Source organism: Elephas maximus, chromosome 4, assembly GCF_024166365.1.
Source record: "Elephas maximus indicus isolate mEleMax1 chromosome 4, mEleMax1 primary haplotype, whole genome shotgun sequence".
NCBI classification, from domain to species: Eukaryota; Metazoa; Chordata; class Mammalia; order Proboscidea; family Elephantidae; genus Elephas; species Elephas maximus.
The window spans coordinates 5,193,503-5,265,591 of record NC_064822.1 but is presented as its reverse complement, the minus strand read 5'-3'; the positions used below and the strand labels follow the sequence as shown (position 1 = coordinate 5,265,591).

The 72,089-nt window shown below is 39.6% G+C and overlaps 1 protein-coding gene across 1 annotated transcript; it reads right to left on the bottom strand.

Annotated features, from left to right (window-relative positions):
- Positions 1–23,850: 23,850 nt before the first annotated feature.
- LOC126074813 (proliferation marker protein Ki-67-like) lies at positions 23,851–66,796 on the bottom strand. The gene is made up of 9 exons (XM_049881614.1): positions 66,669–66,796; positions 58,801–58,879; positions 58,595–58,710; positions 56,113–56,200; positions 43,522–43,750; positions 40,502–40,683; positions 39,057–39,171; positions 25,755–25,822; positions 23,851–23,958 (listed from the first exon to the last, which is right to left on the bottom strand). Exons 1-9 carry the CDS (start codon positions 66,758–66,760, stop codon positions 23,851–23,853), a joined length of 1,077 nt encoding a protein of 358 aa, XP_049737571.1. The 5' UTR covers positions 66,761–66,796.
- Between the last annotated feature and the right edge of the window lie 5,293 nt (positions 66,797–72,089).

Below are 72,089 nucleotides of genomic sequence, written 5' to 3'. Positions count from 1 at the left end.
CAAACAGAACTTACCATTTGGAATCAAATTGTTAACAGCAACACAAAAGCTTTAATACGAACTGTAGGGGGAAAACAAGTGTGTATCATTAGAGGATGAATAAATCGGAAAAGGAAGGTGACAACTGCTGCACAAATTGAAGAATGTAGTCAGTTTCCTTGTATTGTACAGGTAAAAATTGTTGAATTGGTGCATATTTTTTTTTTTTTTTTTTTGCTTTATTTTTTATTTTATTTTTTTTTTTATAATAACTTTTATTAAGCTTCAAGTGAACGTTTACAAATCCAATCAGTCTGTCACATATAAGTTTACATACATCTCACTCCCTACTCCCACTTACTCTCCCCGTCTTGAGTCAGCCCTTTCAGTCTCTCCTTTCTTGACCATTTTGCCGGCTTCCCTCTCTCTCTATCCTCCCATCCCCCCTCCAGACAAGAGTTGCCAACACAATCTCAAGTGTACACCTGATATAATTAGCTCACTCTTCATCAGCGTCTCTCTCCCACCCGCTGACCAGTCCCTTTCATGTCTGATGAGTTGTCTTCGGGGATGGTTCCTGTCCCGTGTCAACAGAAGGTCTGGAGAGCATGACCGCCGGGATTCCTCCAGTCTCAGTCAGACCATTAAGTTTGGTCTTCATATGAGAATTTGGGGTCTGCATCCCACTGCTCTCCTGCTCCCTCAGGGGTCCTCTGCTGAGCTCCCTGTCAGGGCAGTCATCGATTGTGGCCGGGCACCAACTAGTTCTTCTGGTCTCAGGATGATGTAGGTCTCTGGTTCATGTGGCCCTTTCTGTCTCTTGGGCTCTTAGTTGTCATGTGGGCTTGGTGTTCTTCATTTTCCTTTGCTCCAGGTGGGTTGAGACCAATTGCTGCATCTTAGATGGCTGCTTGTTAGCATTTAAGACCCCAGACGCCACATTTCAAAGTGGGATGCAGAATGATTTCATAATAGAATTATTTTGCCAATTGACTTAGAAGTCCCCGCAAACCATGTTCCCCAGACCCCCGCGCTTGCTCCGCTGAGCTTTGAAGCATTCATTTTATCCCGGAAACTTCTTTGCTTTTGGTCCAGTCCAATTGAGCTGACCTTCCATGTATTGAGTGTTGTCTTTCCCTTCACCTAAAGCAGTTCTTATCTACTGATTAATCAATAAAAAAACCCTCTCCCACCCTCCCTCCCTCCCCCCCTCGTAACCACAAAAGTATGTGTTCTTCTCAGGTTTACTATTTCTCAAGATCTTATAATAGTGGTCTTATACAGTATTTGTCCTTTTGCCTCTGACTCATTTCGCTCAGCATAATGCCTTCCAGGTTCCTCCATGTTATGAAATGTTTCAGAGATTCGTCACTGTTCTTTATCGATGCGTAGTATTCCATTGTGTGAATATACCACAATTTATTTACCCATTCATCCGTTGATGGACACCTTGGTTGCTTCCAACTTTTTGCTATTGTAAACAGAGCTGCAATAAACATGGGTGTGCATATATCTGTTTGTATGAAGGCTCTTGTATCTCTAGGGTATATTCCGAGGAGTGGGATTTCTGGGTTGTATGGTAGTTCTATTTCTAACTGTTTAAGATAACGCCAGATAGATTTCCAAAGTGGTTGTACCATTTTACATTCCCACCAGCAGTGTATGAGAGTTCCAATCTCTCCGCAGCCTCTCCAACATTTATTATTTTGTGTTTTTTGGATTAATGCCAGCCTTGCTGGTGTGAGATGGAATCTCATCATAGTTTTAATTTGCATTTCTCTAATGGCTAATGATCGAGAGCATTTTCTCATGTATCTGTTGGCTGCCTGAATATCTTCTTTAGAGAAATGTGTGTTCATATCCTTTGCCCACTTCTTGATTGGGTTGTTTGTCTTTTTGTGGTTGAGTTTTGACAGAATCATGTAGATTTTAGAGATCAGGCGCTGGTCGGAGATGTCATAGCTGAAAATTCTTTCCCAATCTGTAGGTGGTCTTTTTACTCTTTTGGTGAAGTCTTTAGATGAGCATAGGTGTTTGATTTTTAGGAGCTCCCAGTTATCGGGTTTCTCTTCATCATTTTTGGTAATGTTTTGTATTCTGTTTATACCATGTATTAGGGCTCCTAGGGTTGTCCCAGTTTTTTCTTCCATGATCTTTATCGTTTTAGTCTTTATGTTTAGGTCTTTGATCCACTTGGAGTTAGTTTTTGTGCATGGTGTGAGGTATGGGTCCTGTTTCATTTTTTTGCAAATGGATATCCAGTTATGCCAGCACCATTTGTTAAAAAGGCTGTCTTTTCCCCAGTTAATTGACACTGGTCCTTTGTCAAATATCAGCTGCTCATACGTGGATGGATCTATGTCTGGGTTCTCAATTCTGTTCCATTGGTCTATGTGTCTGTTGTTGTACCAATACCAGGCTGTTTTGACTACTGTGGCTGTATAATAGGTTCTGAAGTCAGGTAAGGTGAGGCCTCCCACTTTCTTCTTCTTTTTCAGTAGTGCTTTGCTTATCCGGGGCTTCTTTCCCTTCCATATGAAATTGGTGATTTGTTTCTCTATCCCCTTAAAATATGACATTGGAATTTGGATCGGAAGTGCGTTAAATGTATAGATGGCTTTTGGTAGAATAGACATTTTTACTATGTTAAGTCTTCCTATCCATGAGCAAGGTATGTTTTTCCACTTAAGTATGTCCTTTTGAATTTCTTGTAGTAGAGCTTTGTAGTTTTCTTTGTATAGGTCTTTTACATCCTTGGTAAGATTTATTCCTAAGTATCTTATCTTCTTGGGGGCTACCGTGAATGGTATTGATTTGGTTATTTCCTCTTCGGTGTTCTTTTTGTTGATGTAGAGGAATCCAAGTGATTTTTGTATGTTTATTTTATAACCTGAGACTCTGCCAAACTCTTCTATTAGTTTCAGTAGTTTTCTGGAGGATTCCTTAGGGTTTTCTGTGTATATAATCATGTCATCTGCAAATAGTGATAACTTTACTTCTTCCTTGCCAATCCGGATACCTTTTATTTCTTTGTCTAGCCTGATTGCCCTGGCTAAGACTTCCAACACGATGTTGAATAAGAGCGGTGATAAAGGGCATCCTTGTCTGGTTCCCGTTCTCAAGGGAAATGCTTTCAGGTTCTCTCCATTTAGAGTGATATTGGCTGTTGGCTTTGCATAGATGCCCTTTATTATGTTGAGGAATTTTCCTTCAATTCCTATTTTGGTAAGAGTTTTTATCATAAATGGGTGTTGGACTTTGTCAAATGCCTTTTCTGCATCAATTGATAAGATCATGTGGTTTTTGTCTTTTGTTTTATTTATGTGATGGATTACATTAATGGTTTTTCTGATATTAAACCAGCCTTGCATACCTGGTATAAATCCCACTTGATCAGGGTGAATTATTTTTTTGATGTGTTGTTGGATTCTATTGGCTAGAATTTTGTTGAGGATTTTTGCATCAATGTTCATGAGGGATATAGGTCTATAATTTTCTTTTTTTGTAATGTCTTTACCTGGTTTTGGTATCAGGGAGATGGTGGCTTCATAGAATGAGTTGGGTAGTATTCCGTCATTTTCTATGCTTTGGAATACCTTTAGTAGTAGTGGTGTTAACTCTTCTCTGAAAATTTGGTAGAACTCTGCAGTGAAGCCGTCCGGGCCAGGACTTTTTTTTGTTGGGAGTTTTTTGATTACCGTTTCAATCTCTTTTTTTGTTATGGGTCTATTTAGTTGTTCTGCTTCTGAATGTGTTAGTTTAGGTAGGTAGTGTTTTTCAAGGAATTCATCCATTTCTTCTAGGTTTTCAAATTTGTTAGAGTACAATTTTTCATAATAATCTGAAATGATTCTTTTAATTTCATTTGGTTCTGTTGTGATGTGGTCCTTCTCATTTCTTATTCGGGTTATTTGTTTCCTTTCCTGTATTTCTTTAGTCAGTCTAGCCAATGGTTTATCAATTTTGTTAATTTTTTCAAAGAACCAGCTTTTGGCTTTGTTAATTCTTTCAATTGTTTTTCTGTTCTCTAATTCATTTAGTTCAGCTCTAATTTTTATTATTTGTTTTCTTCTGGTGCCTGATGGATTCTTTTGTTGCTCACTTTCTATTTGTTCAAGTTGTAGGGACAGTTCTCTGATTTTGGCTCTTTCTTCTTTTTGTATGTGTGCATTTATTGATATAAATTGACCTCTGAGCACTGCTTTTGCTGTGTCCCAGAGGTTTTGATAGGAAGTATTTTCATTCTCGTTGCTTTCTATGAATTTCCTTATTCCCTCCTTGATGTCTTCTATAACCCAGTCTTTTTTCAGGAGGGTATTGTTCATTTTCCAAGTATTTGATTTCTTTTCCCTCGTTCTTCTGTTATTGATCTCTAGTTTTATTGCCTTGTGGTCTGAGAAGATGCTTTGTAATATTTCGATGTTTTGGACTCTGCAAAGGTTTGTTTTATGACCTAATATGTGGTCTATTCTAGAGAATGTTCCATGTGCGCTAGAAAAAAAAGTATATTTTGCAGCAGTTGGGTGGAGAGTTCTGTATAAGTCAATGAGGTCAAGTTGGTTGATTGTTGTAATTAGATCTTCCGTGTCTCTGTTGAGCTTCTTACTGGATGTCCTGTCCTTCTCCGAAAGTGGTGTGTTGAAGTCTCCTACTATAATTGTGGAGGTATCTATCTCGCTTTTCAGTTCTGTTAAAATTTGATTTATATATCTTGCAGCCCTGTCATTGGGTGCGTAAATATTTAATATGGTTATGTCTTCCTGATCAATTGTCCCTTTTATCATTATATAGTGTCCTTCTTTATCCTTTGTGGTGGATTTAAGTCTAAAGTCTATTTTGTCAGAAATTAATATTGCTACTCCTCTTCTTTTTTGCTTATTGTTTGCTTGATATACTTTTTTCCATCCTTTGAGTTTTAGTTTGTTTGTGTCTCTAAGTCTAAGGTGTGTCTCTTGTAGGCAGCATATAGATGGATCGTGTTTCTTTATCCAGTCTGTGACTCTCTGTCTCTTTATTGGTGCATTTAGTCCATTTACATTCAGGGTAATTATAGATAAATAAGTTTTTAGTGCTGTCATTTTGATGCCTTTTTATGTGTGTTGTTGACAATTTCATTTTTCCACATACTTTTTTGTGCTGAGGCGTTTTTCTTAGTAAATTGTGAGATCCTCACTTTCATAGTGTTTGACTTTATGTTAGTTGAGTCGTTACGTTTTTCTTGGTTTTTGTCTTGAGTTATAGAATTGTTATACCTTTTTGTGGTTACCTCATTATATACCCCTATTTTTCTAAGTAAAAACCTAACTTGTATTGTTCTATATCGCCTTGTATCACTCTCCATATGGCAGTTCAATGCCTCCTGTATTTAGTCCCTCTTTTTGATTATTGTGATCTTTTACCTATTGACTTCCATGATTCCCTGTTATGTGTATTTTTTTTTTAATTAATCTTAATTTGTTTGTTTTTGTGATTTCCCTATTTGAGTTGATATCAGGACGTTCTGTTTTGTGACCTTGTGTTGTGCTGATATCTGATATTATTGGTTCTCTGACCAAACAATATCCTTTAGTATTTCTTGTAGCTTTGGTTTGGTTTTTGCAAATTCTCTAAACTTGTGTTTGTCTGTAAATATCTTAATTTCGCCTTCATATTTCAGAGAGAGTTTTGCTGGATATATGATCCTTGGTTGGCAGTTCTTCTCCTTCAGTGTTCTGTATATGTCGTCCCATTCCCTTCTTGCCTGCATGGTTTCTGCTGAGTAGTCAGAACATATTCTTATTGATTCTCCCTTGAAGGAAACCTTTCTTTTCTCCCTGGCTGCTTTTAAAATTTTCTGTTTATCTTTGGTTTTGGTGAGTTTGATGATAATATGTCTTGGTGTTTTTCTTTTTGGATCAATCTTAAATGGGGTTCGATGAGCATCTTGGATAGATATCCTTTCGTCTTTCATGATGTCAGGGAAGTTTTCTGTCAGAAGTTCTTCAACTATTTTCTCTGTGTTTTCTGTCCCCCCTCCCTGTTCTGGGACTCCAATCACCCGCAGGTTATCCTTCTTGATAGAGTCCCACATAATTCTTAGGGTTTCTTCATTTTTTTTAATTCTTTTATCTGATTTTTTTTCAGCTATGTTGGTGTTGATTCCCTGGTCCTCCAGATGTCCCAGTCTACATTCTAATTGCTCGAGTCTGCTCCTCTGACTTCCTAGTGTGTTGTCTAATTCTGTTATTTTATTGTTAATCTTTTGGATTTCTACATGTTGTCTCTCTATGGATTCTTGCAACTTATTAATTTTTCCAGTATGTTCTTGAATAATCTTTTTGAGTTCTTCAACAGTTTTATCAGTGTGTTCCTTGGCTTTTTCTGCAGATATCCTAATTTCATTTGTGATATCATTAAGCATTCTGTAAATTAGTTTTTTATATTCTGTATCTGATAATTCCAAAATTGTATCTTCATTTGGGAAAGATTTTGATTCTTTTGTTTGGGGAGTTGGAGAAGCTGTCACGGTCTGCTTCTTTAAGTGGTTTGATATGGATTGTTGTCTCCGAGCCATCACTGGGAAACTAGTTTTTCCAGAAAATCCGCTAAAAAAAAACTGCAGTCAGATCCCTATCAGAGTTCTCCCTCTGGCTCAGGCTATTCAGATGTTAATGAAGCCGCCTGGGGAGGGTGGGGGAGGGAACAGAGAGATAGGAGAGTAGCACCTCAGAATATAGCCAGAGTTGCTTGTCTTGCTTGGAATGACTATTATATCTGAGATTCCCGCGGGCGCGTCGCCTATGTGTGCTGTCTGTGTGGAGATTGCCCCCGGGGGGTCTGGCCCGCTGGAGTCACGGTCAGATCCTCCGCTTCCAGCCCCACGCCCAGCGTCAAGGCTCCCCTACTGGGACGGTGCACTCTCGACTCCAAAATCAGTCGCTGCCTCCCGGGGACTTCTCGTCCCTCCAGCCGCGTGGCCGTGCCGCCCCCGTGAACCAGGTGGGCCCCCTCCCGGGGTTAGTTCAGATGGGTGGAGTAGCTCCCCGTGCTTGTGCCGCGACCGAGTGTCCCGGCTGGAACGCTGTTCTCCCCGCTCCAATACCAGTCGCTGCCTCCCGGGGACTTCTCCTACCGGCTGCGTCTCACGCCGCCCGCGCGACCCGGATGGTCACCTTCCCGGGGTTAGTTCAGGGGGTGGAGCAACTCTCCGTGTTTATGGCGTACCTGCGTGCAGTCCAAATCCCTGCGGGACGGTTCCCCGGCTCGGATGCTGCTCTTTCTGCTCCAAGATCAGTCACTGCCTCCCGGGGACTTCTCCTACCAGCTGCGTCCCACGCCGCCCGTGGAACCGGCTAGTCCCCCTCCCGGGGTTAGTTCAGGGGGGTGGAGCAGGTCTCTGTGCTTGTGCCGTACCTGACTGGTATGCTGGCTCCAGGCTCTGGAAACAATCGCTGCTTCCCCGTATTAGTTCGTTGTCCGTCTCTAAATCTGTGTTTGTTGTTCAGGGTTCGTAGATTGTTATGTATGTGATCGATTCACTTGTTTTTCCGTGTCTTTGTTGTAAGAGGGATCCGAGGTAGCGTCTGCCTAGTCCGCCATCTTGGCTCCGCCTCCTCGAATTGGTGCATATTTTGATGGGTATATTTTCATAAACAATAAAAAAAATTTAAAAGATTACTTCTAATTTTTTAAATAATTTTTATTGAGCTTTAAGTGAACGTTTACAAATCAAGTCAGTCTGTCACATATAAGCTTATATACACCTTACTCCACACTCCCACTTCCTCTCCCCCTAATGAGTAAGCCCTTCCGGTCTCTCCTTTTGTAACAATTTTGCCAGTTTCTAATCCTCTTTACCCTCCCATCTCCCCTCCAGACAGGAGATGCCAACACAGTCTCAAGTGTCCACCTAATACAAGTAGCTCACTATTCATCAACATCTCTCTCCCACCCACTGTCCAGTCCCTTCCATGTCTGATGAGTCGTCTTCGGGAATGGTTCCTGTCCTGGGCCAACAGAAGGTCTGGGGACCATGACCGCCGGGATTCCTCTAGTCTCAGTCAGACCATTAAGTCTGGTCTTTTTATGAGAATTTGGGGTCTGCATCCCACTGATCTCCTGCTCCCTCAGGGGTTCTCTGTTGTACTCCCTGTCAGGGCAGTCATCGATTGTGGCTGGGCACCAACTAGTTCTTCTGGTCTCAGGATGATGTAAGTCTCTGGTTCATGTGGCCCTTTCTGTCTCTTGGGCTCATAGTTATCGTGTGACCTTGGTGTTCTTCATTCTCCTTTGATCCAGATGGGTTGAGACTAATTGATGCATCTTAGATGGCTGCTTGTTAGCATTTAAGACCCCAGATGCCTCATTTCAAAGCCGGATGCAGAATGTTTTCATAATAGATTTATTTTGCCAATTGACTTAGAGGTCCCCTTAAACCATGGTCCCCAAACCACCGCCCTTGCTCCGCTGACCTTGGAAGCCTTCAGTTTATCCCAGAAACTTCTTTGCTTTTGGTCCAGTCCAGTTGAGCTGACCTTCCATGTATTGAGTATTGTCCTTCCCTTCACCTAAAGTAGTTCTTATCTACTAACTAATCAGTAAAAAACCCTCTCCCACTCTCCCTCCCTCCCCCCCTCATAACCACAAAAGCATGTGTTCTTCTCAGTTTATACTATTTCTCAAGATCTTATACTAGTGGTCTTATACAATACTTGTCCTTTTGCCTCTGACCAATTTCGCTCAGCATAATGCCTTCCAGGTTCCTCCATGTTATGAAATGTTTCACAGATTTGTCACTGTTCTTTATCGATGCGTAGTATTCCATTGTGTGAATATACCACTATTTATTTAACCATTCATCCATTGATGGACACCTTGGTTGCTTCCAGCTTTTTGCTATTGTAAACAGAGCTGCAATAAACATGGGTGTGCATATATCTGTTTGTGTGAAGGCTCTTATTTCTCTAGGGTATATTCCGAGGAGTGGGATTTCTGGGTTGTATGGTAGTTCTATTTCTAACTGTTTAAGATAACGCCAGAAAGACTTCCATAGTGGCTGTACCATTTTACATTCCCACCAGCAGTGTGTAAGAGTTCCAATCTCTCCGCAGCCTCTCCAACATTTATTATTTTGTGTTTTTTGGATTAATGCCAGCCTTGTTGGAGTGAGATGGAATCTCATGGTAGTTTTAATTTGCATTTCTCTAATGGCTAATGATGGAGAGCATTTTCTCATGTATCTGTTAGCTGCCTGAATATCTTCTTTAGGGAACTGCATGTTCATATCCTTTGCCCACTTCTTGATTGGGTTGTTTGTCTTTTTGTGGTTGAGTTTTAACAGAATCATATAGATTTTAGAGATCGGGCACTGGTCAGAGATGTCACAGCTGAAAATTCCTTCCCAGTCTGTAGGTGGTCTTTTCCCTCTTTTGGTGAAGTCCTTAGATGAGCATAGGTGTTTGATTTTTAGGAGCTCCCAGTTATCTGGTTTCTCTTTGTCATTTTTGGTAATGTTTTGTATTCTGTTTCTGCCTTGTATTAGGGCTCCTAATGTTGTCCCTATTTTTTTTTCCATGATCTTTACCATTTTAGTCTTTATGTTTAGGACTTTGATCCACTTGGAGTTAGTTTTTGTGCATGGTGTGAGGTATGGGTCCTGTTTCATTTTTTTTGAAAATGGATATCCAGTTACGCCAGCACCATTTGTTAAAAAGACTGTCTTTTCCCCAATTAACTGATACTGGGCCTTTGTCAAATATCAGCGGCTTATGTGTGGATGGATTTATATCTGGGTTCTTAATTCTGTTCCATTGGTCTATGTGCCTATTGTTGAACCAGTACCAGGCTGTTCTGACTACTGTGGTTCTGAAATCAGGTACAGTGAGGCCTCCCACTTTCTTCTTCTTTTTCAGTAATGCTTTACTTCTCCAAGGCTTCTTTCCCTTCCATATGAAGTTGGTGATTTGTTTCTCCATCACATTAAAAAATGACATTGGAATTTGGATCGGAAGTGCATTGTATGTATAGATGGCTTTTGGTAGAATAGACATTTTTACTATGTTAAGTCTTCCTATCCATGAGCAAGGTATGTTTTTCCACTTAAGTAGGTCCTTTTTAGTTTCTTGTAGTAGTACTTTGTAGTTTTCTTTGTATAGGTCTTTTACATCTTTGGTAAGATTTATTCCTAAGTATTTTATCTTCTTGGGGGCTACTGTGAATGGTATTTATTTGGTGATTTCCTCTTCGATGTTCTTTTTGTTGATGTAGAGGAATCCAAGTGATTTTTGTATGTTTATCTTATAACCTGAGACTCTGCCAAACTGTTCTATTAGTTTCAGTAGTTTTCTGGAGGATTCCTTAGGGTTTTCCGTGTATAAGATCATGTCATCTGCAAATAGAGATAATTTTACTTCCTCCTTGCCAATCTGGAAGCCCTTTATTTCTTTGTCTAGCCTAATTGCTCTGGCTAGGACCTCTAGCACAATGTTGAATAAGAGCGGTGATAAAGGGCATTCCTGTCTGGTTCCCGTTCTCAAGGGAAATGCTTTCAGGCTCTCTCCATTTAGAATGATGTTGGCTGTTGGCTTTGTATAGATGCCCTTTATTATGTTGAGGAATTTTCCTTCAATTCCTATTTTGGTGAGAGTTTTTATCATGAATGGGTGTTGGACTTTGTGAAATGCCTTTTCTGCATCAATTGATGAGATCATGTGGTTTTTGTCTTTTGTTTTATTTATATGGTGGATTACATTAATGGTTTTTCTAATATTAAACCAGCCTTGCATACCTGGTATAAATCCCACTTGGTCATGGTGGATTTTTTTTTTTTTTTGATATGTTGTTGAATTCTATTGGCTAGAATTTTCTTGAGGATTTTTGCATCTATGTTCATGAGGGATATAGGTCTGTAATTTTCTTTTTTTGCGATGTCTTTGCCTGGTTTTGGTATCAGGGAAATGGTGGCTTCATAGAATGAGTTAGGTAGTATTCCGTCATTTTCTATGCTTTGAAATACCTTTAGTAGTAGTGGTGTTAACTGTTCTCTGAAAGTTTGGTAGAACTCTGCAGTAAAGCCATCTGGGCCAGGGCTTTTTTTTGTTGGGAGTTTTTGGGTTACCGTTTCAATCTCTTTTTTTGTTATGGGTCTATTTAGTTGTTCTACTTCTGATTGTGTTAGTTTAGGAAGGTAGTGTTTTTCTAGGAATTCATCCATTTCTTCAAGGTTTGCAAATTTGTTAGAGTACAATTTTTCGTAATAATCTGATATGATTCTTTTAATTTCAGTTGGGTCTGTTTTGATGTGGCCCATCTCGTTTCTTATTCGGGTTATTTGTTTGCTTTCCTGTATTTCTTTAGTCAGTCTGGCCAATGGTTTATCAATTTTGTTAATTTTTTCAAAGAACTAGCTTTTGGCTTTGTTAATTCAATTTTTTTTCTGTTCTCTAATTCATTTAGTTCAGCTCTAATTTTTATTATTTGTTTTCTTCTGGTGCTGATGGATTCTTTTGCTGCTCACTTTCTATTTGTTCAAGTTGTAGGGACAGTTCTCCGATTTTGGCTCTTCTTTTTTATGTGTGCATTTATCGATATAAATTGGCCTCTGAGCACCACTTTTGCTGTGTGCCAGAGGTTTTGAGAGGAAGTATTTTCATTCTCGGAATTTCCTTATTTCCTCCTTAATGTCTTCTATAACCCAGTCTTTTTTCAGAAGGGTATTATTCAGTTTCCAAGTATTTGATTTCTTTTCCCTGATTTTTCTGTTATAGATTTCCACTTTTATGGCCTTGTGGTCTGAGAAGATGCTTTGTAATATTTCGATGTTTTGGATTCTGCAAACGCTTGTTTTGTGACCTAATATGTGGTCTCTTTTAAAGAATGTTCCATGTGCGCTAGAAAAAAAAGTATACTTTGCAGCAGTTGGGTGGAGAGTTCTGTATAAGTCAATGAGGTCAAGTTGGTTGATTGTAGTAATTAGGTCTTCCTTGTCTCTATTGAGCTTCTTACTGGATATCCTGTCCTTCTCCAAAAGTGGTGTGTTGAAGTCTCCTACTATAATTGTGGAGGTGTCTATCTCATTTTTCAGTTCTGTTAAAGTTTGTTTTATGTATCTTGCAGTCCTGTCATTGGGTGCATAAATATTTAATATGGTTATATCTTCCTGGCCAATTGTCCCTTTTATCATTATGTAGTGTCCTTCTTTATCCTTTGTGGTGGATTTAACTTTGAAATCTATTTTTGTTAGAAATTAGTATTGCTACTCCTGCTCTTTTTTGGTTATTGTTTGCTTGATATATTTTTTTCCATCCTTTGAGTTTTAGTTTGTTTGTGTCTCTAAGTCTAAGGTGTGTCTCTTGTAGGCAGCATATAGACGGATCGTGTTTCTTTATCCACTCTGAGACTCTCTGTCTCTTTATTGGTGCAATTAATCCATTTACATTCAGCGTAATTATAGATAAGTATGTGTTTAGAGTTGTCATTTTAATGCCTTTTTATGTGTGTTGTTGACAATTTCATTTTTCCACATACTTTTTTGTGCTGAGAAGTTTTTCTTTGTAAATTGTGTGTTCCTCATTTTCATAGTATTTGACTTCATGTTTGCTGAGTCATTACTTTTTTCTTGGTTTTTATTTTGAGTTATGGAGTTGTTATATCTCTTTGTGGTTACCTTAATATTTACCCATTTTTTTTCTAAGTAAAAACCTAACCTGTTGTCCTATATCGCTTTGTCTCCCTCTCCATATGGCAGTTCTATCCCACCTGTATTTAGTCCCTCTTTTTGATTATTGTGATCTTTTACATATTGACTTCAATGATTACCCTGTTTTGAGCATTTTTTTTTTTTTAGTTAATCTTAATTTGTTTTTGTGATTTTCCTATTTGAGTTGATATCAGGATGTTCTGTTCTGTGACCTTGTGTTGTGCTGGTGTCTGATATTATTGGTTTTCTGACCAAACAATTTCCTTTAGTATTTCTTGCAGCTTTGGTTTGGTTTTTGCAAATTCTCTAAGTTTGTGTTTATCTGTAAATATCTTAATTTCGCCTTCATATTTCAGAGAGAGTTTTGCTGGATATATGATCCTTGGCTGGCAGTTTTTCTCCTTCAGTGCTCTGTATATGTCATCCCATTGCCTTCTTGCCTACATGGTTTCTGCTGAGTAGTCTGAGCTTATTCTTATTGATTCTCCCTTGTAGGAGACCTTTCTTTTATCCCTGGTTGCTTTTAAAATTTTCTGTTTATCTTTGGTTTTGGCAAGTTTAATGTAAATATGTCTTGGTGTTTTTCTTTTTGGATCAATCTTAAATGGGGTTCAATGAGCATCTTGGATAGATATCCTTTCGTCTTTCATGATGTCGGGAGGTTTTCTGTCAGCAGATCTTCAACTATTCTTTGTGTTTTCCATTGTCCCTCCCTGTTCTGGGACTCCAATCACACGCAAGTTATCCTTCTTAATAGAGTCCCACATGATTCTTAGGGTTTCTTCATTTTTTTTTAATTCTTTTATCTGATTTTTTTTTTCAGCTATGTTGGTGTTAATTCCCTGGTCCTCCAGATTTCCCAGTCTGCATTCTAATTGCTCGAGTCTGCTCCTCTGACTTTCTTTTGCATTGTCTAATTCTGTAATTTTATTGTTAATCTTTTGGATTTCTGAATGCTGTCTCTCTATGGATTCTTGCAACTTATTAATTTTTCCACTATATTCTTGAATAATCTTTTTGAGTTCTTCAACTGCTTTATCAGCATGTTCATTGGCTTTTTCTGCAGATTACCTTATTTCATTTCTGAGGTCATCCCTGATGTCTTGAAGCATTCTGTAAATTAGTTTTTTATATTCTGTATCTGATAATTCCAGGATTGTATCTTCATTTGGGAAAGATTTTGATTCTTTAGTTTGGGGGGTTGTAGAAGCAGTCATGGTCTGCTTCGTTATGTGGTTTGATATCGACTGCTGTCTCCGAGCCATCACTAAGATATTGTAGTGATTTATTCTATATTTGCTCACTGAGTCTTATCTTGTTTTGTTTTCTTTCAATATACGTGGATGGGCTACTAGATTGCACTGTCTTGATTTTTGTAGCCCTTGACTTACTTATGATCTATTACCAGCTGGTTTGGGCTGTTACCAGATATATACGCCTGAGTCCATTCACTATTCTTGAGTAGAATCTGATTTGGGGTCATCAAGCGTGTGATGCACACCGTCACCTATTCACCTTGAGAAGTAGTGGTGATAGTTGTGTGCACCAGAATCTAGTAGCAGCTGGGGTTCACATTCCAGGGGTGCAGGATGCTGACAGGCTTCCCCCAAGTGTCAGTGAGGTAGGTGTGTCTCTATTCCTAAAGCACGTTGGTGGGTGGGCTCTGCTTCTGTACCTTAGGCCCCCAATGCAAGTACCTCTACAGATGGGTAGGTGTCACCCTTCTTAGAACCCTAAAGCAGGAGGCTAGGTGGTCTTGGGTGAGCCTCAGCCCTCAGTTCCCTGTTGTGGGTGAGGGCCCTGTTGAATACGCAGAGATATCAGACCTGGGAAACTTGTCTTTCCAGTAAATCCACTAAAACAAATGCAGTCAGATCCCTATCAGAAATTCCTTTGCATTATAATAGCTACCTTGTTCCCTGTAGGGCTGAAAGCCCGAGACTGTGGATCACATATGCTTGGCTGGAGCTGGTTCTGTGTTTTTAGTCCAATTAGGGAGGGATTTTTGGTCCCTGGGTTTTTTGTGGTTGCTTCTCTCAGGCCAGAAGAATGGGTTAGGAAAAGACCAAAAAAAAAAAAAAAGGAAAGGAAAAGCCACGAAGCAGTTCTCCCTATGGCTCAGGAAATTCCAATGTTAATGAAGCTGCCTGGGAAGGGGAGGGGAGGGTTCAGAAAAACAGGAGAGAGTAGCACCCCAGAATATAGACAAAGTTACTTATCTTGCTTGGGATGACTGTTTTATCTGAGATTCCAGAGGGGCGCGTCGCCTGTGTGCGCTGGCTGTGTAGAGATTGCCCCCGAGGGTCAGGCCCACGTCCCCGGCTTGCGCTGTCTCAGAAGCCGGGGTCAGTTCCTCCACTGCCAGTCCAAAGCCCAGCGTCAAGGTTCCCCGACTGGGATGCTGCACTCCCAGCTCCACAAACAGTCGCTGCCTCCCGGTGACTTCTCCTCCCGCCAGCCGCGTCGCTGCGCCATCTGCGCGGACCAGCTTGGCCCCCCCAGGTCAGTTCAGGGTGCTGGGGCTGCGCCCCGTGTTTGCACCGCCACAGGATGTCGAGCTCATCTCCCCTGCTCCCAGTCCAAAGCCTGGCACCAAGGCTCCCCGGCTGGGACGCTGCACTCCCGGCACCAATACCAGTCGCTGCCTCCCGGCGACTTCTCCTCCCGCCAGCTGCATCGCCGCACCACCCGCGCAGACTGCCTGGGCCCCCTCCCAAGGTCAGTTCAGGGAGGTAGGGCTGTGCCCCGTGTTTGCGCCGTCACAGGATGCAGTGCTCAGCTCCCCTGAACCCAGTCCAAAGCCCCACGCCAAGGTTCCTCGGCTGGGACCCTGGCTCCAGGCTCTGAAAACAGTCGCTGCTTCCCCGTAGTTGTTCCTTCTCAGTCTCTGTCACTCAGGTCAACTCTTTAAATCTGTGTTTGTTGGTCAGCATTCGTAGATTGTTATGTATGTGGTCGATTCACTTGTTTTTCTGAGTCTTTGTTGCAAGAGGGATCCGAGGTAGCGTCTACCTTGTCAGCCATCTTGGCCCCCCTCCTCTAGAATTTTTATTATGAATGGGTGTTGGACTTTGTCAAATTCCTTTTCTGGATCAATTGATAAGATCATGTGGTTCTTGTCTTTTGTTTTATTTATATGATGGATTACATTAATTGTTTTTCTAATGTTGATCCATCCCTGCATACCTGGTATGAATCCCACTTGGTCATGGTGAATTATTCTTTGATATGTTGTTGAATTCTGTTGGCTAGAATTTTGTTGAGGATTTTTCCGTCTAAGTCCATGAGGGATATAGGCTTGTAATTTTCTTTTTTGTGTGTGTGGTTTCTTTACCTGGTTTTGGTATCAGGGTTATGCTGGCTTCATAGAATGAGTTTGGGAGTATTCCATCCTTTTCTGTGCTCTGAAATATCTTTAGTAGCAGTGGTTTTAACTCCTCTCTAAAAGTTTGGTAGAATTCTTCGTGAAGCTGTCAGGGCCAGGGCTTCCCTTTGTTGGGAGATTTTTTATTACTTTTTTAATCTCTTCTTTTGTTATGGGTTTATTTCACTGTTCTGTATCTATTTGTTTGTGTTTGTTTAGGTAGGTAATGTGTTTCTACAAATTTGTCCATTTCCTCTAGGTTTTCAAATTTATTTGAGTACAGTTTTTCATAGTATTCTGTTATGATTCTTTTAATTTCTGTTGAGTCTGTTGTGACATCACCCATCTGATTTCTTGTTTGGGTTTTTTCCTTCCTCTCGTGTTTCTCTTTTGTCAGTCTGGCCAATGGTTTATTGATTTTGTTAATCTTTTCAATAACCAGCTTTTGGTATTGTTAACTCTTTCAGTTGTTTTTCCGTTCTCCATTTCATTTCATTCTGCTCTAATTTTTACTATTTGCTTTCTTCTGGTGCCTGAGGGTTTCTTTTGTTGCTCTCTTTCTATTTGTTCAAGCTGTAGTGATAATTCTTGGATTTGGCCCTTTCTTATTTTTGTATGTGTGCATTTATTTATACATAAATTGACCTCTGAGCACTGCTTTACCTGTGTCCCAAAGTTTCTGACAGGAAGTGTTTTCATTCTCATTGGATTCCTTATTCCATCCTTAATTTTGTTCTATAATCCATTTGTTTTTGAGCAAAGTGTTGTTCAGTTTCCATGTGTTTGATTTCTTTTCCCTGATTTTTCTGCTATTGACGTCTAGTTTTATGACTTTCTGGCCACAGAAGATGCTTTGTAATATTTCAATGTTTTGGATTCTGTTATGTCTTGCTTTATGGCCTAATATGTGGTCTATTCTAGAGAATGTTCCATGTGTGTTGGAAAAGAAAGTATACTTGGATGCTGTTGGGTGGAGTGTTTTGTATATGTCTATGAGGTCATCAGGTTGGTTGATTGTGGCATTTAGATCTTCCATGTCTTTATTGAGCTTATTTCTGGTTATTCTATCCTTCACTGAAAGTCCTGTGTTGAAGTCTCCTACTATTATTGTGGAGTTGTCTGCCTTGCTTTTCAATGCCGTTAGAGTTTGTTTTATGTATATTGAAGCCCTGTCGTTGGGAGCATAAATATTTAATATGGTAATACCCTCCTGGTGTACTGTCCCTTTAATCATTATATAGTGACCTTCCTTATCCTTTGTAGTAGATTTAAGTTTGAAGTCTGTTTTGTCAGAAGTTAGTATAGCCACTCCTGCTCTTTTTTGATTGTTGTTTGCTTGATATATTTTTCCCATCCTTTGAGCTTTAGTTTGTTTATGCCTTTAAGTCTAAGGTGTGTCTCTTGTAGGCAGCATATAGACGGATCATTTTTTTTAATCCATTCTGCAACTCTCTATTGGTGCATGTAGTCCATTTACATTCAGAGTGATTATAGATAGGCATGAGTTCAGTGCTGTCATTTTGATGTCTTTTTTGTGTGTTGTTGACAGTTTCATTTTTCCACTTAGTTTTTTGTGCTGAGTAGTTTTTCTTTGTAAATTGGGTGTTGCTCTTTTTCATTGTTGTTGATTTTGTTTTTGCTGAGTCTTTATGTTTTTCTTATATTTTATTTTGATGTGTAAGACTGTTAGTCTCCTTTGTGATTACATTAATATTTACCCTTATATTTGTAAATTTAAACCTAACTTGTATCTCCCTATATCACCTTGAGTTCCTCTATATATGGAAGATCTATAACTAGTTCATGTAGTCCATGTTGATTGATTTAATGTTGTCATATTTTACATAATGACATCACTGATTCTCTGAGCGCTTTTCTATCTTGATTTATTTTCGTGATTTCCCTATCTGGGTTGATATCTGGTTGCTCTTTCCTGTGTTCCAGTGTTGGGTTGATATCTGATATTATTGACTTTCTTACCAGAGAGTTCCCTTTAGTATTTCTTTTTTTTTTTGATCTGGTGTTTTGTAAATTCCCTAACTTTCTGTTTATCTGGAAATATCCTAATTTCACTTGCATATTTGAGAGACAGTTTTGCTGGCTATATGACTCTTGGCTGGCAGTTTGTCTCCCTCAGTGCTTTATATATGTCATCCCATTGCCTTCTTGCCTGTGGTTTTTCTGCTGCATAGTCTGAGCTTATTCCTATTGATTTGCCTTTGTAGGTAACTTTTTGTGTACCCCTGGCCTCTCTTAAAATTTTCTCTTTAACTGTGGTTTTGGCAAGTTTGATTATAATATGTCTTGGTGACTTTCTTTTGGGATCTACCGGATATGGGGTTCGATGAGGATCTTGGATAGATATCCTTTCATCTTTCACGATGTCAGGAAAGTCTTCTGCCAGCAAATATTCAAGAATTCTCTCTGTATTTTCTGTTATCCCTCCCTGTCCTGGTAGTCCAATCACTCGTAGGTTATTCTTCTTGATAGAGTACCACATAATTCCTGGGTTTCTTCATTTTTTTTAATTCTTTTATCTGATTTTTCTTTGAGTATATTGTTGCCACATGTTTCATGTTTAATCTTGCTAATTCTGACTTCCATCTCCTCTCTTCTGTTCTGCTGACTTCCTACTGAGTTGTCTAATTCTGAAATTTTATTGTTAATCTTTTGAATTTCTGATTGCTGTCTCTGTGTGGATCCTTGCAGCCTATTAAAGTTTTCATTCTGTTCTTGAATAATCTTCTTAACTTCCTCAGCTGCTTTATCTTTGTGCTCCTTGGCTTGTTCTGCATTTTGCCTGTTCTCCTTCCTGAGGTCTTGAAGAGCTCTGTATATTGATCTTTTGTATTCTACGTCTGGTAATTCCAGGAATACGTCTTCATCCAGAAGAGTCCTTGATTCTTTGCTTTGGGAGTTTGTTGCAACAATCATGGTCTCCTTCTTTATGTGATTTTATATTGACAGGTGTCTCCAAGCCATCTATAATTTATTGTATTAATTTATTTTATGTTTGCTCACTGTGTCCTAGCTTCTTGCTTTGTTTTGCTTTGGTATACCCAAATAGGCTACTAGAGTGAGCTCACTTGATTACTGGAGTCTTTGAAGCACTAATGTCCTGTTACCCGATGCCTAGAGCTGTTACCAGGTATATGAGTCTAGGAGTCCATTCACTATTCTTGAATAGATTCAGCTGAGGGGTCCCAGTAGTCGCTCACCAAGTGTGTGGTACAGGCTCTTATCTACGATCCTAGAGGAGCAGTGGTGATTGGTGTATGCACAGGTTTCTGGTAGCTCTAAGGGGTCATACTCTGAGGAAGGTAGGGGGCTGACAATCTTCCCCCGAATGTCTGTGAGGAAAGCACATTCCTGTTCTCTACAGAGCTCTGGTGGGTGGACTCTGCAGCCGTACTCTAGGTATCCAGTGCTTCTAACTGTAACGTCTGGAGGTCTGGTAGGCACCACTTATCCTTGGAGCCCTGTCACAGGTGGCTAGGTGGCGTCCAGTCCTCAGGCCCCTGCTGTGTGCTGTGGGTAGGTGAGGGCCCTGTTTAATAGGCAGAGCAGTATCAAACATCAAAAACCCTGACACTCCACCGCACAGATGAAACAGTTACAGTCAGTCCTCAAACAGATTCACCCTTGCAATATAACTGCCAGATCCTATCTGCTATAATGGGACCACATGGATCTATGCTGGGGTGAAGACAAAATCTATGGACCACCTGTGCCTGGACTGGGGCCGCTTCTGCTCTGAGTTTCTAGATTAGGGGAGTCAGCAGAATATTTTTCCCCCTTTGGTTAATTTGTTCCTTCTCCAAGGCCAGGGGAATGGCTCAGAGAGAGCAGCAGGACCTATCTCAGGCCCAGGGAAATCAAATGTTAACGAAGCTGGCTGGGGCAGAGGGAGGAGGGATCAGATAGATAGGAGAGAGTTCTGTCAAAAGGAGGAGCTATTAGATCCATGTTGTAAATTAGAGAAAATCACTTATTATGTGCTGAGACCCTGATTTATCTCAGATGCCAGAGGCGTGTGCAGATGGTGTGCACTGGCTCTGCAGTTGCACCAGGGGGTGGGGCTGTGGCACCTCGCTTGCCTTCTTTCACTGAAGCAGCCGTGTCCTAAATGCCACTGCCAGCCCTGTGGCAGTCACATGAGTGGGTCAGGGGTGCCCCACTTCACTTGCTTTCTGTTGCTGAAGCAGCGGCGTCCCAGAACACTACCACTAGCCTCGCCTCACTGCTTCTTCACTGTCTCTCCCTCCCCAGTCACTCAGTCCGATTTCTTAACTTTGCCTTTGACACTTAGGGTTTGTAGCTTGTCATGTATATAACCGATTCACTTGTTTTTTCGGGTCTTTGTTGTAAGAGGGACCACTGGAAGCTTCTGACTACTCTGCCATCTTGGCCCTGCCTCCTGTGTCTTTTGATTTCTTGTCTACTGCTTCCCTGGGTGTTGATCGTGGATCCAGGTAAAATGAGATCCTTGACAACTTCAGTCTTTCCTCTGTTTATCTGATGTTGCTTACTGGTCTAGTTGTAAGGATTTTTGTTTTCTTTATGTTGAGGTGTAATCCATACTGAAGGCTGTGGTCTTTGATCCTCATCAGTAGGTGCTTCAAGTCCTCTTCATATTCACCAAGAAAGGTTGTGTCATCTCCATAATGAAGGTTGTTAACCAGGCTTCCTCCAATCCTCATGGTCCGTTTTCTTCATATAGTCCAGCTTCTCGGATTATTTGCTCAGCATATAGATTGAGTAGGTATGGTGAAAGGATACAATTCTGACGAACACCTTTCCTGACTTCAAACCATGCAGTATCCCCTTGTTCTATTCCAATGACTGCCTCTTGATCCATGTACACATTCCTCATGAGCACAATTGAGTGTGCCTGAATTTCTATTCTCTGCACTGTTATATGTTATTTGTTATGATCCACACAGTTGAACACCTTTGCACAGTCAATAAAACACAGGTAAACGTCTTTCTGATATTCTGCTTTTCTTCTGTAAGCTCTCATTTTTGGTCTCTACTTAGTTGTTTCATTTCACCTGGATATATAATTGTCATTTTTTAAATTTGGTTCTACCATAAAAATAGATTTGAATGAGTGAAAATAAATTTATAAAATGAGTACAGTTTATAAAATAAAACTTACATTCGAATTTGGACATTAACACAAAAATTTACATCTGAAAATTAAAAAACCGGTTGCTGTTGAATTGATTCTGACTCATAGTGACCCTACAGGGTAGAACTGCCCCCATAGAGTTTCCAAGGCACAGCTGGTGGATTCAAACTGCCAACCTTTGGGTTTTTAGCCAAGCTCTTAACCACTGAGCCACCAGGGCTTGATTTGAAAATTTGTAATTAAAAAAAATTGACTTGGAGCATAAGTTTTTTTCTTCAGTTCTGCAATAGTCAAAAGAAATAGTAGTTACAATACAGTGGGATATAATTTCATTTGTTTGCGGTACAGTGTTTGCTGGTCTCTACAAGTGTTTTTTGTCCTGAAATAATATTTAAGAACTTGTGCGTTCACTTTCCTTCCTTTGATGCTGCATCTTCACAGGTCACTAGAGCACTGCTGATACTCAAAGGAGACGAGAGCGATCGCAAAGACCATGATACAAATACGAGGGTGTGCTCAATCTGAAGATGTTTTCTCGTTAGCTTTGGGCAGGACCAGATACCTCACGAGTCAAGTGATTATAGCGCTGCCGGCACATTATGTGGCCGATGAGAGAGAGCTGAATGTGAGGTTATACTCGATCAGTCCCAAATGACAAAGAAAATATAATTGTTGTCATATACCAAATTTGCAAAATGTATCAATTTAATTGAGTGTCCTGCCAGTCCCCTAAAGTGTGGCTTTTGATTTTTTTGGTGCCACTTTTGTTGATGCTCTAAGCACATGCCTACTGTGCTTACTGGGTAATCTGTCCCTGATTTCCAGCAGTGGAGAGGCTTGGGTGCACAATGCATGCCAGACTGTGTTAGTAGAGGCTTGCAGCATTGAAGGAAACTAGTCAGAACCAGAGTAGGGCTCGGGATACACCCATATCTCTAGCATGTTGAACAGTCATGAGAGGCAATTGCTGCTGCTTTCCTTCAGGACCCTTCTTCCAGCTCACAGCTCTAGAGGAGCAAGCATCTAGGGGGGCACCTCAGAACAAACAAGGCCTCCTCGAATCACCCCAAGACAGAAATTAGAGGCCACGAGAAAGACTGTGGAATGGAATTGGAGCATCCTGTGCAGTCTTACAAATGAGCTGGACTGAGTCTCGTGACATGCAAAAAGACAGAAAACCCATGAAATAGGACCAAGATACGATCAATGAACCTGCTGCCCAGTAAGAAAGGGAAATTTCACATAGTATATTTAAAAGTGGTTATTGAAACAAACAAAAAATCAGATTTTTCTGCTCATAATAAAAATGATACACTACAGTAAGGCAGTTAAATCCATAGACTAAGAAATGTGATATTCTGTACTTTTATATTTGACATTTTAGATCTACAATTTTAGTCCTCAGAAAAAGTTTGCCTACTAATTCTGAAAATAGATATATAATAGATATTAATAGATACGTATGAAATTGGCTCATTAGTACTTTTTTTTTAAAAAAAAATAAACCTTTTAATTAGAGGACCTTACGTTTAAGCCAGTGCTCATTTGGCATTCCAAAAATCCTAAGGCCCTTAAGAATTATGTTAAATCTACCCTGCCTGTGTCCTATAAGTGGAACAAGAAAGCATAGATGACAGTACGTCTGTTTATAACATGGTTTATTAAATATTTTAAGTCCATTGTTGAGAGCAACTGCTCAGAAAAAAAAGATTCCTTTCAAAATATTACTGCTCATTGACAATGCACCTGGTCACCCCAAAGCTCTGATGGTGATGTATAAGGAGATTAATGTTGTTTCCTTGCCTGCCAACACAACATCCATCCTGCAGCCTGAGGATGAAGGAGTAATTTTGAATTTCAAGTCGTCTTATTTAAGAAATACATTTTGTTAAGGCTTTTTTTTAAAGCTGCCATAGATAGTGATTCCTCCGATTGATCTCGGCAAAGTAAATTGAAAACCTTCTGGAAAGGATTCACTGTTCTAAATGCCATTAAGACCATTTGTGATTCATGGGAGGAGGTCAGAGTATCAACATTAACAGGAGTTCAGAAGTTGCTGATTCCAACCCTCATGGATGACTTTGAGGGGCTCAGCACTTTGGTGGAGGAAGTAACTGCAAATGTGCTGGAATTAGCAAGAGAACTAGAATTAGATGTGGAGCCTAAAGACGTGACTGAATTGCTGCAATCTCATGATAAAATTTTAATGGCTGATGAGTTGCTTCTTATGGACGAGCAAAGAAAATGGTTTCTTAGGATGCAATCTACTGGTGAAGATGCCATGAACATTGTTGAAATAACAACAAAGGATTTAGAATATGACATAAACTTAGTTAATAAAGGAGAGTCAGGGCTTGAGAGGATTATCAACAATTTTAAAAGAAGTTTTATGTGTGTGAAATGCTAACAAACAGCATCGCATGCTACGGAGAAATCTTTCATGAAACCAAGAGTCAGTTGATGTAGCAAACTTCACTGTTGTCTTACTTTAAGAAATTGTCACAGCCATCCCAACCTTCAGCAATCACCACCCTAATCAGTCAGCATCCATCAGCATTAAGGCAAGACCCTTCATCAGCAAAAAAGATTATGACTTGCTGAAGGTTCAGATGATGGTTAGCATTTTTTTAGCAAGAAAGTATTTTTAATTAAGGTATGTCCATTGTTTTTTAGATGTAATGCCATTGCACACTTAATAGATCATAGTGTCAAAATATCTTTTATTTGCATTGGGAAACAAAAAAATACCACGTGACTTGCTTTTTTATAGTGGTCTGGAACCAAATCGTCAATATCTCTGAGGCATGCCTGTAGTAAGAAAAGTAAACTATTATTATTTGTAATAGTTATTAGTTTTATGAACAGAATTACAAGATTTTTTGTTGACCTAAAAGTCTTTTTTAAAAAACTAACTTTTAATGTTTATATCCACAATAAAATAATTTTAAATTCATTGCAAGCAACTCTAAGAGTGTTTTCAGCACAGAAATTCTTTCTTTTCCCTACCAGACTTTGAAACCACTCCCTCACTTGATAAGCATATCTGTCAGTCAGTCAATCTGTCTCTTTTTATATATATATATCTAGCTCTCTGTCATTTTTCTGTCTATATCTGGTTCCTTCCTTAGAAATTCTGATTCCTTGTGTATAACTTGTTATATGTTTAAATATCAATAGGGTCACTATGAGTCGGAATCAACTCGACAGCAAGGGGTATAGGGCATTAGGTATAATTACTTTATTTCTCAAGAAAAAAATGGTACTGGGAAATGATCATCTAGATCTGAGTTTTCAAAGTAGGGGTGCAGTTTAGTGAACTCTTTGATTTGAAAAATCATGCCTATGAACCCTGTCCTCTGCTGCAGCTCCTTCCTGAAAAAGGGATATGCTATAAATTCTTGCACAGAAGAAAACATAGAAAAATGAAATTAGGCTCGAAAGGGTTGAAACAAACAAGCAAAAAAAAAAAAAAGTGTTGAAACCATTCCCTCATCCCTCACTTTCTCATTAAGCTTCCTGTCTCTCAAGTACCCTTTCTCTTTCACATTCTTCTTCACTTGTCTGCAGGCATGGGTTTTTTGAGCCTTCTTGTGGTAGGATATGCACAGTGTCTGGGATCCTATTAGCTCCTGGCAGGGACAGGGAATAGCAGGTTCACATCCTGTGTTTGTGATGAAACAAACAAGGACACCATGGCTGCCTCAATGGTCAGCTGTGTGTTTCACACTGACTCCTGGACATTCTCACTGGGTCTTTTGAAATTATCCCAAATCAGTTGTGTTAGGGGAGGAAGCACTGGCCCTGTGTGATTTTGAAAAAATTATTCTCCATGAAGGAAGTCAGATTCCAAACTTTAAAATTTGATGTGGTTTTCTAAATGTCCTCTTTTAACCTATAGTTCTTTATTCAAATGAATAAACATATGGGTGTGTTTTGAGTGGGGTGAGGTCACAGAGGGGGCAAGAAGCAGAGCCCAGGCATTTTAGCCTTTCCCTGGTAGCTGTGTCCCACAGCTTCAGGTTGGTCCTCGCTAGAGGACCGTGGGGGTCCTAGGAACACTTGCAGCGGCCACTAGCCCAAATGAATCCTAACATCCTTAGCAATTTTTGCACTCGTTGGGTTTATGGGTCTATCTCCAAAATCTAATCCATCAACCGTAAGGAAGGTCAGTTGCTTCCTTGAACTTCCCTGTGTTCATTTGTAGTGCCACCCTTCACCCATATGCCATTCTTACAGGAGGGTCAGCCTCCTGTAATTCTCCAGTGGTGCCCAATGGGAAGGGCATGCTGTCTACTCTTCAGCAAAACCTGGACATTTCTCCATCCACAGTCCCATACAGTCTGCCCATCTTTCTCATCGCATTGTTCCCTTGTCAGCTCAGGCCCTCGTGGCCACAAGTCTGGACAGTCTTAATGTCCTTCTTAGACATCTGTCTTTCTTCTCCTGAGTCCCACGCAAGGCTCCCAGATTAAGGCTTTTAGAACAGAATTTTCTGTATGCCACTTTGCTCCTCACAACCTTTCAACAGCCCCCAGTGCATGTGAAATGAAATTCTGTCGTCTTGGTCCAGCATTTCAGGCTCAGTATCCTCTAGTTAGACCTACCTTATAGCTGTGTCCACCGTGGCTCTGACCATCACACTTCCCCTGCAGCCAGGATGTTATGTGAATGCCTGCAAACAATTAGGATGGGAATAATAAGTAGGGGGGAAGGGAAAAGCAGATGTGACCACACAAGGCTTAGGCCACTATTTTCTCATCATGTATAAGAAACCATCACCCATACTCAAAAGAAATTATGACATTTATTAATTTAAATGCTGAAATCTGGAATGTACAAATTAGGAAATTTTTCTTCAATTTGATACAAGTTGTGGTATCAACACAGACAACCTATTCAAACTCAAATTCATATTGAGAAGCTGCTGTAATAAAATGAAGAATCAGAAAGACCACAAAGTCCATTCTTCCCAGCTCGGGGAGAATGAGAGGATTAAATGAGCAATGCAGATGCTATTTTCTTACGTGACGGAAACTCAATTTCCAAACCAAGCATGTGCTGTATGATTGCATTTTATGAAAAAAGAAAAAGAGATGGTGGGCCAAGACGGCGGGGTAGTAGATGCTTCCGGTGATCCCTCTTACAACAAAGACCCAAGAAAAACAAGTGAATTGGTTATATATGACAATCTAGGAGCCCTGAACATCAAAGGCAAAATTGAGGAATCAGACTAAGTGGCAGGGGGAGGGAGAGATGGTTCAGAAGCAGGGAGGAATGGCCAGACCTGACCCTGCAGGAACTGGCACCCTGTAGGCTGGATCTACTGGCGTCAGCGCAGTAACACAAGTGTGACATTCAGGACGCATTTTCCACAGTGGGAGAGACTGAGCGGTGGAGAGTTCAGTCACGCCTCCAGAATCAGCAAAAAGTGATGCTTTCAGTAAAAGATAAGTACTTCTGTCTAATCCAACACGCAGACCAAAAAACACCCCTTTGGAATAAATTCTCTCCCATTTAACTGACCGTTCCTTGCTTTGCACCAAGTCCCAAACTGGCATCAGCGATAGAAGCTTTCCCTGGACGGAAAATAGGAACTGTTGCATGTCCTGAGCCATTTCCTGCCCTTGGAGAAGAAACAAATTAACAAATGGGGGGGAAAAAAAACAATCTGTGTGCTCCCTTAAGCTGGGAACTCAGGGCATAAACAGCTCCTTTGTCTAGGCACAGGCATAAGCAGCCCACAGACTTTGAATGCCTTCACCCCTGCATAGTCTTGGGTGAGCCCATTTCAACAGCACAGGCCCTTATCAGCATGGTACAACAGGGTATATACCTGAAGTCTGACTTCAACTGTTTCAGCTATATGGCGTAGAGGCAGGTTTGTGACATTCCAGACTGCTCTGCCTGTTAAGCAGGGTCTTCATCTACCCACATCAGGGGCTTGAGGACTGGTGGTTTCCCCATGCCACCTAGCCATCCGCAATAGGGGTCCAAGGATAAGTGGTGCCTCCCAGACCTTAAAACCAGCAGCACTGGGTGCCCATAATCTGGTGGCAAAACCCACCAACCTAGGTGCTCTAGGGAACAGGGACATGCTTTCCTCACACACAGGGACAGTTCTCACTCCTGTCTTGTTTAGTATGTGACTGCCTACTGCAGCCAGATACCTGTGCCTACAACAATCGCCCCTGCTTGTCTAAGACTCTAGGTGAGAGCCAGCACCACACACTTTGTGACCGACTTCCTGGACACCTGAGCTGAACCCATACAAGAAAAGTAAACAGACTCCTGGGCTCCTAAACCTAGTAAGAGCTCTAATCATCTGGGGACAAGACGTTAGAGCTACAAGGGCACTAATAATCAAACTAGCTCACTTGAGCAGCCTATTTGGGCATATCAAAACAAAACAAGAAGCTAGGACACAGTAAGCAAACAAAATAAATAAATACAACTTATTGATGTTTGGAGACAACAGTCAATATCGGATCACATAAAGAGGCAGACCATGATGGTTTCAGCAAGCTCTCAAAGAATCAAGAGATCTCCCAGATGAAGACAACTTCCTGGAATTACCAGAGGTAGAATACAAAAGATTAATATACAGAGCTTTTCAAACGATCAGGAAGATGATCAGGCAAAACGCAGGATAAGCCAAGGGACACACAGACATAACATTAGAGGAATGTAAGAAGATTAGAGAATAGCAAAATGACAAATTTAATAGGCTGCAAGAACCCATAGAGAGACAGCAAACAGAATTTCAGAAGATTAACAATAAAATTTCAGAATTAGACTACTCGATAGAAAGTCATAGGAGTGGAACTGAGGAAATGGAAGTCAGGGTTAGTGAGGCTGAAGATAAAGCACTTGAAACCAACATATTTGAGGAAAAATCAGATAAAAGAATTTTAAAAAAGAAACTCTAAAAATTATCTGGGACTCTATGAAAAGAAATAACCTATGAGTGATTGGAATACAAGAAGTGGGGGTGATAACAAAAAATACAAAGAGCATTGTTGAAGATTTGTTGGCGGAAAACTTGAGATGAGACGATAGCTATCCATGATGCTCATTGAACCCCACACAAGGGAAATCCCAAAAGAAAGTCAACAAGACATATTATAACCAAACTTGCCAAAACCAAAGATAAAGAGAGAATTTTAAGAGCAGCTAGGGATAAATGAAAAGTCACCTACGAAGGAGAGTCAATAACACTAAGCTCGGACTACTCAGCAGAAACCATGCAGGCAAGAAGACAATGTGATGCCATATATATAAAGACTTGAAGGAAAAAAAATTGCCAGCCAAAAATTGTATGTCCAGCAATTTGAAGGCAAAATTAGGCCATTTCCAGATAAACAGAAGTTTAGAGAATTTGCAAAAACAAAACCAAAATTACAATAAATAATAGAGTCCTCTGGTTAGGAAATCAATATCAGATAACAAACCAAAATTAGAACACAGGACACAGCAACCAGATACCAATGCAGTTAGGGAAATCACAAAAATAAAGCTAAAACACTCAAAGCAGGGAAAGAGAGATGACATTATGTAAAAGACGACAACATTAAATAAAAAAAAGAGGGGCTAAAAAATGTAGTCATAGATCTTTCATATGGAGAGGAAGTCAAGGTGATATAAAGAAAACTTAGAACTTAAACTTAGAAAAGTAGGGGTAAATATTAAGGCAACCTCAAAGAAAACTAACAATCCTACAACACATCAAAATAAAAATTTAAAAAAACCAAGAGAAACATAAAGACTCAGCAAATACAAAAGCAAGAACACTGAAAAAGAGGAAAAGACAATATATAAAGAAAAACAACTCAGCACAGAAAATTAAGTGGAAAAAGTCAACAACAGACACAAAAAACCACATCAATATGACAGCACTAAACTCATAAAAAAAAAAAAAAAAAAAAAACTCATACCTATCAATAATTACCCTGAATGTAAATGGACTAAATGCACCAATCAAGAGACAAAGAGTGACAGAATGAATTAAAAAAATCTGTCTATATGCAGCCTACGAGAGACACACCTAATATTTAAAGACACAAACTTAAACTCAAAGGATGGAAAAATGTATATCAAGCAAACATCAATCAAAAAGAGTAATAGTGGTAATATTTATTTCAGACAGGGTAGACTAAAGTAAACTCCACCACACTATGTAGCGATTAAACGGTCAATATACCAGGAGGATATAACCATAATAAATATTTACACACCCAACAACAGGGTTCCAAAACACATAAAACCTACTCTAACGGCATTGAAAAGAGAAATAGCGCCACATTAATAGCAGGAGACCAACACACCACTTTTGGGGAAGGATGGAACATCCAGAAAGTAGCTCAGTACAGACATGGAAGATCGAAATGCCACAATCAACCAACTTGAGCTTCTAGACACATACGGAACACTCCACCCAACAGCAGCCAGGTATACTCTCTTTTCCAGCACGCATGGAACATTCTCCAGGATAGACCACATATTAGGTCATAAAACAAGCCTTAACAGAATCTAAAACATCGAAATATTGCAGGGCATGTTTTCTGACCTCAAAGCCACAAAAGTAGAAATCAATAACAGAAAAAGTAAGGGAAAAAAATCAAACACATGAAACTGAACAACACCTTGCTCAGAAACTAATGGGTTATGGAAGAAGTTAAAGATGGAATAAAGACATTCATAGAACAAATAAGAATGAAAACACTTTCTACAAGAACCTTTGGTACACAGAAAGAGCCATGCTCAGAGGTCAATTTATAGCAATAGAAATACACATCCAAAAAGAAGAAAAGGACCAAAATCAAAGAATTATCTCTACAAGTTGAACAAATAGAAAGAGAACAGAAAAAGAAGACCTCGGGTACCAGAAGAAAGCAAGTAATAAAAACTAGAGAATTAGTAGATGAAATATAGAACAGAAAAACAATTGAAAGAGTTAAGAGACCAACAACTGGTTCTTTGAAAACACCAAAAAAATCAATAAACTACTGGCCAAGCTGACTGAAGAAAAACAGGAGAGGAAATAAATAACCCGAATAAGAAACGAGATGGGCGATACCACAACAGACCCAAATGAAATTAAAAGAGTCGTTATAGAATACTACAAAAAAGTATACTGTTAAGAAATTTGAAAACCTTGAGAAAACGGACAGATTTCTAGAAACACACTACCTACACAAACTAACACAAACAGAGATAGAACAACTAAATAAACCTGTAACAAAAGAAGACATTGAAAAGGTAACCAAAAACTCCCAACAACAACAAGAAAAAAGTCCTGGCCCCAGTGGCTTCAGTGGAGAATTCTACCAAACTTTCAGAGAAGAGTTAATACCACTACTACTAAAGGTATTTCAGAGCAAAGGAAACCATGCAATACTCCCAAACTCATTCTATGAAGGCAGCATAACCTGATACCAAAACCAAGCGCAGACACTGCACACAAAAAAGAAAATTACGGACAAATAATCCCTCATGAACTGAGACGGAAAAATTCTCAACAAAATTCTAGCCAATAGAATTCAACAACATATCAAAAAAATATTTCGCCATGACCAAGTGGGACTTATACCAGGTATGCAGGGATGGTTCAACATTAGAAAAACAATCAATGTAATACATCACATAAATAAAACAAAAGAAAAAAATACATGATTTTATCAATTGATGCAGAAAAGGCATTTGACAAAGTCCAACAACATTCATGATAAAAACTCTCAGCAAAAAAGAATAGAAGGGAAAATCCTCAACATAATAACAGGCATTTATACAAAGCTAACAGCCAACATCATCCGAAATGGAGAGTCTGAAAGCATTCCCCCTGAGAACAGGAACCAGACAAGGATGCCCTTTGTCACTCTTCTTATTCCACATCGTCCTGGAGGTCCGAGCCAGAGCAAATAGGCTAGAAAAAGAAAGAAAGGGATCCGAATTGGTAAGGAAGAAGTAAAAGTATCTCTATTTGCAAATTATATGATCTTATACACAGAAAACCTTAAAGAATCCACAAGAAAACTACTGGAACTAATAGAAGAGTTGAGCCGGAGTATCAGGATACAAATAAACATACAAAAATCAGTTGGATTCCTCTACACCAACAAAGAGAACGTCAAAGAGAAAATCACCAAATCAATACCATTTACAATAGCCCCCAAGAAGACAAAATACTTAGGAATAAATCTATCGAGAGATGTAAAAGACCTATACAAAGAGAAGTACAAGACACTACCACAAGAAAACAAAAGAAACCTACATAATTGGAAAAGCATACACCTCGCTCATGGGTAGGAATACTCAACAGTGTGAAAATGTCTATTCTACCCAAAGCAATCTATAGATACAATGTAATCCTGATCCAAATTCCAACGGCATTTTTTAATGAGATGGAGAAACAAATCACCAACTTCATATGGAAAGGGAAGGGTTCCCAGAGAAGTAAAGCATTATCGAAAATGAACAAAGTGGGAGGCCTCACACTAACTGATTTTAGAAATTATTATTCTGCTGTAGTAGACAAAACAGCCGGGAACTGGTACAACAACATATATAGACCAGTGGAACAGAATTGAGAATCCAGACATAAAATCATCCACCTATGAGCAGCTGATATTTGACAAAGGCCCCAAGTCCGTTAAATGGGGAAAAGACAGTCTCTTTAATAAGTGGTGCTGGCATAACTAGATATCCATCTGCAAAAAAAAGAAACAAGACCCATACCTCACATCATGCACAAAAACTAACTCGAATGCATCAAAGACCTACATATAAAATCTAAAATGACACATATCATGGAAGAAAAAATAGGGACAATGCTAGGAAACCTAATACTTGAAGAGTATACAAAACATTTCTAACAATATACCAACACCAGAAGAGAATCTAGATAACTGGGAAAAAAAAAAAAAAAAAAACCTAGATAACTGGGAGCTCCTAAAAATGGAGCCAAAGACTTTACCAAAAGAGTAAAAAGACAACCAACAGACTGGAAAAAATTTTTTTGGCTAGGACTAAACCAAAAGCTAAGAAGTTTCCTGAATAAAACCGAACACTTTGACAGAGTGGCATGGTTGGGGGTGTGGGGACCATGGTTTCAGGGGACATCTAGGTCAACAGGCATAACAAAGTGTATTAAGAAAACGTTCTGCATCCCATTCTGGTGAGTGGCGTCTGGGGTCTTAAAAGCTAGCAAGTGGCCATATAAGATGCATCGATTGCTCTCAACCCACATGGAGCAGAGGAGAATGAAGAACACCAAAGACACAAGGAAAATATAAGCCCAAGAGACAGAAAGGGCCACATAAACCAGAGAGTCCATCAGCCTGAAACTGGAAGAAGTAGATGGTGCCCAGCTACCACCAATGCTGCCCTGACAGGGAACACAACAGTGAGTCCCTGATGGAGCAGGAGAAAAGTGGGATGCAGAACTCAAGTTCTGGAAAAAGACCAGACTTAATGTTCTGCCTGAGACTGCAGGGACCCCAGAGGTCATTGCCCCCAGAGTCTCTGCTAGCTCAAAACTAAAACCATTCCTGAAACCAACTCTTCAGACAAAGATTAGACATGACTATAGGACATAAAATGATGCTGGTGAGGAGTGCGGGTCTTAGCTAAAGTGGACACATAAGACTATGTGGGCAGCTCCTGTCTGACGGCAAGATGAGAAGGCAGAGAGGGACGGGAGCTGGTTGTATGGACAAGGGGAATACAGGTTGAAGAGGAGGAGCGTGTTGCCACATTGTAGGGAGAGCAACTAGTGTAACATAAAAATGTGTGTATACTTTTTTGAAAGAGAAACTGACTTGAAGTTGTAAATTTATTTAAACCACAATAAAAAACAAGAACAACACTGATAGTACAAAATATATACAAGAATATTACACTTTTTTTTTATTATTATTCTCAATGGACTGTAGTGTTACACTGAATAATTCCTTTGGTAACAAGAAAAAAGCAAATGAACAAGTCCGACTTTTATGTACCACTCATAGGAAATACAGAGAACAGAGGAAGGTGTAAAAGACCCCCACAGGGACACAGCAAAATCTAAAATGTGACTAACTACACAGGACAAATAAACCTGCTCCTTAAATAGAAAAACAAATTGGAGAGAGGAGAGGGAGGAAGAGATTTAAACAAAGAGAGATTTCAGAAACATATCAGCCACTTACACTGTGTGAAACTTACTTGCATCCTGATATTCACTGGAAAATTGTAAAGTTGTTCTCTGACTGGCGATCTAATGATATTAAGAAATCACTGCTCATGTTTTAGGTATGATAATGATGTTCTATGCATTAAGAGGCTTACTTTTCAGATATAGCCAGAGTATTTACAGATGCAATAGCAAGGCTTCCAGGATGTGCTCCACAGTAACATAGGAAGGAAGGAAGGAGGGAGGTGGGTGGGCTGGAGTCTAGGGAAACAGGGTCAGCCTGCCTTGCCGAATGCTGAATACACAGTAAATTTCTCAAAAGCATCATACAGGAATGACGACTCGTCTTTGATTTCAGCTAGTCCCTGGAAATCTCAGGGAGCGCACACTGGGGACAAGAGATTACAGATGAACAGCTACAACGGTAACCTATACCTCGGGGATTTCAGTGATTCCAAAAAAAAAAAAAAAAACCCTCCAGTTTTGCCCAAACTTGTAAATATGGTGTTAGAAAAATAACATGTAAAGGAAACTGACTACTTACCATCTTCACAAAGATTACAAAAGGAGTTTTCTTGACTGATGTCTTCTTGTCCATCCCAAAGATACCAGAAGATGTCTAGAAAATTCTGATCATAGGCAAAGGAATTTTCAAAACCCAACATGAAGTACAACCTAATCATATGTAAATTCAAGGAGGAATTCATTTCAAAACTTTACACTAATTTATTTTCTAAGTAATCTAAGATATTCAAGGTAATGCCTTGACAGTATGTTCCTACAAAGCAATGAAAATAAAAAATCTCTACTGATAAACCAGAAATAAGGAATTTCAGATAAATTTCAATCACCATGCTTGAATGTGATCTAAGTCAAATCTAATTATAACAAGTTCCACTGTAGTAAAATGCCATGTTAGATGGACAACACATGAACTCCTAATTGTTTAAAAATCATTTATAAAAAAAAAAAAAAAATTTCTAAATCTAAATAGGAAAAACCTGATTTCTGGAATTTCATCAGACTTCTCATAATGGAGAAATCTCTATAACAATCCTGATACGTACTTCTCAAGGATACCCACCCTTTATTTATATTGCTCTAATTTTTAAAATATTCCTGGGATTTGTTATACTATTTCTAGGCAGTGGTCCTGGTAGCAGTGAGGGGAATTACACAGAATTGATCTGCCCACCCTTTTTCTGAGCCCTTTTTCACACATTTGAAGATAAATACCATTCCTCTCCTTCCTTAGATAGTCTTCTTAAAATGTGAAAAATAATGTTAGCTAGGTTTTTTTTTTTTTTTTTCAAATTACTATAGTCCCTCTAAAAATCACAAACATTCTTCTGTTATTTTTTTTCCTTTACTATCACATAGAATTAATTTGGATTCAAATTCTTCTGGAAAGGGATATCCAATTATTATAAATTATATTCTTACAAATTAATATACAGAAATTGAGAATATACACTCGAGATGACATTTTATGATGATGTAATGCTCTTACCTTATTTTTAGTTGGTGAATTAACCTTTCTTTACACTCGGTAGAGTCACCTTCCGTTGGCTTTTGCATCCTCAAGGCTTCAACTGGAATTCTTTTATGACAGGTCTTTTAGGAAACTGCCTTTCTTGTAATGTGTCTGCATTGATGGGAATGCCTGGATCAGCTTCTGTCACAGCATGGTAATATCTGTGTATCTTCTGGGTATACCCAAGGAGTCTTCACAAGGCTCTTCTAACCTGCCAGATTTCCATCCACCTGGCCTCCTTAGATGTTTACTGATGCTCCTCAGAGGCTCTGGCTTCTCTCTGGGAGCACTACCAAGTTTCTTGTTGACTGCTGGTGATCTGATTGCACAATTTGTTGTGTAGTTTTTAAAAGGTTTAATATCGCTGTTGTCATTGGGGATGTTTTGACTTTAATGATGATCTCATCAGTTTCTTGCCTTTTGGGCTTACTAAGGAATCGGTTTTCTGCTTCACTGGTTCACCTGGTTACTGTAGTGGGTTCATACCATCTTTTATGCTGGCCAGGTCTCTCATGTGTTACAGGCTTATACTAGTGCACTTCAGAGTCTTGGAAATATTGATGTTTTTCTTAACTGAAGTGTTTTTTTCTCTTCTTTTTTTGTACTTTTCTGATTCTCTAGGTGATCTTGAATCTCTGGGAATACTTTATTATGTCTCCATAGTCTTGGGAATATTCTTTTCTTTTCTCCTGACTCACGCGTGTTTTTCTCAGTTTTCGTACTTTTTCTGAGATCTTGGAGCTCTAGGGTTACTATACGTGGTTTCAACCATCTCTTCACAGCTGCTAGGGTAGTATTAGATGGAACATGCTCAAAATTTGTTTACTGATGAGGCATGCTATCAAAAATTCTGTCTCTAGATTTTTGAGTTTCTTTAAAGATTAATTAATCCAAATGTGATTCTGATAGAAACCAAACTGGCATAGGATATACTGAACAGTAAAATAACTCTTCCAACTTAAAATCTGCCAGGAAAAAAAAATTTAAAGATTCTCTGCACTGATTTAAATCTCAACTTCCTCCAAACATTTTCACAGTGGAAGCCACAGATAAAATAATGTAACATGAAAACTAAAGTCTGTGTACTTGCCATGGTACTAGTATGATACAATCTCCCATTGTATAGTCATATCGCAATGTCACGGATTGAATTATGTCCTCTGAAAAATGTGTGTATTAACTTGGTTAAGCCATGATTCCTAGTATTCTGTGTTTGTCCTCCATTTTGTGATTGTAATTTTATGTTAAAGAGGAGTAGGGTGGCATTGTAACACCCTTACCAGGTCATATCCCTGGTACAATATAAAGGGAGTTACCCTGTGGTGTGGCCTGCACTACCTTTTAACTCTCAAGAAATAAAAGGAAAGGGAAGTAAGCAGAGATTTGGGGACCTTATACCACCAAGAAAGCAGTGTCGGAAGCAGAGCGCATCCTTTGAACCCGAGGTTCCAGTGCTGAGATGCTCCCAGTCCGAGGGAAGGCTGATGCATCCATCACAAGGACTTTCCCCCAGAGCTGACAGAGAATGCCTTCCCCTGGAGCTGGCACCCTGAACTAAGACTTCTAGCCTACTGGACAGTGAGAGAATAAACTTCTCTCTGTTAAACCATCCACTTGTGGTATTTCTGTTACAGCAGCACTAGATGACTAAGACACATATTTAACTGAAAGTGGAATACAAGTGCCAACTATTGTTAATGACTCAACTATGAATGTTTTAAGGAAACCTTTTCACAAGACTTTGTTTCAAGAAACAGTTAAGCAGGGGTCAGAGCAAGATGCAGTATAAGCAGTCCGTGCCTCAAATTCCCTACAACTACAATAAAACAAGAACATATTGGAACATTAAATACCCTCAGAATTCCAGACAACTGATGAAGGACTAGAGGACCAAAGGGAAGTCTGAATCAAGTAAAAGGTAACACGCTAACTGCCAGAGAGCAGGGTTCACAGAGTATCTTCACCCCACGCTCCTCCCAGGCACAGCACGGCCAACTTGGGAGGGTGGAAGCCAGTACAGAGCACAGTGAGACTTGGAATTTTCAAACATTCAAGCACCATTTGGGGCCCCATAGACAGGCAAGCATAGGAAAGTGGTCCTAGGAAAGGGCACCTTGGCACACTGATACCTTGGTGCCCTGGCATTCCCGGAAGGGAACATCATGCAGCACAGAGTGAGACCAGGGCTCTACAGGCAGCCAGCCACCTGAGAGGGCACCGACAACAGTGAAGCTAGTGCACTCAGACCTAAGAAGGGACATGTCAAATCTGGGACCATGTGGTTCCTGGGAAGGAAGAGAGTGTGATATACAGCGAGACCTGGACTCTGTAGCTAGCCAGACAGCCATATGTATGGGTACCGGAGGCAGAGAAGACTACACACAAACCTAAAACTGGGTGCCTAAGGAAACTCTGTATCTCATTAAAGGGTTCCCTCCTATCCTGCCAGCATACAAGATGGAAAAAGCAAGCACAGTCCATGAAATACAAACAAAAAAACTACCTGGTTCACTCCCACTGAAGAGGGGAGGGGACACAAGTCCCCAGAACTGTTGAGTCGGTGCTGGAAAACTTGATAGCAAGAGTGAGTTTGATATTTGGAGAAGAGCAAGGAAATAAGGAGAAAGCGGGAAAATTGTATGATTTAGAAAAAGAGAAGATTGAGTCTTGGAATTAATTCAATAATATACTCAAATGCCTCAAGTACAACAAAACACAAAAAAAGACATCCATGAACATGAGAGAAAATGTCTGAATTAAAAGAAAACCATAAAAAAGCAAAAATTAGTTTTATGTAGGCCAGGTTAGTGTGAAAAACAGAGGACCTTCAAACAATGTTAAATATCCTCACAGAAAGTAAAGAACACACAGGAAACAAACTAATGAAAATCAGGAAAAAACAAACAAACAAGAAACTCAAAAGAAGAATACAGAAATCATTAAAAAAAAAAAAACTGGAATTGAAATAAATACTTGAAATGGAAAATACAAGGGAAGGATTCAAATTATATTCAAGAAGACAGAAGACAGAATAATTGGACTAGAAGACAGGGTAACTAAACATATCAAGCCTCAAGAGAAAGAAGAGAAAAAAAGCAACAAAAAGCGAACGAAGCCAAATGAATTGTGGGACTCAATTAAGGAAGCCAACATTAGGATTTTTGGATTTCCAGAATGATAGAAAGAGCTATAAAAATTTTCCAAGATATAATGGCAGAATATTTCCCAGACCTGAATGAGGAGTCAAGCCTGAAAATACACAAAGCCAGGTGAACTCCAAAAAGAAGGAATACAAAGAGGTCTACACAAAGATATATTTTTAATAAAATTTTTGAAAACCAGGGACAAGGAGAGAGTCCTGAAAGCAGCATGAGTAAAGTACAATATAACATATAATGGTCCTTGATAAGAATTAGTGTGGATTTCTCCTCAGAATCCCTGGAGGCCAGGAGGAAAATGACACCAAACTTGTTGCTATCTAGTTGATTCTCACAGGGATCCTATAGGCCACAGTAGAACAGCCCCGTAGGATTTCCAAGGAGTGGATGGTGGATCTGAACTGCTGACCTCTTGATTAGCAGCCGGTCTCTTAAGCACTGCACCATCAGGGCTCCAGGAGTAATGGAATGACATATTTAAAGTAGTGAAAGAAAAGACTTATCAACCAAGAATTCTTTACTCAGCAAAGCTATCATTCAAAATTAGAATGAAATCAAGACATTGCCAAATAAAGTTGTGGGAATTCATAACCACCATACCTTCTCTGAAAAAAAAAAAAAAATTAACGGAGTTTTGAAGACAGAAGAAGAAGACTACACAGTTATTCTTCTGCATGTGGGAAAGTAGAAAAAAAAAGAAAAAGAGATCTCCAATAAAGGTGATAAAACCAAAAAACCAAACCCAGTGCCGTGAAGTTGATTCCGACTCAGCGACCCTATATGGTATAGGCAAATATAAGGACCAGTTGTGTGTATTCTCACGGGGTAAACTTAATAGGGTCTCTATGAATCAAAATTGACTTGACAGCACACAACAACAAACTTAGCAGTTAAGTTCCACAAGCAATGCAACAACAAATGCATAAATAATAAGCACAGACTTATACTAACAAAGTATAATGATGTAGCCTGAATCGACTCAAAGGCACTGGGGTTTTTTTTTGGGGGGTGTCATAACAGCAGAAATGGGGAGGGAAGACTTTGTTACCTGAAAAATCTTCAGGAACTTTTAGATTTTCCACAGAAGCTGTCCCTGCTGTTGTCGTACAGGAAGTGTTTCCATAGCCTGTACTGAACACATTTGGAACCTGGTCCATTGGCACCTGTACATAAATAATAAATAAATAACAAAATTAACAAAACTCAGAACATAAAAGCACACATAATATTACGTTAAATAATAATATCATTGACGAGTAAAAGCCACTCATATTGTAACCTCATATCTGTGGAGTATGATTGCTTCTTTGTTTTTTCCTTATATCCTTATGTGTCTTTGAAAGTCCTGTTTTTCAACTTTAATGTGTGGTTTGCTAGTGCCTAGTTAACTAAGAATTTCAGTTTTTTTTAAATCATAAAGGAACACATGTTTTAGCCGTGCTACTTTTTTTTTTTTTTTTTACCTTGTATGTGAAGACCAAGGTAGAGATGGCTGTCATTCCCACTCATTAGAGGAAAAAGAAAGAAAACAATAGAGGAATTTCAGGGAGGAATTTCAGGGAGGAAGATGGAAGGAGCCTCCTGATGAGCGAGGGGCAAGAATGCTCTGGTCCCGATCAGAAGAAATATCTCCCGTGGCTATTTGATCCCCTTTGGTCTATATGGAAGGTGGGCTGCTCACTTCTAAGTCCCCCCAAAATGGGAGGAAACCACCCATCCCTCACCACTCCTTTTGGTGCAAAAAGAAAGCAGGGACTTCATAGGCCCTAGATGAAGGTGAGCTATGGAGCCAGACCTTTATACACATCTAAAAACGAGAGAGGACAACATAACCTAGGTATAGGTGATAAAAGGTTCTAAATAGCTGATGACATATAGTAGACGTGTTCGGTCATACAAGGTTCCTTTTCTTCACCCAACAATTAAAGACTTTAAAATAGTCTCAGAATTCTAAAGCAAAATGATACAAAAGTCCATATGGTTATGTTTTGGAGCCCTGGTGGCACAGTGAATAAGAGCTTAGCTGTTAACCAAAAGGTCAGCAGTTCAAATCCACCTTGGAAACCCTATGGTGCAGTTCTACTCTGCCCTATAGGGTCGGTATGAGTCAGAATCAACTCGATGGCAACGGGTTTTATGTTTTTTTTTTTAAGATACACCCAAATTATCTTCAGTGGTAAATTTTTACTAGAATTGCAAGGTCACTTATGTGTCCCCGTATGAGTGGCTGTCAGGGGACCTAACGAAGCTTTGCTATTCAGTGGAAAGGCTCCATGGCCTATCTGTGCCTGGCCTGTATTACAACCATAGTTAACAACATAGCTTTTTATTGTCCAGCGTCCAAATGGATGAGCTTTCCTTTAGACTTTTTTGTAATTTATTTATTTTGTCAAAAAATGACTTAATTGAAACCCTTCCTGTGTCAGGAGTTTGGAAAGACCCTGTACCAAGTATGTACACATGAAATATGAGTGAAAATACAGGAAAATTTACCTTAACGGTCTTCTTTAGAATAGACGGAAGCTGGGTCCCAAGAAATTTGTTTTTCTTAGGTGTTTCTCCTCTTCTCAGAGGCATGTTTGATGGCATTTGTTTATCAAATACTTCTGGTCTAAGGGTGCCACCAAAGGAGACCCTCTTTCTCTGTAAAGGTATTTGTTCTTTCTTCTTTTCTTCTTAAATAATAAAGGAAAAAAAAAAAGGCATGGAAAATGCAATGAAAAAAACAAATCCATACTTGTTGGTAGATGATGTCCGGTCGATTTTAACTCACAGTGACACCATGTGAGAGAGTATAACTGCTCCATAGGGTTTTCTTGGCTGTAATCTTTATTTACAGAAGCAGATTGCCAGATCTTTGTCCACAGAGTCAAGGTGGGTTTGAATCACCAACCTTTTGGTTAGCAGACAAGTGCTTAACCGTTAGCACCACCAGGGCTCCTTTAATTTATAACAATTACAATTATAAACTTATAATTTATACCAAATTACTATTAATTATTGGTAGCACAATATGGTGGATGTCATTAATGTCACTGAATTGTATGTACTTAGAAATGGTTAAAATGACGAGCTTTTTGTTACTTGTTTACACAATAAAAATTTTAAAATAAGTACCAAAACAATTTTTATCATGATTACTTACAAAAAAATCATGTATATGGTACTAATTAAAACATTACAAAAATTATAAAATACTATTTATAACTATTCTATTTAAAATTTATTAAAACCTAAAATCAACAGCACAGCTTCACTCTTTAGTAATGTTGATGAAGGTAAAACTGCTTCAAGCGTTCACGAGGGATCTGAGGACAAACTACTAAGAGTTCAGTCCCAACTGGACAGGACAATGATTTCGTGCAGAATACCAAAACATCCTAGCTAGACATAGCTTAATAAACTGATTAATCCAAAGCAGTGGTTTTCACCTTGGAGGAAGGAGGAGGATGAAGATGCCTGCTTTAGCAGTGACCTCAGAGAGATTTTGAAAAAGACATGTATTTGGGCCTCACCCCAATCCTCTCTAACCAAACCCAAAAAACCAAACCCTTTGCCATTGAGTCGATTCCAACTCGTAGTAATCCTGTCTATAGGACGGAGTAGAAAATGCCCCATATTGTTTCCAAGGCAGAAATCTTTATGTAAAGAAAGACTGCCATATCTTTTTCCTGAGGAGCAGCTGATGGGTTCAAATGATTGATATTTTGATGAGTAGCCAACTCCTTTAACCACTGGGCAAGCAGGGCTCCTTCGGGCCTGAGAATTTATGACCTGTGAAAAGTCCTCCAGATGAATCTGACAGGCACCTCCCACAACTTCAGCCCCACCACATGATCCGTGTGAAGGACTGGTCAGCATAAATCCCTTGTCTAAGTGATGCTTCCCGTTTGTAGACTACTAGGAAAACTTTGACTGACATGTACTTGTCTATCTGATAGACAAACACATGTCTCCCATATACTAGCCCTCTGGGGAGCCAGAGGACTTTATACTGGGATCATTGCACTAGGATCACTGGAGATCTTTCCTTTCTAAAAGCTGTTGCTGTTGTTAGGTGCCAATCTAGAAAGTTTCGACTCATAGCAACCTTGTGTATTACAGTAGGAAACACTGTCGGGTACTGCTCCACACTCACATCCTTGTTTATGCTTGAGCCCATTGTTACTATCCCTGATAAATACAGCAGATGTCAAGGAGCTACCAAGCCTACTGTCAAAGTCATATCACTGCCACTTACTGTGTGACCTTGTCAGTGTCCCCATTTGTAACATGGAGATAAATGCATTACCTACCACATGATAATTCCTATTGCACTAAGGATCAAAAAGTTTCAAGTCGTAAAGCATGTGGAAGAGTGCCTAGCACACAGTTACCACTGTGTAAGTCTTATCTCCTATTTTAATTGAAAGTATCCATGGTATACCATACTAATTCACTGTTTTACAAGAAACTGTTTGTAGGGTAGCCTGAGAATACAATGTAAAAAACATGAGAGCCACACATAAATTCAAAGATTCCCAAGGATTTCTTTTGACTTGATCCCTAGGATTAAACTCCCATGATAAGGTTGCTTTGTAGTTCATATCCCCTTTTAAAAGCAATTACTATATTTTTAAGAAAATAACACCCACGGTCTATATTTGTCTGCCAACCTCTCCCTACCCTGCAATGTATTTTCATAAGCACATTATGCTAATTTTTTTACAGCAACATGTGGAAAAAATGGCATATCAGGGCTTCTGAAAATACATCCCAAGGGGAGGGAGCCTTTGGCAAAGAAATATAGAAGGCATTTGTTATTTGCATAAAATATTGCAGTCTCCTTTCTGCTTTGGTGTAGATGAAAGAGAGCCCTGGTAGCCTAGTGGCTAAGAGCTCAGCTGCTAACCAAAAAGGTTCGAAGTTCGAATAGACAAGCAGCTCCTTGGAGACCCTATAGAACAGTTCTACACTGTCTTATAGGGTCTCTATGAGTCAGAATTGAATCGACGGCAAAGGGTCATAGGAGATGGAAAGGTGGCACAGTGGTTAAGTGCTTGGCTGCTAACTGAATGGTCAGTGGTTCAAACACCCCATCAGCTCCGTGGGAGAAAGATGTCAGAGTCTGCTTCTGTAAAAAATGTACAGCCTTGGAAACCCTATGGAGCAGTTCTCCTCTTTCTTATAGGGTCACTATGAGTGAGAATTGATTCTAGAGCAATGGTTGTTTTTTATTTTTTTTTATCTCCCTGGATATTCATTCCCTCCTGTTTACTTCCCTAACCACCTGCACTTCCTCTGTGACACCTGGTTATAATTATCTAGGTCTTCACTAATAATCTATCACTGTAGACAAGAATCATGTACCCTTGATGCCTAGTAGAGTGTCTACCACGCAGCAAATCAGTCCTGAATGAATTAAGGTATTTTATTAATTCACGTCTATTTTTTTTTCTATATATAAGGTAAAAAAAAAAAAATTAGATGTGTAAAATTTTGGGAAAAATACATTTAAGGTAAAGTAAACTTACCAATGCCTGATGAAGAATCATAAGAGCTGCTAACGCCAGCTACACTGATAATAGGAGATCCCAAGCTCATTGCAGACTTCTGCAGAGAAGCACTGTTAACTTTTTGATCAATATTTATTAGTAATTTCCTTATGAAATCTTCTTGGTGCAGTGGAACTTTTGTATCAGTAGGACTGTTCTCTTCAGACAGTTCTGGAGAGTTTGCAGGCACAAGTAAACTTCGTGGCTCCTGAGAATTGGCAAAATAAGAACAGCGATAAAAATTTCTTCCAAATACAGAAAGTTATAATTATGAAAATGTTCTTGCTTTTGATTATATTCTTTACCAAACTGCTCCTATTGACTTTTAGAAACTTCACTTGAGAAATAATACAAGCATTTATTAGCTGACTTTAAATATTCAATGGTGTAATGAAAAACAAACTTGAGGATTAAAATTATTTAAATAAAACCTCAAAGATTTTCATAACTTCCTTAAATATGTCTTCCAATATATGAAAGAAGCAAAGCTAAAATTAATCATCACCAACAGTAATTATCTGTTCACCCAGCATAGGCACAGAATTAGAACTTAATAATCAGGGTTATCAGTAACTGTCTATAGGACCCATAAGTTTAGGTCCATTTAGTGTGTGTATATATGAAAGTGCAGAAGTGAAACCGAAACCAAAACAAAAAAAAATCTCTTCCCATCAATTCCGACTCACAGCAGCAACCCTGTAGCTGACTGCAGGTCGTAATCTCTATGTAAGCAAACTGCCGCACCTTTCTCCCACGGAGCCTCTGGTGGTTTTGAACCACCAGCCTTTTGTTTAGCAGTCGAATGCCTTAACCACTGTGCAACCAGGGCTTCTTCCCAGAAATGAATGCAAGAGTGAAAACTGGGTATCCCCAGGCACTGCAATCGTGGAACATATGAGTCAGATTCCGGAACATTACCTGGCACACCCCATAAATAGTACCTTCACATTTTTGCATATGTAAATTTTGAGGGGGGTTAGACGGAGCAACTAAAGGATATCCTAAAAAACATGTTAAAATCTAATGGGGTTTCAAAGGAGGAAAATTATATCATCTGAATTATTACAGAGGGCAATTCAAAAATCTACCAAAGCAAATAATTTAATGTATTTCTTTATCCAATTTCAAATTTTTTGGCTTCTCAAACTATCAATGTGAGTGAGCAGTATTTTATTTCCAATATGACGAGAACTAATAATTTTACAATAAATACATATGAATTGCCAAAAATTTAAAAGGAGGCAATAGAAGCCCATTTTTATTATTATACTCAATTGCCAAATAATTACTCTGTCAATTTGCTATAATACTGTCTCAGTACTCACTTGTAATACTTATTTTATAGCACACCAGTAACAAAGAGTTCATCCACACCAGCTGGTGGCACTTCTACCCACAATTCAGCTAAATTTTGGGTTTGTTTCTGTTCTTGATTATCTAGTGCTGCTACAACAGAAATACGAAAAGTGGATGGCTTTAACAAACAGAAATTTATTCTCTCACAGTCTAGGAGGCTACAAGTCCATATTCAGGGTGCCAGCTCCAGGGGAAGGCTTTATCTCTGTTTGCTCTTAGACAAGGACCTTGTCATCAATCTTCCCAGGTCGAGGAGCTGGGACCCTGGGTCCAAAGGATGCACTACTCTCCTGGCTTTTGTTGCTTGGTGGTATGAGGACCTTCTGTCTCTCTGCTTGCTTCTCTCTTTTATATCTCAAAAGAGATTGGCTTAAGACACAACTTATCTTGTGGATTTTGTCCTGTTGCATTAACTTAACTGTTGATAATCCCAGCTCGGTAATATCATAACAAAAACCCGTTGCCGTCGAGTTGATTCTGACTCATAGTGACCCTGTAGGACAGAGTAGGGTTTCCAAGGAGTACCTGGTGAACTCGAACTGCTGACATTTTGCTAAACAGCCCAACTTTTAAACACTATGCCACAAGGGTTTCCAGTAACATCATAGACGTAGGATTTACAACACACAGGAAAATCACAGCAGATGTCAAAATGGTGAACAATCATATAATACTGGGAATCATGGCCTTGCCAAGCTGACACACATTTTTTTAAAAATAATTTTTATTGTGCTTTAAGTGAAAGTTTACAAATCAAGTCAGTCTCTCACATATAAACTTATATACACCTTACTACATACTCCCACTTACTCTCCCCCTAATGAGTCAGCTTACTCCCTCCTTCCAGTCTCTCCTTTCGTGAACTTTTTGCCGGTTTCTAACCCCCTCTACCCTCCCATCTCCCCACCACACAGGAGATGCCAACATAGACTCAAGTGTCCACCTGATGCAACTAGCTCACTCCTCATCAGCATCTCTCTCCAACCCATTGTCCAGTCCAATCCATGTCTGCTGAGTTGACTTCGGGAATGGTTCCTGTCCTGGCCCAACAGAAGGTTTGCGGACCATGACCGCCGAGATTCTTCTAGTCTTGGTCAGACCATTCAATCCGGTCTTTTTATAAGAATTCGGGGTCTGCATCCCACTGTTCTACTGCTCCCTCAGGGGTTCTCTGTTGTGCTCCCTGTCAGGGCAGTCTGCGGTTGTGGCTGGGCACCATCTAGTCCTTCTGGTCTCAGGATGATGTAAGTCTGTAGTTCATGTGGCCCTTTCTGTCTCTTGGGCTCATAATTACCTTGTGACCTTAGCGTTCCTCATTCTCCTTTGATCCAGGTGGGTTGAGATTCATTGCTGCATCTTAGATGGCCACTTGTTAGCGTTTAAGACCCCAGACGCCACACTTCAAACTGGGATGCAGAATGTTTTCTTAATAGAATTTATTTTGCCAATTGACTTAGAAGTCCCCTGAAGCCATAGTCCCCAAACCCCCACCCTTGCTCCGCTGACCTTCAAGAGCGCATTCAGTTTATTCAGGACACTTCTTTGCTTTTGGTCCAGTCCAGTTGCACTGACCTTCTCTGTATTGAGTGTTGTCCTTCCCTTCACCTAAAGTAGTTCTAATCTACTATCTAATCTGTAAATAACCCTCTCCCACCCTCCCTCCCTCCCCCCTCTCATAACCACAAAAGGATGTGTTCTTCTCAGTTTAAACTATTTCTCAAGATCTTGTAATACTGGTCTTATACAATATTTGTCCTTTTGCATCTGACTAATTTCACTCAGCATAATGCCTTCCAGGTTCCTCCATGTTATGAAATGTTTCACAGATTCGTCACCGTTCTTTATCGACGCCTAGTATTCCATTGTGTGAATATACCATGATTTATTTATCCATTCATCCACTGATGGACCCCTTGGTTGCTTCCAGCTTTTTGCTAAACAGTGCTGCAATAAACATGGGTGTGCATATATCTGTTTGTGTGAAGGCTCTTATTTCTCTAGGGTATATTCCGAGGAGTGGGATTTCTGGGTTGTATGGTAGTTCTATTTCTAACTTTTTAGGAAAACGCCAGATAGATTTCCAAAGTGGTTATACCATTTTACATTCCCACCAGCAGTGCATAAGAGTTCAATCTCTCCACAGCCTCTCCAACATTTATTATTTTGTGTTTTTTGGATTAATGCCAACCTTGTTGGAGTGAGATGGAATCTCATCGTAGTTTTAATTTGCATTTCTCTAATGGCTAATAATTGAGAGCATTTTCTCATGTATCTATTAGCCGCCTGAATATCCTCTTTAGTGAAGTGCGTGTTCATATCCTTTGCCCAATTTTTAATTGGGTTGTTTGTCTTTTTGTGGTTGAGTTTTAACAGAATCATATAGATTTTAGAGATCAGGCGCTGGTCGGAGAGGTCACAGCTGAAAATTCTTTCCCAATCTGTAGGTGGTCTTTTTACTCTTTTGGTGAAGTCTTTAGATGAGCATAGGTGTTTGATTTTTAGGAGCTCCCAGTTATCTGGTTTCTCTTCGACATTTTTAGGAATGTTTTGTATTCTGTTTATGCCTTGTATTAGGGTTCCTAATGTTGTCCCTATATTTTCTTCCATGATCTTTATTGTTTTAGTCTTTATGTTTAGGTCTTTGATCCACTGGGAGTTAGTTTTTGTGCATGGTGTGAGGTATGGGTCCTGTTTCATTCTTTTGCAAATGGATATCCAGTTATGCCAGCACCATTTGTTAAAAAGACTGTTTTCTCCGCAATTAACTGACACTGGGCCTTTGTCAAATATCAGCTGCTCATATGTGGATGGATTTATTTCTGGGTTCTCAGTCCTGTTCCATTGGTCTATGTGCCTGTTCTTGTACCAGTACCAGGCTGTTTTGACCACTGTGGCTGTATAATAGGTTCTAAAATCAGGTAGAGTGAGGCCTCCCACTTTCTTCTTTTTCAGTAATGCTTTACTTATCCAGGGCTTCTTTCCCTTCCGTATGAAGTTGGTGATTTGTTTCTCCATCACTTTAAAAAATGTCATTGGAATTTGGATCGGAAGTGCATTGTATATATAGATGGCTTTTGGTAGAATAGACATTTTTACTATGTTAAGTCTTCCTATCCATGAGCAAGGTATGTTTTTCCACTTATGTAGGTCCCTTTTAGTTTCTTGCACTAGTACTTTGTAGTTTTCTTTGTGTAGGTCTTTTACATCTTTGGGAAGATTTATTCCTAAGTATTTTATCTTCTTGGGGGCTACTGTGAATGGTATTGATTTGGTGATTTCCTCTTCGATGTTCTTTTTGTTGATGTAGAGGAATCCAAGTAATTTTTGTATGTTTATCTTCTAACCTGAAACTCTGCCAAACTCTTCTATTAGTTTCAGTAGTTTTCTTGAGGATTCCTTAGGGTTTTCTGTGTATAAGATTATGTCATCTACAAATAGAGATAATTTTACTTCTTCCTTGCCAATCTGGATGCCTTTTATTTCTTTGTCTAGCCTAATTGCTCTGGCTAGGACCTCCAGCACAATGTTGAATAAGAGCGGTGATAAAGGGCATCCTTGTTTGGTTCCCGTTCTCAAGGGAAATGCTTTCAGGCTCTCTCCATTTAGAATGATGCTGGCTGTTGGCTTTGTATAAATGCCCTTTATCATGTTGAGGAATGTTCCTTCAATTTCTATTTTGCTGAGAGTTTTTATCATGAATGGGTGTTGGACTTTGTCAAATGCCTTTTCTGCATCAATTGATAAAATCATGTGGTTTTTGTCTTTTGTTTCATTTATATGGTGGATTACATGAATGGTTTTTCTAATATTGAACCAACCTTGCATAAAAAAAAAAAACATACCTGGTATAAATCCCACTTGTTCGTGGTGGATTAATTTTTTGATATGTTGTTGATTTCTATTGACTAGAATTTTGTTAAGGATTTTTGCTTCTATGTTCATGAGGGATATAGGTCTGTAATTTTCTTTTTTGGGGGTGTCTTTACCTGGTCTTGGTATCAGGGATATGCTGGCTTCATAGAATGAGTTAGGTAGTATTCCGTCCTTTTCTATGCTTTGAAATACATTTAGTAGTAGTTGTGTTAACTGTTCTCTGAAAGTTTGGTAGAACTCTGCAGGGAAGCTGTCCAGGCCAGGGCTTTTTTTTGTTGGCAGTTTTTTGATTACCTTTTCAATCTTTTTTTTTTATGGGTCTATATAGTTGTTCTACTTCTGATTGTGTTATTTTAGGTTGGTAGTATTTTTCTAGGATTTCATCCATTTCTTCTACGTTTTCAAATTTGTTAGAGTACAATTTTTCATAATAATCTGATATGATTCTTTTAATTTCAGTTGGGTCTGTTATGATATGGCCCATCTCATTTCTGATTCCGGTTATTTGTTTCCTTTCCTGTATTTCTTTAGTCAGTCTGGCCAATCGTTTATCAATTTTGTTAATTTTTTCAAAGAACCAGCTTTTGGCTTTATTAATTCTTTCAATTGTTTTTCTGTTCTCTAATTCATTTAGTTCAGCTCTAATTTTTATTATTTGTTTTCTTCTGGTGCCTGATGGATTCTTTTGTTGCTCCCTTTCTATTTGTTCAAGTTGTAGGGACAGTTCTCTGGTTTTGGCTTTTCATTATGTATGTGTGCATTTATCGATATAAATTGACCTCTGAGCACTGCTTTTGCTGACTGACACACATTTTTGAGGAACAGAGTTCAATTCATAATATTCCACCCATTGGCCCCCCAAAATTCATGTCCTTGCCACATGGAAAACACATTCACCGCATCATATCGTAACAAAGGTCTTAAATCAAGTCCACATCCAAAATCCAAAATATTTCTCTTCGTCTGTGAAATCTAGTTTACTAGTTATCTGCTGCCAAAGTACAATTGTGGAACAGGCTCAAGCTAGGCATTTCCATTACACATGAGAGAAATTGGAGGTAAAGAAAGGATAACAGGCACCAAGCAAGTCAGCTGAATCCATTACATTAGCCTTGAAAATAATCTAGGCTTGAAAGTAATCCTCTGTTTTCTGATCCAATTAAACATTAGCCCTGCCCTCCAGACTCTGGTATTGGCCACACTCTTTGGGCTCTGGGCTTCAGCTCCACCTTCCAGGCCCAGTGGAAAGGCAACACTGCTCCCTTGCATGTGGGCAGCCCCATTCTCCTAGTCCATCTGAGTGATGACTCCACTCTTTGAGACCCTAGAAGTCATGTCTCTAAACTTTGAGACTGAGGCAGTTCTGCTTCCTGTGTTCCCCGTCTCTTCAGCTTCTGCTTACTGGTTCCTTGGCCTCTTTGCCCCTCTGGCTTCACTGCTTGCATGTGCCCTGTTTGGGCCAGTGTTTCAAAGCTCTTTAGCTCCACCGTTAAGTGCCTGGAGGCACCCCACTCCACCAGAAAACTTTTGCGAGGAGGCACACAGCTCTCTTGGTCCTTGGGCTGTCAAGCCTAGCTCCACCAATAAGTGCTCATAGGCACCCCAGTCCACCAGGAATCTTCCTGTGCAAAGGCACTCTGCTCTCTTGCTCCATGTGTCAGCTCCAGTGCCATCTTGCGCCGGTCTCCAGGTACTGCTAATGCCATTTCTCTGCTGCTGCTTCTGTGTTGTCTCCAGTGTAATGGCCCTCCTCACTTCCTTCTGGGTCCTCACATAATTTTCTTTGATGTCCATAATTTCACCAACAGTCTCTTCAAGGCAATCTAGGCTTTTAATTTTAGGCACTTTAAAACTCTTCCAGCCTCTCCCCATTCACTTTTCAAAACTGCTTCCACATTTTGGTATTTGTTAGAGCAGCACCCTACTTTCTTAGTACCAAATTCTGTCTTGGTTCTCTAGTAGTGTTATAACAGATATACCTGCTGCAAGTGGATGGCTTTAACAAAGAGAAATTTATTCTCTCATGATCTAGGAGGCTAGAAATCTGAATTCAGTGTGTCAACTCCAGGGGAAGGCTTTCTCTCTGTTGGCCTTGGGGAAGGTCCTTGTCATCAATACAGAGATGCACTATTCTCCTTGTTCTTCTTTCTTGATGGTATACGGTCCCCCTGTATCTCTGCTCTCTTTAAAATCTCAAAAGAGATTGATTTAGGACATAATCTAATCTCGTAGATTGAGTCCTGCCCCATTAACATAACTAATGCTAATCAGAACTCATTAATATCATAGAGGTAGGATTTACAACACATAGGAAAATCACTTCACATGACTAGATGGCAGACAATCACACAATACTGGGAATGAAGGCCTAGACAATTTGACACACATTTCTGGGGGACACAGTTGAATATATAACAGTTTCCTTATACGTACAAATAAGGAAAGATGGTGGGCAGTGTTTGCTATTCCTCAAAAACTACCTTTGTCCCACAGAAGCTGATGAGCAGCAGTCTCATCATTAAGGTTATGCCTTAGGTAAGAAGCAATACTTATCAACAGTGGAGACCTTGAAATTAAAGTTCCTATTGCTAATATCCCCCAACGTGTCTGTCAGTTTGTTGTACTGTGGGGCCTGCATGGTGCGGTGATGCTGGAAGCTCTGCCATTGGTATTCAAATATGAGCAGGGTCAGTCATGGGAGACAGGTTTCAGCTGAGTTTCCAGACTAAGACAGACTAGGAAGAAGGACCCAGAAGTCTACTTCTGAAAAGATTTAGCCAGTGAAAAACTTATGAATAGCAGCAGAACGTTGCTTGATATAGTGCCAGAAGATGGGCCCCTCAGGTTGGATGTCACTCAAAAGACGACTGGGAAAGACCTGCCTCCTCACAGTAGAGTCGACCTTAATGACGTGGATGGAGTCAAGCTTTAGGGATCTTCATTTGCTGCTGGGGTATGACTCAAAATGAGGAGCAGTTGCAAACATCCATTAATAATTGGAACGTGGAATGTATGAAGTATGAATCTAGAAAAATTGGAAGCCATCAAAAATGAAAAGGAACACATAACCATCGATATCCTAGGCATTAGTGAGCTGAAATGGGCTAGTGTTGGCTATTTTGAATCCGAAGAACAACTGGTTTACTATGCCAGGAATGACAGCTTGAAGACGAATGGCATTGCATTCATCATCAAAAAAAAATTTCAAGATCTATGCTGAAGTACTACGCTGTCAGTCATAGGATAATATCCATATGCTTATAAGGAAGGCCAGTTAATATGACTATTATTCAAATTTACACACTAACCACTAAGGCCAAAGATGAAGAAATTGAAGATTTTCACCAACTTCTGCAGTCTGAAATTGATCCAACAAGCAATCAGGATGCATTGATAATTATTGGAGATTGGAACGCGAAACTTGGAAACAAGGATCGGTAGTGGGTGATAGAAATAATGCATGGGATTGCATGATAGAATTTTTCAAGAATGACTTCTTCATGGCAAGTACCTTTCTTCACCAACATAAAAGGTGGCTAAGAAAAAAAATTTTTTTTTTTTATACACGTGGACCCCCTCATATGGGATAGACAGGAATCAAATTGACTACATATGTGGGAAGAGACGATGTAAAAGCTCAATATCATCAGACGGAAGAAGGCCAGGGGCCAAGTGTGAATCAGATTATCAATTGCTCATATGCAACTTCAAGTTGAAACTGAAGAAAATTAGAACAAGTTGATGAGAGCCAATGTACAAGCTTGAGTACATCTCACTTGAATTTAGAGACCGTCTCAAAAATAGATTTGACAAGTTGAACAGTAATGATCGAAGACCAGACGAGTTGTGGAATGACATCGAGGACATCATACATCAAGAAAGCAAGAGGTCATTAAAAAGACAGGAAAGAAAGAAAAGACCTAAATGAATGTCAGAAGAGACTCTGAAACTTGTTTTGGAACACCGAGTAGCTAAAGAGAAAGGAAGAAATGATGAAGTAAAAGACTTGAAGAGAAGATTTCAAAGGGTGGCTCGAGAAGAAAACTAAAGTATTATGATGACATGTGCAAAGACCTGGAGATGGAAAACCAAACGGGCAGAACAACACACTCAGCATATCTCAAACTGAAAGAACTGAAGTCAAAATTCAGCCTTGAGTTGAAATATTAATGGATTCTATGGGGGAAAATATTAAACGATGTAGGAAGCATCAAAAGAAAATGGAAGGATTACAGAGTCACTCTACCAAAAAGAATTGGTCGACATTAAACCATTCCAGAAGGTACCATATGAGCAGGAACCAGGAAGAAGTCCAAGCGGCACTGAAGGCACTGGCAGAAGACAAGGCTCTAGGAATTGATGGAATACCAACTGAGATATTTCAACAAATGGACACAGCACTGGAAGTGCTCACTCATCTATGCCAAGAAATTTGGAAGATAGCTACCTGGCCAACCAACTGAAAGAGATCTATATTTATGCCTATTCCCAAGAAAGGTGATCCAACTGAATGTGGAAATTATCAAACACTATCATTAATATCACGCACAAGTAAATTTTTGCTGAAGATCATTCAAAAGTGGCTGCAGCAGTATATCGACAGGTAACTGCCAGAAATACAAGCTGGATTCAGAAGAGCACACAGAACCAGGGATATCACTGCTGATGTCAGATGGATCCTGGCTGAAAGCAGAGAATACCAGAAAGATGTTTACCTGTGTTTTATTGGCTATGCAAAGGCATTCAACTGTGTGGATTATAACAAATTATGGATAACATTGTGAAGAATGGAAATTCCAGAACACTTAATTGTGCTGATGCAGATCCTGTACGTAGATCAAGAGGCAGTCGTTCGAACAGAACAAGGGAATACTTTGTGGTTTAAAGTCAGGAAAGGTGTGTGTCAGGGTTGTATGATTTCACCATACCTATTCAATCTGTAAAAAAAAAAATTTTTTTTTTTTTTATTCAATCTGTATGTTGAACAAATAATCCAAGAAGCTGGACCATATGAATAAGAATGGGGCATCAAGATTCGAGGAAGACTCATTAACAACCTGCATTATGCAGATGACACAAACTTGCTTGCTGAAAATGAAGATGACTTAGAGCACTTATTGATGAAGATCAAAGACCATAGCCTTCAGTATGGATTACACCTCCACATAAAGAAAACAAAAATCCTCAAAACTGGACCAGTAAGCAACATCATGATAAACGGGGAAAAGACTGAATTTGTAAATAACTTCATTTTACTTGTGTTCACAATCAACACCCATGCAAGCAACAGTCAGGAAATCAAAAGACGCATTGCACTGGGCAAATCTGCTGCAAAAGATCTCTTTCAAGTGTAGAAAAGCAAAGATGTCACCTTGAAGACTAAGGTGCACCTGATCCAAGCCATGGCATTTCCAATCACCTCCTAAATATGTGAAAGCTGGACGATGAATAAGGAAAAAACATAAGAAAAATTGATGCCTTTGCATTGTGGTGTTGGAAGAGAATATTAAATATACCATGGACTGCCAAAAGAATGAACAAATCTGTCTTGGAAAAAGTACGACCAGAATGCTCCTTAGAAGCAAGGATGGCAAGACTACATCTCACATACTTTGGATGTGTTGTCAGAAGGGATCAGTCCCTGGAGAAGGAAATCATGCTTCCTGAAGTAGAGGGTCAGCGAAAAAGAGGAAGACTCTCAATGAGAAGGATTGACACAGTGGCTGCAACAATGCGCTTAAGCATAACAACAATTGTGAGGATGGTGCAGGACTGGGCGATGTTTCCTTCTGTTGTATAAAAAAAAAAACAGCGTCGCAATGAGTCAGAACTGACTCAATGGCACCTAACAATAACAACATTGCTCATATCAGGTGCGCCTATGATATGTCTCCTAAGTCAGTTGATTCTTACTGGGTCATATTGAACTAGCTGGGAAGCTTCCTAAAATGTGAAAAATAGAAATTACCAGGAATAATCCTAAACATACAAAATCAGAACATTGCAAGGATTGGCCTAGAATTGTGTTTTAATAAAATGCACCACTTAGAATACCTGTTCTCCAATGATACACTCAAGTAATGAAAGAGTGTCTCACTTGGGAAAGGATAGTATTACTCCTCCAGTTTCACAGGACACCTATCAATCAAAACTGGGAAGCATCTTAGACACTCAGAATTTTCATAATGTGATTGACTTCAGACACACAAAGATGGATGGGGGCAATGACTGGGAGACAAAAGGAGTCACAAAATAAGATAAAAAAAAAATTTCAGAAATTTGAGTCTTATGTTTTGAGGTTGTTCCACCCATAGGTTGCAAGCAATAATATCAGCGGATCCTCTAGGAGTCTTTTACACCAAAATTGTAAGGCTGACTCGTACTCTTATTCTGAATAATAAATATGTATTTATTACTCAAAATAAATATATAGATAAGGAGCCCTGGTAGTGCAGTGGTTAAGCACTGGGCTGGTGTCATGCATTGAATTACATCACCCCAAAAAGGTGTGTATCAATTTGGCTGGGGCATGATTCCCAGTATTGTGTGTTTGTCCTCCATTTTGTGACTGTAATTTTCTCTTCAAGAGGATTAGGTTGGGACTGTAACACCCTAACTAAGGTCACATCCCTGATTCAATGTAAAGGCAGTTTTCCTGGGGTGTGGCCTGTACCACCTTTATTTTACAAGAGATGAAAGGGAAGCAAGCAGAGAGTTAGGAATCTCATACCACCAAGAAAGCAGTGCCAGGAGAAGAGCTGGTCCTTTGGACGCGGGGTCCCTGCACAAAGAAGCTCTTAGTCTCGGGGAAGGAAGGATGATAAGGCCAACAGACAGAAAGCCTTCTCCTGGAACCCACACCCTGAATTTATACTTTTAGCCTACTTTACTGTGAGAAAATAAACTTCTCTTTGTTAAAGGTATCCACTTGTGGTATTTCTGTTAAAGCAGCACTAGATAACTAAGACAGCTAGTAACCAAAAGCTCGGCAGGTTGAACCTACCAGCTGCTGCTCGAGAGGAAGATGTAGCACTCTGCTTCTGTAAAGATTACTGCCTCGGAAAACCTATGAGGAGTTCTACTCTGTCCTATGGGATTGCTGAGTCAGAATCGACACGATGGCAACAGGGTTTTTTTTTTGTTTGTTTGTTTGGTTTTTTGGTCTTATAGTTTTAGATTATTTTAATATGCTTAAATTAAATTTGATTTTAATACCATAGTCATATTCTCATATTATAACCAATGAGCCAACTCCCTGTCACTGACTTAAAGCGAGAAATCTTTCCTTAAAGTACATATAAAGGATTTTATATCGTCATGCAAAGGAATCAAAGTCCAAACCTTGATGATCTTTTCCATCACCTCTTTACATTTTTGTTCCAGATATTCAGTTGTGTTGCTTCCTCCAGGAACATGTCCACATTCAAACCTGGAGTGCAAAGAATGACAGACTGAGCCTCAGATGAAAATGTTATGTCCTGTGGTTAAAATTTCCATATCTGGTTAGTGTCAAGGTCAAGGAACAAACTTAAGACTTTGTTCCAGATATTACCTTGTTGACGGAAGCAAATGTAGTTAGTGTGTTTACAATAAACACTTAGATCTACATTGCCTCATGTCTCTTTTGGAACACCCTTGTCAGAGGATGGGGACCCAGAGTAATCTCTGAACACTGATTAGACTGGGTATGATTCAACAATATCCTCGGCACCATCAGTGGGTGAATCTAGTAGAGATTAAGAGCAACTATAATCGTGTTACTTCTAGTTTGGAAGGTAAAAAGCAAGACTGGTGGCTACTGTAAAGGGGGAAAAAAAGGATGTGGTCAAGGAGGTCAGCAGGAGGCAACTGATCCAGAATCCTAAGGCATGGAAAAGAGATGGGATTTTACTCTAAGTGAGATGGGAAGCAATTAGAGGTATAGGAATCATGTGACTTGCATTTAGAAGGATAATTCTGGTTGTGTGGGCAGAAGCAGAGAAACAATTCTAAGGAGCTTGGAGATGGAGATACCTGTTTGAGGGTAGAAATGTAGGATATGAATGGTGGTCTATTTCCAGATATACTTTGAGGTAGAGCCTTTAGCACTTCGTGAAAAATGTTACATATGAGACAAGAAGAGAATGGCTTTATGGGTTTTAAATAAAAATTAAATTGCCCTTTTGCTGATATGGGGAACATTGCAGGAGACAGAAGATATCAGGACTTTGGTTTTTGACTACATATTTCACATGCCCCTTAGGCATCTTGATGTAACATTGGAGATGGCGGTTGAAGTTCAGAGTGCTGCTGAGAGACTGAGATCACATGAGAAAAGACTGTGAAAGAAAGCAGAAGAGATGCAAGAACTGAGCTTCGAAGCACTAAAAGAAGGAAACAGCTAGGGAATAGCCAGTAATGGGGGAATCACAGAGTGTGAGAGTCAAAGGAAGAGTTTCAAAAGAAAGAAGTAACCAATTGAGTTAGACGTAGTCAAGATGAGAATGTAAAATTAACTGTTGGACTTGGCAGTGTGATGGTTATCTTAATAAACTATTTTATGGAGTTTTCCATAAAAGGAAATCATGACTTGGACACTCTCGGACTGAATATAGGCTCTAGGGAACGAGGGCTATAATCTGTCTGAACAACATTGGAACAGACCCAGTACATGGAAAAATCACTAGAGTTGTGTTTTTTCTCCTCCAAGAGTGAGGATCTCAGTAGGCAAAGAGAACCGATCTACAAATAAGGGGAAGGTTGTCTTAAGAAAGGCACCTAGATAATTCATTTTAAGAGGAAAGGCAGATATTCGACCACAGATACAGGTAGATTTGTAGATTAAGACAGTTGCACCCTATATATTTGGTGTGTCTGTAATGGAAAGTTTGGTAATATAGACCAGCTTTGGGACTGTTTTGTCTCTGGAGGTATAAACAATAGACTAAAGAAACATTAGGATCCAGGTAGTGTAATATGGTGCAGTCTTTAAAATAACTAAGTTTATTATGCCCAAGGAAATGAAAGGTGAAGAATTTTGGCATTAACAAAGTAGCAACCATAGTAGGAGATTTCAACATTCCTTTGAGAGTAATTAATAAACATGAGGAAAAAGAGTAAAATAGAAGGTTTGAATGTAATGGACTTATGTGGATAGGACACTACAGACAATAACTGTACAATACACATTCTTTTCAAACACACGATAACTGTACGATACAAATTCTTTTCAAACACATAGAACACATGAAATATATTATTTCATTTAGATGGAGTTTAATAAAGAGTGACAAACTGTGATATTTAGAGATGCATGCTCAGGTAGTAAAGGACCAAAAACTTTTATGACTTCGTAAACCATAATGGTGGTTTACTTGGCGAAGGGAAGAAGTAGAGATTAGAATACACAATGAAAGAAGCTTCTGGAACTCCTCTATTTCATGATGAGTGATGATCACTTGGGTGCTCACTTCATGAAAACTGAGCTATACAGTTTGTTTTGTGCCCTCTCCTATGCATGTATTTTACTATCAAGACACAAAAAGACTCATAGAGCTTCACATCCAGTCAGTCTTTTCAAATAAATAACAAGCTCCCTAAGGACCAGATTGCCCTTCTTTGGCATAGACCTGTGTGCTCAAATCCTTGAATTAAGATCACATTTAAGGCTCAATTTTCACACCTCCTAAATCCGTATGCCATAGATTAAGAAATTGTTGAGAATGACAATAAGAAACACTCTGACAATCATCAGCATTAAAGAAAGATCACAGTTGAACTTTGCAACTAGTTGATGATTAATCAGAATGTGCTGTTAATTGTAAACCCAATTAGTTTTACCTACCTGAAAGATCGATCGACAATTGTTATTATATCTCCGTTTTTTAGTACTACGGGATGGTTAACATAGGCTCCATTTAACTGCGTAGGAATGCTATCACTTAAATTAATCAGGAGTGCCTACAAGTGGAAAAAGGAGAAACATGCAACTAATAAATAGGTAAAAAGTAAAAACAAAAAAAGTTAAAACAACTTAGAAAAAATACTTACCTCCTGCTGTCGCATCTCAATTTTACAATGTTGTTTTGACACCATGGGAAGCTGTATACGGATGTCACACTCCGTCCCCCTTAATTAAAAAGAAAAAAAAAGGAAAAGAAAAGGAAGACTTCTTTGGGCTGTTGCACCTTTGAAAAAAAAAAAAAACTACCTCAAATTTTCAAAATAAAAAAGCACTTGACTAGTGTTGTTGATCCCAAAGTGTAATGACATTAAGCTACAACAAATTGGACAATGTAAATAAACTTCACCTTTGGCAATGTTTACAACTTTTATTTAAACAACTATTATAGGTATTTAAGACTTAGAGTAACTAAAAACTATGATAATAGAATATACTAGAATACAAACCTTAATCATTTGATTAAAACAGCCATGTTTATGACCCATAAATGAAGGAGTAATTTAATTCAGTTTGGAGAATGATCAATTTAATAAATTTTACTACTCTACCTGCTTTTTGATCTATAAACCATTGCATGTTTCAATATCTAATCATCCCCAAAATGCTTTTTTTCTTTACGCCTCAGTTTCTTCTCTAAAAAAGGTATTACTTTAGCATTAGCCTGATGGTGTTTGAAGGTCAATGTGAATCATTTGCCTGCACATAGCAAATGCTCATTATGTGTGAGCATTTTACTGAGGTTTTAATACTACACTGTTTGAGATGACAGATTCAGGAATCTCTTCATCATAAAAACATTAATTGGCATGCAGTAAAAAAGCATTATCTAGATTGAATTTATCTTTCGATAAAGGGCTAATATCAGTACAAAGCACCAGAAAGTAGTATTCCTAAGCCTATACATAAACTAACCCAGAGTTTATTAGCAATCAGTGTTCTTTGATTTTCTGGTGCTCCTGTTACCGATCTCTTGATTTATAAACTAAGTTGCAACAAACTACACGATCCCCTGTCTGTTCTCAGTATCTATCTCTGGAGTCAAAGAATATCCCTTCCTGCCCATTTCATATGACTCTACACTTATGAATTGCCTTTTAAATTTCAAATATTGTGGAAGTTTTGGTTAAGCATAACAGCTCAGCTAGATGCACCATAACATCCCCCTACAACAAAGACTTGAAAAACTAAGCAAAAGAGACAAAAATAACTTTGGACTCTGGAACATGAAACGGAGGGCTGAACAATCAGATGGAACGACAGTCGGAAGGAGGGATAGAAACCAGTGGGAATGCAGAGAATCATGCATCCTATGTGACCTGCCTGCCGATTTGGCACAGGGTGGCCATTTTAGGATGGCAGCGTTCATCGTCCCCAGGTAAGAATCCCAGACAGACAACTTCCCAGAGTCAGAGACATTTACTAACTTGGAAGGAAACAAGGTAAGCAGGTAAGCAGAACTTGTCCTGGGGCCAACAAAGCCCAAGAGGCCAATGCACAGGAGCGCCATAACTTTAACGTTAGGGAAATACAAGTAAGTGCTACTGGAGCAAACTGCAGTAGTCTGAATCATTGGAGCCCCAGGACAAGGAATAGGTAGGACAGGGAGAGCATATCTGCAGGGGGCAAAGGGAAACAACACGAGGGAGAAGGAGAGATCCAGTGTCCCTGGTGAATACAGAGGAAGGAGGGAACTAGGAACTCAGGCTGGTATTGCTGGTCAGCAGAGGTGCCCATCCATTTTTGCTGGAGATGCCCTTTGAATAGTAATCCACAGAGTAACAACTAGCAACACCCTCCCCAAATGACCTCCAGCCATTGCCCTTCTCTCCCTTTGAGCAATTTTCCCCCTGCCTGAGTCTCCATGTCTCTCCCACCAGCCTCCCCACCCCTGCTTGGCCCGGCCACATGGTCCTGGTGCCCTTTGCCCCCACCCCTTCCCATCTTCTTTTGCATACCCCACCGACCCACCCCCTATATGCTTCTACTAGATTGGTATACACCCCTGTTTGGCCTGCCCGCACAGGTCCTTGCCCCCATTCCTCTGCCCCTGCCCAGGGCTCATCCTGTTCTCAAGGAGACACACCATTCGTGCCAAAGTGGAGAGAACAAGTAATCCCTCATGAGCTGTGAAGGGATCCTGACCACCTGACCCCTAGTGCCTCACATCAGGAAAGGGACCTGCTCTCGTACCTCCACGCTGTCGTCTAAGGGAAGACATACTTGCCTAACAACATAGCATCCCCAGCTGTGTGCAACACACCATACTCATAAGTGAGAGGAAAGCACACCCAGCCAACGGATAGCACCAAAGCCATACATAGACTAGGAATACAAAGCAACAACAATTAAAACAATACAAATAAAAAGGAAGCAACTCAAGGGAAGAAGAAGCGGCCAAGCTCCAGATACATTAAACCAGTGAAACAAACAACAAAGTCAAATAAACATACGTATGATACATATCTATCTATGTACCTATCTATATATAATAAAACCTTTAATGCTTCAAGGACAGCAATCAATTGCAAATCACATGAGGAGACAGAAAAAGATGGCTCCAGCAAACACACAACAACCTAAGGTAAAGGTACACGACAGCATCACTCTGACACCAAGACGTATGAAGACATCACGGCAGTAAAATGAAATTAAACGGCGACCGCAGGGAATCTGAGATGCAAAGCTGAAACTGACAGCAACATCCAAACAAAAGGTGGAATGACTGGTGCAGTTATAGAACTGATGAGGAAGTTAAGGTAATTTCAAGGTAAAACAGGCTGTTGTAAGATGTTAAATGTAAACCTCACCAAAACGTAGGAGAAAAACACAAAAAGACATAGCCAATAAAAAATCAACAGTAACAAATGAAAGAAACAGAAAATCTATACACAAAGAACTTGGCACCGAAAGTAAAAAAAAAAAAAAAGAAGGTAAAGAAACCAATAATACACAAAATAGTATAATAAAATGGCTACAGCAAATTCATCCCTATCGATAAGCATACTCAATGTAAATTGATTAAATGCACTAGTTAAGAAAGAGCATGGCAGAATGGATTTAAAAAAAAAAACTGACTCATCAATATGATGCCTAAAAGAGACATCCATTAGGGACAAAGGCATGAATAGGTTAAATCTGAAAGGATGGAAAAAAAAATGCCAAGAAAATAGCAATCAAAAGAGAGAAGTGACAATATTAATACCTGACAAAATATACTTTAAGTCAAAATCTATTATAAAGGACAAGGAAGAGCACTATACAATGATACAAGGGTCAATTCACCAAGAAGACATAACAATTATCAAGATTTATGCACCCAACATCAGAGCCCCAAAATTTATAGAGCAAACTTTTACAGAACTAAATAGTTCTGCAGTAATAATAGGCGGTTGTAATATACCACTGTCGATGATAAATGGAACTTCTAAGAAGAAAATAAGTAAAGATATATAAAACCTAAATAACAGTATTAACCAATTGGACCTAAATATATGGAACACACTACCCAACAGCATTATAATAAACATACTTCTTCAATGCACATGGAACAGTCTCCAAAGTATATATCTTAGGACACAAAGGAAAATTCAATAAATTAAAAAAAAAAAAAAAAACTGAAATCATACAAAGCACCTTCTCTGACCATAATGGTATGAAGGTAGAAATCAAAACCAGGAAGAACAGGAAAAAATAAAATAAAACAAATATATGATGGAAACTAAATTACACACTACTAAAAAACTATTGAGTCACAGAAGAAGTCAAAAATAAAATAAAAAAATACTTTGAATCAGAGGAAAATGAAAACACAACATACCAAAACCTTTGGAACATACCAAAAGCAGTGCTCAGAAGGAAACTCATAGCAATAAAGGCCTACATTATAAAAGAAGACCCCAAACCAGTAACTTAACGAGAACACTGGAAAAAATGGAAATGCAAGAACAAAAGAAGACCAAAGCTACCAAAAGAAAGAAAATAATAAAAGTCAGAGCAGAAATACTCAAAATAGAATACGGAAAAGCAAAGGAAGGAATCAACAGGACCAGAAGTTGGTTCTTTGAAAGGATCAATAACATTCATAAAGCACTGGCTAGACTGATAAAGGAAGAAAAAAGACGCAAACAACCAAAGGGGGAAAAAAAAAGTGAAATGGAGACATTTCAGCAGATCTGAGCTAAACAAGATACTATTAAAAAAAAAAAATTGTACTCCAGGAAATTTGAAAACCTAGAAGAAATGGAAAAATTCCTGGAAACATACTATCTACCTAAACTAACACAAACAAAGAGAGAAAAGCTAAACAAATCCATAACAGAAGAGATTAAAGATCTCATGAAAGAACTCCCAATGAAAAACAGCCCAGGATCAGACGGCTTCACCAGGGAATTTTACCAAACATTCAGAGAAAAGTTGACACCAATTCTACTGAAGCACTTCAAAAACATAGAAGAGAAAGGAATACACCCTAACTCATTCTATGAATCCACCATCACCCTGATACCAAAGCCAAGTGAAGACAACACAAAAAAACAAAATTACAGACCAATATCCCTCATGAATATCCAAAACCAAAAACCAAACCCACTACTGTTGAGTCGATTCCAACTCATAGCGACCCTACAGGACAGAGTAGAAGTGCCCCTTAGGGTTTCCGTGGCACACAGTGGCTGGTGTTTCAAACTGATGACTTTTTGGTTAGCCTCTGAGTGCTTGACCACTGCACCACCAGAAAGGAAAACAAAAAAATGTCGTCATCGAGTTGATTCTGACTCATTGCGCCATTAGGGCTCCTTATATATATATCTATATGCAGGTGTATATATATGTATATTTAACTGTATGCATCCATATATATTCATATATACAAAAAAGCACATGGGGGCACAAACACGGAGACTTCTTAGACGTCACCAAACGCCTCTTTGGATTAGTTTAAGGAGTGTGAAGACTTAGGACTATAGTTTCATGGGCCAACTCATCCAATTGTCATTTTTTTTTTTTAGTACATAAAGTTTATGTTCAACAGCCTAGTTTGGCGTGTGGCATCTGGAGTCTTAAAAGCTTGCGAGTAGCAATCTACGATACAACTATTGGTCATTACATGTCTGGATTAAAAGAGAAGAAGGAAACCAAAGACTCAGAGAAGAAACTAGTCTACAGATCTAATAATCTATGCGAACCAGGGCCTCAAGTACCCTGATAGCCGTAGAACTAGATGTTGCCCGGCTACCAACCATTCTATCAGGAATACAGTAGTTGGATCCTGATAAAATGGGAGCAAAATGTGAAACAGAACTCAAATTCTTAAAAAGACCAGACTTACTAGACCAGTTGAGACTGCAGGATTCCATGAGACTGTCGCCCTGAGATACTCTTTAAAACGTGAATCAAAACAATTCTGTGCGGTCAACTTTTAGCTAAATAACAGATTGGCTCATAAAATGATCACCATCACCTGTGAGCAGTGTGCTCCTTTACAGAACTCATCTGTATGAGACCGAAAGTAAAGAGGAGAAAGTACGGGGACAGTGCAACTAGATTTCTGGGAACGGGACAGCCTGAATGGAAATACTGAGAAAGGTGACCCGGAGTGAAAAATGTAACCAATGTCACTGAAAAAGTTGTGTAGAGATTTTTAAATGGGATCCTAATTTTCTGTGTAAACTTTCACAGACTACACAAATATTATTAAAAGAAAAAAAAAATCTTGTATAAAAATATAATCACTGATGTATATAACTAAAATTACTGCCATTCGAGTCTAAAGTGTGTTTTATTTTTCTTTTGAAGAGAAAGGGAACTATAGAAAGTAAACACCTACTTCAAGGCAAAGGAGAGACTTTGATTTTTAGGTATTGAAACATTCTGGCAAAAAATAGACTATCTGATTAGAACTGAGAATTTGATTGTCAGGAGATTTCAAGCTAGAATCACTGCATATCATTGTTGCTCAACCTTGCACTGTTGACATTTTAGGCCAGATAGTTCTTTGTTTGAGGTGCAGGCAGTGCATTGCAGGGTGTTCAGCCTCATCCCGGACCTATAGTAGTTGATGCTAGTGGGACATCCCACCTCTATTGTGACATCAAAAAATGTCTCCAGTCACTGGCAAATGTCAAAATTGTCCTTGTTTGAGAAGCACTGCTAGATGCTGATTGCAGTACACACATACTCCAGTACTCATTTCGACTCAACACTGGTGAGGGTGCTAAATACTGATCACCAGTGTCGGTCAGACACAACACCATAATGATGAATTAATTAAGATAGTCCTTGCCCTTGAGGAGCTCAGTCTAGTGGGAGAGACAAACCACAAGCGCTCAGCACCAGTGCTGTGGTTCTATGAAAGACAAGAGCAATGGTCGTTAAACGGTTCATCTGACTTGACATTTAAATTGAAATGTGAATAATAGAAAGGGGTCACTCATGTAGAAAACTTGGGCAGACACAGTGATGAAGTCCAAACGGTCTAGAAGCACCAGGATTCTGGTGTGTCTTCGGTGGCACTGCAAGGCCCGAATGGGAGTCAGGGGCCAGGCCAGGGAGGATTCTACAGGAAAGGTGACCTTATCATTTGTCCACACTGGAAGGTGTTAGAGAATGAAGGGGTGCTGGTAATAATTGTGGACGTTATGTGGGAACACCAGGCAAAACCAGGACTGTCCCGGATAAATGAAGAATCAAGGGTATGCACTTACAAGATGCAAATAGTTTTTATTAGGCAACTTCCCTCTCAATCGCCATAACCCAGTGAAGTTAGTACTATTATCCCTTTTCATGGCTAGGGAACTGAGGATGTTAAGTAAATGAAGCAACTTATCCTAGTTGCCCAGCTGTTTGAACAAGGGATCTCACTTAGGCAGTCTGAACCCAGCCTCCCACACCCCCTTTCACAGTTAAGCTCTACTGCCACCAGAGTATTTTGGATCTTATTCATTAATGGAAGTGTCTGAGGAGTTTCATCAAGGACGTAACAAACACCAAAATTGAAATAAATAAAAAAAAAACCTCTGGCTGCAGTACAGAAAATGGACAATAGAAGCCAAAGGGGACTGACTGTAAGGGAAATCAGTAAGAAGGCTCCTGTGGGAGTCCTGGAAGCAAATAGAATGATGTGAGCAAGAGAGCTATAAACAATCACAGCCATTTCTGCCCTTGGTTTCCCAGAGTTACGTGCAATCTCTATGGTACCAGCTCTAAGACAACTACTTTTTTTTCCCGCTTGAGGGAAGTAAAAATGTGAGACATCAAGTATAAACCAACTTAAAAGAAAGCAAAAACTGCAAATGCTTATGTAACTACCACTATTAACAGTACACACAAGCACAATGTTGGTGTGTCGAGATGCTGAGAGTGAAGAATTGCTGTTCTCTAGGATTCTAAAGAAACAATAGTTAGAAATTTTGTTTCATAAATAAAAATACCCCCAAAATTTTAAAATCAAGTCACGTGTGACATAATCTAGCAATTGAAATTCCGTCAAGAAAATCTGATCGTGAGCATTGTGTTATTAGCACCACCAAAGCAGAAAGGCAATTAAATAGGAAGCCTTCTCAAAAACAAGCAGCAGGATTTTCCCTCGTGTTTTCATTTTTCCCAAAAGAGCAGTCAAGAGCAGCCGCCTTCCTTAGGTGCTCTATAGTGACCCTTCGTGGCCAATGGCAGATGATTTTAGATGAACACAGTAAAATTTGGGGGTCCCCTACATCTTTCTTCATCTAAAGAGTCTATTAAAGGAACTTAAAAACTTGTGTTTGGTTTTAAAAAAGAACTACACAAAAATTATTTTCAAAATCCCATTTGGTAATAAACAGCTACGACAAGTTAACAAAGGTATGGAGGAAGTACCCAAGGAATCTGAGGGAAAGAAGGAGTTTCAGTCTGTTCACTGTTACGAGGCTGTTGCCACCTTTCTAAAGTGGACAACATCCGCAGGCACAACAGCTCTTACCTTCCAAATAGGCAGGAATTTCGGCTCAAAGGAAAATGAGTACCATCTATCCCCGTCCGTCTGATGATGACCACACGTCCCAAGGGAGCCATTTTCTAAACTGTATGTATAGCACAATCCGAAAAGAATCCGCAGATGTTACAAAATGTTTTTGCTCAAGCAAACGGAAGAACCACTCTTCCACCGCAACAGCACGTCGCTGGATAAAACAAAAAGGTGGAAGAATGACTCTCAAAGCAAATGAACTGCAAAGTGGCTTAGAGGACAATTTAGAGTCTCTTGGGCAAATTTTTCTTTTTTTTTTTTGGACAATGAACCTATTCCACTGCCTACAGCTCACACCTTATGTAACTTACATGACTCCTATTTGAACTCCAGGCAGGACCCCAGGCTGCACCCCGAGGGCATCTCTCAGAACCAAACTCAGTCTACTCGGGCTCCAGAATCTTCCCAAGGTCCCCAAAGAAAGGCAGCCAGGACATTGTACATAAATTGGGACCCCCCCCCCTCCAAGAGTTCCCAATCTAGAACCCAGGCAGTAAACGAGGGCCTCCAGGACCCAGGTCATACTCTTGGAGATCCCATGGACAGAGCTCCAGCAGCTCACCGAGAAAGAGTCGTTCAAGCTCTTCACTAGCTCTGTAACCTTCCACCAATCTCAAATCCACTACACGCGTCCACCACCCACCACTGCCAATCGCCTACAAAGCCTGCCAGCTGGCAGACCCCAGTCCTCAGTGCTGTCAGGTGCCAACTCACAAAGGGTCCAGGTGACACAAATGACTGACACCACAAATGGTCAGGCCAGCTGCCAGCTCCCACTGAGCTGACTGCCCAGAGGAAAAGGGAGGAGTTGGAGGGGATCAGAAGGGATCATCAGAGGAGAGGCTGGAGGGGATGATTAGCACACTTGACCAGGAAGAACATCTTATTGTTGTCTTCATAAAATCAAGCACCCATTATCTTCCAATTAGTGCTGACTCATGGCGACCCCACGCATCAGAGGAAAGCTTAAAGCGGGCAAAAACGGAACAAAATATCACCACAAAGATAACCTCTCTTGCCTTACTTTAAGGGCCAGACACATAGAACATGACTTGATCTCACTCACTGCTAGGTTTAAAACGTTTCAAGTAATAACCTTTCTCCACTCTGTCCATTTCCCCAAAGATAACCCATTATTTCTCACACTTTCTTGTGTATTTCCCCAGGCATACAAGTATGATTCTCTTTGACGAAACTACACACACACACACACACACACAAAGATTATAATACACACACACAAAAAGATTATAATATACACATTATTCTATACTGCTTGTTCTCTGCTTAATAAATCCTGAGGCTCTTCTTATTAATCAGAAACTGTCCGTCCAATTTACTTGTTTTTTGGTGGCTGCAGAATATTCTCTTGTAGGCAGCCATAATTCATTTGATTAATCCTACCGCTTTACATTTAGGTTTATACTGTTTTTCCATTAATAATAATTCTGCCATTAAGACACCTTGTGCATTATAGAATGAATGAATCATATTCTGAGTGAACGAAGCTAAACACATAAAACTACATACTAAGCTATTCTGTTTCAAAAAATGTATATTTAAAAACTCAAGAAAATGCAAATTAATCCATAGGTAGTGGTGGGAGGGGTTGGAGGGACAGAAAGGTGGCATTATAAAGGGAACAAGGTAACTTTTGAAGGTGATGGGTATGTTCACTGTAGTGATTGTGGAGATGATTTCATAGTTTTTATAACTTGATGAAATTTTACACTTGAAATATGTGCAGTTTCTTGTATGTCAATTATAATTCCATAAAACTGCTTGGGAAAAAAAAAATCCTGCACATGTTTTCCTAGCAATCTACTGGGTCAGAAGATGAGTACATGTAATACTGTTATGTATATTACCAAACACCCCTCTAAAAGTTTGAGCTCACTATTTCACCAATAAGGTGCCACAATATTATTTTGCCACCAATTGACCATGTTGAGATATATATATATTTCTTTAATATCAATGTAGTAAACAAAAGAGCAAAACACTGATCTTCTCTCTGATTGAGTTTGCATGTCTTTCCTGGTGGGTGAGGTTGAACATCTTTCCATGTCGGTGTCTGTACCCATTTCTTATGGCTGCTGTAACAAGTGAACTCAAACTTGGTGGATTAAAACAATACAAGTCTATGAGTCACAGTCCTGGAGATCAGATCTGAAATGAGTCTCACTGGGCAAAATCAAGGTGTCCCCATGGCTGCATTCCTTCAGGAGGCTCAAGAAAAGAATCCATGTCTTTGCCTTTTCCAAATTCTAGAGCCTGCCCAGGTCCTTGGCTCTTGACTCCATCCATACTTAAAGCTGGCAATGTGAGGTTAAGTCTTTCTCATATCACCTCACTCTGACTTTCTCTCCTGCCTCCCTCTTTTGCTTATAACTACCCTTGTGATCACGCTGGGTTTACTAGGTTGATCTCCCCTCAAGTTCAGTTGATCGACAACCTTCGTTCTATCTGCAACCTTAATCCCCCTTTGCCATTCACATAACGACATAGTCACAGGTATCAGGGATTAGTACATAGATATGGGAAGGGGGGGTATTATTCTGCCTATCAAAGGCAATGAATTTTATTTTACTTATGCACCCATTGTCCATTTTTCTAATTTTGATTCTCTTTTGTTTAAGTTTTTCTGAAATTAAGGAAATTAACTATTTGACAACTTATTACAATTTTCTCTCTCAATTGTTATTTGCATTTGGCTTAATATATAGTTCTTTTAAAAATGTAGTTAAATATTATCTTATCTTGCTTAGAAAGGACTTGTTCATTCATTGTAAGATTATAAAAGTAAACGCTCTGAGTTATATTGTAAGAGCATATCGCTGACTTCTGTGTTAAAACCAGACCAGAGGAGGTCAGAAGCAGACCAGGGAGAGACCAGTTACAAGTCCACTGAAAGAATCCAATGTGGGTGGCTAAGAGTGGTCGTTTTCTGGACCTAAAGTGAAAGTAGAGCTGGCAGGAATTGCTCAGGGATCAAATGTGTATGTGTGTGTGTGTGTGTGTGTGTGTGTGTGTGTGTGTGTGTGTGTAGAGAAAGAATCTTAAAAGTTTTTGCTTGAGCGTCTGAGTTCCATTGAGTGCAATGGTAAAACCTGTTGGGAGGAGGCTTTGTTTTTGTGTCTGAAGTTCAAGCATCCAGGGTTGTGTTGCATCTGTAGGTGGTTTTTCAAACTGTGAGCCTCAGTGACATCACCTAGAGTGCTTGTATTAAAGAAAGAGAAAGGGTCTGAAGGTGGAGCCTTGGAGCCCTCCACCCACAGGGAGAGAGGAAAATTAAGCACAGGAGTCTGTGAAGGAGGTCAGTGGGGTAGGAGGAAGATCTGGAGAGTGAAGGAAAGGATGCTAATGTTTCCAGGAGGAAAAGGGAGTGATGAAGCATGTCAGATGCTGTCAAGGTCAAAGAATATGTGAACTGAGAAGTGACCCTTGGTCTTGTCAATAGGAGGTCACTGGTGACCCTGAAGAGCAGGTGAAGGGGTGGGACAAAAGCATGATTGAAAGGGATTTCAGGGATATCGGTAACAGGGGAATGGAACCAATACTTTAAAGGAGTTTTGCTCTAGAGGGCAATGAGGCTTTAGCTGGAGGAGGATGAAGGATTTAGGGAGAGGTATAAATTGTTCAACATTCAGTAATGTTAATTTTGCATCCAAACCCTTGCCCAGCCCTATGAGGCCATATATGATCTCCTGCCTCCTTGGTCTTCTTGATGACTCACTCCATTCCCCAGGCTTTAGCCCTAGGCTTTTTCCTCCAGTGCCATGCTCCTTCTAGACTCAGGCCTGTTGATTCTGCTCTTCTCTCCCCGGAACCCTTCACTGGGGTAGATAGTGGAGGTGAGCTTTGGAACAGGATGAACCATTCCTAGAACTGGCAGTTTGAAAAGTCACCTGAACTAGAAATGCAAGGTTGGTTCAACATTACACTATATTAATAAAACAAAGGAAAAAAATTACATGATCATCTCAATTGATGCAGAAAAAGCACTGGATAAAATTCAGCTCCTTTTCTTAATAAAAACTCTTAACAAGATAGGAATAAAAGGAACGTCCCTCAACATGATTAAGGGCAGTTATGAAAAACCAACATCCAAAGAGTTCCAGTCGAGGTGGTATTTTAGGTAGGCACACGGACAACGACCACGGACAACAAAGACTTAAGAAGCTAAGTAAAACAGACATAGTAATGACCCTGGATCCCAGAACATCAAATGGAGAGCTGAAGAAACAGACTGAGCATTGACTGGAAAAAGAGATAGAACAGAGCTAATGAAAAAACAGAGATTCGAGTATCAATAACACCCTGCCTACTGGCGTGGTGCAATATGGCCGTCTTTAGGATGGCACTAAGCACCAGGCTGGAGTGGGGAACCCAGGTAAGTAACCTCAAGGAGAGCACAACTGTTGGCAGAAATCCTGTGAAAACAACCTTGGAAAGAAAGTACCAGGTGGCCAGTACATGGCCACTGATGGATCACCCCAGAGAGGGTGAAGTAAAGGTGTGACATAGCTTTAAATCCAGGGAACCACAGGAAAGTTATTCTGTGCCCTGTGCTGTGGACCACCCTTGTCCGAGCTAGACCTATGCCCTGCCCTGCTGTGTGGGCCTCCACATCCTATCCTGTCCGCCCCTCCCTGCACACCATCCTGCACATCAGGGGTTGCAACAGTAGCTCATGACAATGCAGAGCAAATGTGTTATTCCTCAAGAGCTATGAAAGAACTGAGACCACCCCACACCTGGTACCTTGCATTAGGGAAAGGACCGGTTTGTCCACCGTTAAGAAGCTCTCTAAGGCAACTCAGATGTGCCCAGTGATATAGGACTAGATTGTGTGTGTGATCCGCCATACCCGTGATTAAGAGGAAAGCACACTCAGCCAACTGGCAGCCTCACAACCATGCATAGACCAACCAGCTGGCAGCATCATAGTCATACTCACACCAATCCTACAAAGCAATATCAATTAAAACAATAGAAAGGAAGGTAGACAATATAAAGAGAAAGGGAAAAAGCTAGGTTCCAGATATATCAAAACAAAAGAAAACAATACAAAAAGGCAAGAAAAGAAGATGGAATAACTAATGTGTCTGTTGTCTCATGTTTTCATTCATTACATGAGGAGTAATTACAGGGCACATCACTGGGCCAGGTGGTGTTCCAGGACTGCAGTTACATACAAATCAACCAAGTCTGACCTTCTGGAGCTCAGAGTCTTGGAGGTACAAGGTGCGGATAGCAATTAAAAGGAGACAAATGGAAAAAATCATTTTAGGTAGTATTTTAGGTAGTGATAAAATAAGGTGAATCACTAGGAGGAGATGTTGGAGCTGAGACCTGATGACACCCTGGGAGCCA

Excerpts from the sequence above, each read along its gene's own strand:
- LOC126074813 (XM_049881614.1), bottom strand. The coding sequence starts at position 66,760 with ATGGCTCCCTTGGGACGTGTGGTCATCATCAGACGGACGGGGATAGAT. Across the intron at positions 40,684-43,521 it reads TGATTCTTCATCAGGCATTG|AAGAAAAGAAGAAAGAACAA; the intron begins GTAAGTTTACTT and ends TTATTATTTAAG. Across the intron at positions 39,172-40,501 it reads TTCTAAAGAAGACCGTTAAG|GTGCCAATGGACCAGGTTCC; the intron begins GTAAATTTTCCT and ends ATTTATGTACAG.